General features: G+C 41.8%; 1 protein-coding gene across 1 annotated transcript; it reads right to left on the reverse strand.

Annotated features, from left to right (window-relative positions):
• Positions 1-7,046: 7,046 nt before the first annotated feature.
• On the reverse strand, positions 7,047-40,042 carry lmo2 (LIM domain only 2 (rhombotin-like 1)). Its single transcript, XM_048545301.2, has 4 exons — positions 39,833-40,042; positions 39,181-39,427; positions 18,668-18,883; positions 7,047-9,217 (listed from the first exon to the last, which is right to left on the reverse strand). The coding sequence occupies exons 2-4, from the start codon at positions 39,219-39,221 to the stop codon at positions 8,998-9,000; spliced, it is 477 nt and encodes a 158-aa protein (XP_048401258.1). The 5' UTR covers positions 39,222-39,427; positions 39,833-40,042; the 3' UTR covers positions 7,047-8,997.
• Between the last annotated feature and the right edge of the window lie 32,047 nt (positions 40,043-72,089).

Here is a 72,089-nt window from a genome sequence, read left to right on the forward strand (position 1 = left end):
GCATAGAATGCACATGTTCTATTTTCATTCACTTCCGTTGACTTTATTGTGGTTTCTTTCTGTTCTCCATCTGCTGCCACAATGTTCAGATTTACACATGCATCCCCAAATTCACAATTGGCAAAATCAACCCCGTTATCAGTTTCTAATTTAGTCAGTGGCCCCTATTCATTTTGAATAGATTAGAAAAAAAATTAGTCAGATTTACTTTTATGTAAAAACTACAGTGAAGTTTTATAAGTCACTCCACTATAGCAGAAGTCATACATAATAAAAAAAGAAAAATTAACATGAAGTTCATAGAATCCCTACAGTGTGGAAACAGGCCATTTGGCCCAACAAGTCCACACCACCCCTGCCAACAGTATCCCATCCAGATCCATTCCCCTACCTCTGTATTTCTCATGTCTAACCCACCTAACCTAAACATCCCTGGGCACTATGGACAATTTAGCATGGCCAATCCACCTACCCTGCACATCTTTGGATTGTTGGAGGAAACCGGAGCACTCGGAGGAAACCCACGCAGACAGGGGGAGAATGTGCAAACTCCACACAGACAGTCGCCCGAGGCTGGAATTGAACCCGGGCCCCTGTGCTGTGAGGCTGCAGTGCTAACAAATTCTCTGTTACTTGTTTTGCGATTACTCTCTTTCTCTATTACTTTCTGTTTTCTCTTAACTATGTATTATTACAAACTGACAAATCTGGTTACCATATATATGAAGTACATGATTTTTTCCCCCTCTTATCCTATACTTTCAAGTCCATTGTCACAACTATTAAATTCTCAAGTTAATGGGAGATTAACGGCTCTGATGGTGTTTTCCCAAACATTTTAGTTATTATTTTCTGTAAATTTGTGTACTCATTACCCCTTACAGTTGCATTCTTTAGAAGGATTTGTAATCTGAGACAATGTACTTTTGAGATAATTAGCCATTTTTTTTCCCTTTAAAGTCCTATCCTCAGTGCCATTAACAGTTGCTTAACATCATAGAAGTAGAATACAATGATATCTGGATGATGTAAATTCACTGACTTTCCCAAAACTATCGCTTTGTCGTCTTCTATGTCTGTTTCATTTGTACTGTTTATACAGAAAACAATATGGGTATTTAACTTGACACCACATCTGTATTGGTAAAACTGTTCATCCTGGCTATATTGCAGGAATTCATCACTCTTTTGAGAAACTTGTTATCATACCCAAAGCTGAGGCAGGTAAAACTCTCTCAAATTATTTTGATCCTTATCATTTAAGGAATGGAGGTGACATTTTAACCAGTCCACTCCACATGCTGTGGACATGTATCCTCTGTCCAGGACGGCACAACTGAATGAGTCTATGACTAAGACATTTATGACTGGTTACCAGAACAATTCCCTCTGCTTAATTGGTGTCATCATCTTTACCTTCCAAACCTTGTGTAAAGTCCATATAATTTTAATTTCTCTGGTTTAGATTGTGCACTAAAACTGAAAAAAAAAGCACAGTTTTAAAGCCAAGGGCTGTGGACAGAATTGCTGCACTCTTAAAAACAAGTTACTGAAACTCATTGTGTATAGCGTTAACATTGTAGCTTTATTCAAGAATTCAGAGAGGGGGCAATATTTGCAGACAGAACAGCACCGGAAGGTGTGTGCTGAATGACATTTGTCTGGTGTCAAATAGGTGTTTAGTTTGTCCAATTAGGACCAGTCAAGGATGTGAAAGGTCATCAGCCTCTTTGATTGGTTTCTGGATAGCTGAACAGCTTCTGGGTGTTAATGATATAGGGAGAAGCCTTGACACTGATTGAAGCATAGGTTCTCTCTGTGCAGTAAAAATACCTTAATCATGCAATAAGACTGCCATTTTCTCCACCAGGTACTGCAAGTTATTGTCTTTAACCAATCATTAAGAGACTTTGAGGTCAGTGTACCAATCGTCATATACCTCCGGTGAAGAAAATAGCTTAAAGTCCCACCTGCTTCAGAGGTGTGTCATATATGATGGAATAGGTTAATTGAAAGCACCAATAAAGAATTCTTTAGAGCTCTTGCGATGCAGTGGTTGTGTCCATATGTCTCATGAAGGAGGCCCAGGTTCAAGTCCCACCTGCTCCAGAGATATGTAAAAATTCAAAAAATATTGACACTGAGGAATTCCTACGGCAATGTCTTGGATCTGAGGTGATGGACTATTTGCTATTTCTGACTCCAACCAATGGAAGATCCCCCACCTTGAATCCCATTTACATTGATTTTGCCATAGTCAATCAAGCGATGCTCTGATGCCTCTGTTTGGTATCTTCAAAATACTCCCAGCTATTAGACATGACATTCATTCATAATTGATCCTCCCATCTAACTTTTTTATTGTTGAATGTCCAAATAACCTTTGCATTTGCCTTTTATATTACCCGCTTGTCTATTTTTACATATTCTATTATCATTTAAATCTCCATTCTTACTTGCGCTATGATTTCCATTTTCCTGAATTTCTGTGAGGTTGTTGGTCAAAATTTCAGTTCTTTTATGGTCCTCACCTGCACCTAGGTACCCAGCCTCTTCACCCTACGCCAACCACGCCACCTCTGTTTGGGTCATGTACATTGTATGCCGGACGGGAGGATCCCGAAAGATGTTCTGTATGGGGAATTGGCCATCGGCAAGAGAGCATGAGGACGACCTCATTTTCGTTTCAAAGACGTCTGAAAAAGGGACATGAGGTCAATGTCCATGGACGTTGAGAGATGGGAGGACGTCTCAAATGATCGCTCACGCTGGAGACGGGAACTACGCAGAGGGCTAGAGCGAGGAGAGAAGAAACTGAGGCTTGCCGCTGAGGCAAAGCGCGCTCGACGGAAAGACAGCAACATGGCAACACTGGAGGAGAGTGTATTCAAATGCAGTCGCTGCAACCGAGACTGTCACTCCCATGTGGGACTGTACAGCCACAACAGACGCTGCACTATCATCAGTTGAATCAAAACTGTCCAGGCGCAGATCCATGTTCTCTGGAGACTGATGGATGCCAGCACCAAATGACCTGGATGATGGCATAGAAGGATGGGTTAGTAAATTTACGGATGACACTAAAGTCATTTGGATAGTGCACAAGAATGTTGCAGGTTACAGAAGGACGTAGATAAGCTGCAGAGCTGGGCAGAGAGGTGGCAAATGGAGCTTAATGCAGGAAAAGTGTGAGGTGATTCACTTTGGAAGGAGTAACAGGAATACAGAGTACTGGGCTAATGGTAAGATTCTTGATATTGTGGATGAGCAGAGAGATCTCTGTGTCCATGTGCATAGATCCCTAAAAATTGCCACCCAGGTTGATAGAGTTGTTAAGAAGTCATACGGTGTGTTAGGTTTTATTGGTAGAGGGATTGAGTTTTGGAGCAATGAAGTCATGTTGCAGCTGTACAAAATTCTGGTGTGTCTGCACTTGGAGTATTGCGTACAGTTCTGGTTGCCGCATTATAGGATGGATGTGGAAGCATTGGAAAGGGTGCAGAGCAGATTTACCAGGATGTTGCCTGGTCTGGAGTGAAGGTTTTATGAGGAAAGGCTAAGGGACTTGAGGTTGTTTTCATGAGAGAGAAGGTGGTTAAGAGGTGACTTAATAGATACATACAAGATGATCAGAGGATTAGACAGGGTGGACAGTGAGCACCTTTTTCCTCGGATGGAGATGGCTAGCACGAGGGGACATAGCTTTAAATTGAGGGGTGATAGATAAAGGACAGATGTCAGAGGTAGGTTCTTTACTCAGAGTAGAAAGGGTGTGGAATACCCTGCCTGCACCAGTAGCAGACTCACCAACTTTAAGGGCATTTAAATGGTCTTTGAATAAACATATGGATGACAATGGAATAGTGTAGGTTAGATGGGCTTCAGTTTGGTTTCACAGGTTGGTGCAACATAGAGGGCTGAAGGGCCTGTATTGCACTGTAATTTTCTATGTTTTCTATGTTTAACAGAAGGTCCTGGCAACTCAAAGGGGTTCGCTCAACAATTCCTGTGGAAGGTATCCCAGTCTTTTATTCCTCCGTCTGTAAAACAAATGCTATTATTTATTCTTCTCTGTCTGAATATTTGCACAAGGGTTTTAGTCGGGGGATAGAGTTTAAGTGATAGAGCCATATGTTTTTAGTTCACAGCTATTTTTCAGTTTAGAATTTACTTATTCGTGATAAATAACAGGGTAGTGATTGTAATGAGGTCAGCCAGATGGACCTCGCAGAATATGAGTTCCCTGATTGGGGGTTGTTAACCTGGTCCAATCAGGGAGCCCTGGCTAACAGTTATAAACAGGAGTGTCAAGGGTTCTGTTCACTGAGAGTTGGCTCTAAGGGAGGTGGATCAGTGTCAGGTTTGATGCATGTATAAATAAGGGTGACTTGATGCTGGGGTCTCAGCCTCTGTGAAGGTATTTCAAGTAGCTGTTTTTCAGTACAGAAATGTGGCAGTGTTTTCTATTAACTCGATTGCTTTAGACAAGTAAATTATGAACTTTTGCATGCTTCAATTAAATGATCAGCTTTGAGGTAACTCTAGGAGAACTGGTGCTCAAGCACACCTTCCCAAATCAGTTGTAACTTCAAGAACCCTATTATTCCATCTTTGACAGATCCAAGCAGACATTGCCAAAACCTCAGAGCTCCTTATAAATGCTGAAAGATCCTCACAAATCCTAATGAACCCAAGCAGGACTTGTAAGAAGAACAAAGTTGCTGGAAATGCCCAGCAGGTCTGGCAGTATCTGTTCAGGAAAAAACAGAGGTAACGTTTCGTGTCCAGTGTTCTGAGGATGGATCACTGGACCCAAAATGTTACTCTGTCTGTTTTTTATTCTTCACAGATGCTGCCAGAGCTGCTGAACTTTTCCAGCAACTTTGTTTTTGTTCCTGATTTACAGCATCCGCAGTTCTTTCGGTTCTTATTTAGAACCTGTAAGACCCTGGCAGGGCTTTGTAGACTTAAGATCCTTAAAGAAACACTAACAGACCCCAATAGATCCATAATGGAATTCACAGACCTCTAACAAATGCTAATAGGCCTAAGCTGTCTCAAACAAATCCAAACAGATCCTGATGAATTCATAAAGATGCCAATTGGCCTTTGCAGAACCCAGCAAACTTGAACAGATGCAAATGAATCCTAGACAATCTTAAAATACTTGGGGAGACACTAACAAACCAGAGTTGAAGCCCATTCTTAGTTTAAAAATAAAAGTAAAATATTGCAGATGCTGGAAATCTGAAAATAATGCAGAGAATGCTAGAGAAACACAGCAGGTCTGGGACCATTCATGAAGACCATAAGATATAGGAGTGGAAGTAAGGCCATTCGGCTCATCAAGTCCACTCCGCCATTAAAATCATGGCTGATGGGCATTTCAACTCCACTTCCCTGCACTCTCCCCGTAGCCCTTGATTCCTTCTGAGATCAAGAATTTGTCGATCTCTGCCTTGAAGGCATCCAACGTCCCGGCCTCCACTGCACTCTGTGGCAATGAATTCCACAAGCCCACCACTCTCTGACTGAAGAAATGTCGTCTCATTTCAGTTTTAAATTTACCCCCTCTAATTTTAATGCTGTGCCCACGGGTCCTAGTCTCCTCGCCTAACGGAAACAACTTCCTAGCATCCACCCCTTCTAAACCATACATTATCAGAGAGAATCAGAGTTAATGTTTCGAGTCATGATGATTCTTCTTCAGTTTTGCTGCTTCATCTGCTGGTAAATGTCAGTTACTGGCATGTTCTCCATCAGTCACCTCATATTCATAAACCCCAAATCTTGTCTTTTCCTGGGGAGGAATTGATCATTTTTATTTTCTAAAATGTAGCATGTAGACTCTATATTCATAATCACTCAAGCTTCATAGAATCAATGTCAGTAATTGTGGGTGTCAGGAAGCAAGTATCTAGAATGTGAGACGACAGATGCAATAGAGGATATGCAGCACTACAAGATTTTGGTGCCATTTGATATTCCAAAGAATGATACTATATTTTTAAGCTTGAAAATATCCTTTTGTTTCTCTGATTTAGTTCGCTCCTTCGATTTTATTCTGAAAACACCCTTGTTCATGCTTATTCACCAAGATAGTTTCATTTCATCAGACACTGCCAGGGATTCCTAGGAATTATAGAGGTCGGGTTCAAAACTGCAGCTTCTGCATTGTGACACCACGTTAGACTAATACTTTCCTAGCATTCCAATTTTTTCAGCTCTTTCACTATCTGAAGTGGACGAGGTTTCTAAATGAACTCTGTAACACACTATGGGATGCAGTGGTAATGTCACGAGATTAGTAATCCAGAGAGCCAAGATAATGATCTGGGAACATGGGTCTGAATCAGGATGGTGAAACTGAAATTCAGTGAAAATCTGGAATAAAAAGTGGGCCGAACAGTAACTATGTAACCATTGTTGTAAAGCCCACCTGGTTTACTAAAATCCTTTAGGGAAGGAAATCTGTCGTGCTTACCTGGTTTGGTCTACATGTGACTCTGGACCCACAGTGGTTGACTTTTAACTGCACTGTGGGTTATCAAAATGAACAATCAATACTGACCTAAGCAACAAGAAAAACTCTCAGTTTCTCTTTTATAATGCCACCATTTCCGTCTCTCTTCCTAAGACATGCCAAGTCCTGAACTTCTTTCTTCTGGGTCTACTCCTTTCACGTAAACTCTACCACCCCCTGCTCCACAAACCCAATCCCCACCATCCCATGCCCACCTCCTGTTCCCAACACCCATCCATCGTCAAATATATAAAATATATTCTGCTATGGTGACTCATATTCCTATCATGCCTGCATTATTTAGCTGAAGAGACACAAAATGTAATTAATGATATCAGCCTTTCCCAGTTAAGGCAGAGATAAATTATGTCCTCATGCACTTAGATCATGACTATACCGCCACAGGAATATCGAAACCAAAATATTTAAACCCATCCACTAAATTATTCACTCTTGGCTATTGCATTAATTACAGTTGCAATGAAAACAGCACTGAAACTTGAGAATATATTGGATATTTTTTAATAGACAAAGTCATTTTGAGAATGCATGAATTTAAAAAATGCTGTCATGGGAGTTAACAAACTTCAAAAAGAGCTATAATTTACATCGATCACTTCTTAAAAGTCAGGCAATTTATTTTCCTATTAAAAAGCATGGAATTAAATATTAATTAAATTTGGTGCCCACTAAAAACCTTATGCTCTTGTAATGTCTCAATGTTCCATTGGAATGCTGATGATCTTCTCTTAATAAACAAGATATCCAGCAGGCTCAAAACAATTTCAAATTATGCAAGTGTTATAAACCTTGGAAACATTACAAACATGAGAAAGATAGTATAGATCTTTGAAAGGACATAGATAAGTTGGGAGAGTGGGTAGGCAGATGGCAAATGAAGTTCAATGCAGAGATATTTGAGGTAACTCGTTTTCATAGGAAGAATCTGGATACAACATAAACAGTACAGGAGCAGAGGAACCTGGGTAGATAGGTGCATTAATCATTGACGGGAGCTGGACAGAGTAGTTAATAAAGTATTCAGTGTCCTGGGCTTAAACAGTAGGGACAAGGAGGACAAGAGCAAAATAGTTATTTGAACTTGGATGAGATACTAGTTCAGCCTCAGTTTTGGTTTCACGTCCAATTCTAGGTGTCACACTCAAGGAAAGATGTGAACACCTCAGAAGTGTGTAAAGGATTAATGAGAATAATTCCAGCCATGCGGAACTTCAGTTTTTGGAAGGAATGGAGTTTTTCAGACTTCTTGACTCAGAGAAGAGATAGCTACAAGGAGATGTTAGAGAGGTATTCGAAATTATTGAAGGTCAGTAGGAGTAGACAAAGCAGACAGGGAGAAGCTCCTCCCACTTGAGAGGACTGAGGACCACAGGGAACAGATTTAAATTGATTGGCCAAACAAACAGCAAAATGAGGAAAATGTTTTCATGCAGAGAGTGGTTACAGTTTAGAATGCATTACCTGACAGTCTGGTGGAGGGAGGCTCAATCGAGACATTTAAAAGACAATTTCAGATTGTTATCTGAAAAGGAAGAATGTGTGGGGTTGGAGGGAAAAGGCAGAAGAATGGCACTGGCTGAAATACTCAGAGAGCTGGTGCAGACCTGATGGGCTGAGTGGCCTCTTTCTGTCATTCTGTGATTTCCTGTGGTTTTAAATTGTAGTGGCTGATCTAATAATCTTAAAACTTGCTGGACCACATCTTCGTGACTGTTCATTTGTTAGGGTTTTTCTTTTGTTACCCCACCTTTTTGGATTGACCGATTGACTCGTTTGAATAAAAACAAAAACTATCATAAAGTATATTTATGCAAAAAAGGCTTTCGAACGTGTATGCTCTGAAGTTGCTGACCAATGAGGGGGTAGCATCATTGGCTTAGACAATAATTATCTCATACATATTGACAAATGCCTGCGGCTTACTTCTAAACAGCACTCTGAGTAAATCTTCAATGCATGGAACTATAATGGGTGAAGAAGACACCAACATCTCAAAGGTATTTGGGAAGAGGCAGTAAATATCAGTCTTGCCATCAGTGCATACATCCGTGAGGAAGTAAAAAAAAATACAAACTCGCATGTTGCCTTGTTGACAAAGAAAAATACTTCCCATTCTCCTTGAGTATTCTGCTTCTGTCCTCATCTGAAACCACAGATTGCAAAGAGATCTGGAACCAAGTCGATCTGTCAGAATCCAAACTGAGCAGTTATTTGACTTATTTATGAGGAGTAAATATTTGTCACAATTACTAAGACGACATTCATTCCTGTCTCCTTAGCGAAGCTGCAGAAGTTAATATTTCACAGTAAAGTGTGCGTATAAATGAAACCTTCACAGCTTGTTAATAAAATATCTGTACAAGTCCTCAACATTTGTAGGTCCTTACAAAATGGTGAATTCATACATACAGACAATATTTGAGACCCAGTGATGATGAGTATCAGGTATAATTCTAGATCATCCCATTGAGTTTAGTCCATTCATAAATGTCCTGTTCACAGACAATGTCTGAGTTGATGAGCAAATATCTGTCTCCTACACAGAAATGCTTTTGACAGGCAGCACATTTAAAACACTCCAGGTGGTAAACTTTGTCTTTGACTCGCATTGTCATTTCATAGGCACGGATGCGTTTGTCACAGGCAGAACAAAGTCCATCTTGACCAAATAATCTGAGAAGAAGAGGAAGAAAGTTAGCTTAAAGCAGGAAGAACACAAATGTGCTGCTTGGCCTGCTGTGTTCATCCAGCTCCACACCTTGTTATCTAGAACACAAACTAAGTTTGCATTCGTCAAATTTCTATCCATTCATCAGTGCAATACAGCAATTTGAGGGCACCAGCATTGGTAATGGGTAAAAGGAGGAATTGCTATAATGAAGGTGAGAAACTAGGAGCCCTTAAGCCAAAGCTTCTTCTCTTAATGGCTGAAAACTAAACATTGGATTTGGCGGTAGTTCCCTTTGCCAGGGGTATCTAAGGGTATTTGACTTCTTGGGTGCCATAGAAAGACTTACTTTTACCAATGTTAATATTGAATTAAAGGACAGTACTGATTGGTTGGTAAGGGGACCCTCATTGGTAAAGGTTTTTGCCATTGGAGAATGCACTGGTTCATGATGACTGACAGATAATTACCAAGCTTTAAATTATAAATCAGGCAGTTTGACTCAGATTGGTCAAAGCATTAACCTGAGAAATGAAGCTGTGAGCTAACATACACAATATAAATGTTCTTTATGTCTGCAAAAAATTGGACCCTGTGTGTTATTCTATGTGGTTTCACACTGTCAGCCTGATCAACAAACCTAAATTGGATGGCAGCATAATTCTTCACATGTTCTGGATGGTGAAGCGAATGTACAATTGCAGATCACGTCTAATATTGAACACAATAATGTTATTTTTGTTAGTGCAGGCTGGTTGACTATGTTCCGAAAGTTGCTAATTGTGAAATATTAATTTACCCTTCCATTAATATTCCTGTGAATTATCCTGATTATTGCAGGACTAAAGCTTCAACAAAATGTCTTTTTTTTAAAAACCACACCCAAGTTCTATATTACCAAATGAGTGAGTGATAAATTGATTATCTCATGAATTTGATAGACCTCAAGCTTAAGGGTATCTGGGAAGAGATTTTAAAATTGGGGTTGGGAACCCGATTACCACAAAATGTCACTCTATGCCACACCAGCATCAGTTCCAGACACCTATTTTAAAAACTAAGGAGCCCAGGGGACAGTCTGACACCCAAATCAGTGGTGCTAGGAATTGCCTGGAAGCTAAACATGGAACCAGATGTTGGGGGAACACGTATTTATAACAGGGGACCATGTGGAAAGCACAGAAGGTACTGAGCTGTTTTGAGGAGACCACGAGAACTGATGGTTGCTTAGACACTTGGTTTCTGTGTCAAACACCAGGGGAATGACTGAAAGACAGTAACAACGTTATGGGCAGTTGGAATAGAGAATGGCAGCGGTAAGCAGGTGAAAAGGCTGCATCCTTATCCCTCTTTTGGTTGAATTTTCGAAACCTGTTCTTCAAATATTTCATACCACAATTTTTGGAGCACCTTTAGGAGCTCCTAAAAGGCTCAATGGTGACCACTATTCAAAGGCCTAGGTCTGACTAGAGTTTCTTCTGTCGGTCTACGACTGTAAGAGATTCAGCTGAAGTCATAGAGAGGACAACAAACTTCATCCCTTTTGAACCATTCTCCAATAAAGGGCTTTGTTGCTTTTTTTCAATACCATCTCTGCACAGTTTGTTGTGGATTTGTATTGTACAAATGTGTTTGGTGGGATTAAAGGCATATAGTTTTAAATCAAGGTTATAGTTAGTTTCAAACCAGTTTTGCCAATTGTTTTAGGCATAGCTTTCATTGATAATACAGAAATTATTTTTCAATTCATTAAAGGATCCTGGTCAAAGTGTCATGTCTTCTAAATCATGGTCTGTAAAGGAATAAGTTGGACATATCAGTGATTGCATGAACACGGTTACAGTAATGGTATAAGAAGTGGAACAGTCAGGCTTGATTATCAGAGCATTGCTCCAACCACAGATAGGGTCTTGAGGTGCTGTGGTCATGTCCCTACCTCTGAGCTAGGGAGCCTGGTTCAAGTTCTACTTGTAAGAACATCTCTGAGTAAGGTGATTAGAAAATATCTTCTTCCCATCATGGTTGTAAAGCAGAGGATCCTTTGAATAGGCAAGCAGCATCCATAACTGGGCTTGCTATTCAATGAGAACATTTTGTAGGAAGGTATCGATCAGGTTGGCATAGTGTTCATGTGTTGTCCCAATCTTTTCCAATGCATCCCCCTTGAAGCACTGGCAGAAGCTGTTGCTGAGACTCAATAAATTCTCTTCCTAGTATTCTGCAGAAGAAAACCACCACAAGAAACCAAGAGGTCACATGGAGTTCAGCAGTAAAGGTATCATGTGGAAGATGTGAGTCCAGCGCTGCAGGCACATTCAACGTTAAAACCTGGGAAGGAGAGAAGTGACAGGCCTAGGTACCAGGCCTGTAAACCAATATGGAGCAGCATATGCAAAAGTTGGGCAGACCAAGTGCTCTCACTTCACCCAAGTACTGTCACGTCCAATGACCAGTTCCATCACTGAGACATGAGTCACCCTCACAGATGGATCCAACTGAGAAGTGTGCATGACTAAGAAACATAACAGCTCATGTCCCTGCCATGCTGGAATAGCTGAGTTAGGGGCAGGTTATTCAAAGAACAAAGAAAATTACAGAACAGGAACAGGCCGATCGGGATCCTCTGTCTAAACCTGTTATCTGTTTTTTAAGGGTCTGTATCCCTTTGCTCCCTGCCCATCCATGTACCTGTCCAGATACATCTGAAAAGACACTATCATGTCTGCGTCTACCACCCCCGCTGGCAACGCGTTCCAGGTACCCACCACCCTCTGCATAAAGAACTTTCCACGCATATCTCCCTTAAACTTTCCTCCTCTCGCTTTGATTTATCCCTAGTAATTTAGTCCCCCACTCTGGGAAAAAGCTTCTTGCTGTCCACCTTATCTATACCCCTCATGATTTTGCAGACCTCAATCAGGCATTCCCCTCAATCTCCGTCTTTCTAATGGAAATAATCCTAATCTATACATCCTCTCTTCATAGCTAGCACCCTCCATACCAGGCAACATGCTGGTGAACCCCCTCAGCACCCTCTCGAAAGCATCCACATCTCTTTGGTGGCAACCAGAACTGTACGCAGTACTCTAAATGTGGCCGAACCAAAGTCTTGTACAACTGTAACATGAGCTGCCAACTCTTGCACTCAATACCCCGTCGGATGAAGGTAAGCATGCCATATGCCTTCTGGACCGCTCTACTGACCTGCTTTGCCACCTTCAGGAAACAATGGACCTGAGCACCGAGATCTCTCTGTTCATCAATTTTCCCCAGGACTTTTCCATTTACTGTATAGTTCGCTCTTGAATTAGATTTTCCAAAATCCATTACCTCGCATTTGCCTGATTGAACTCCATCTGCCATTTATCTGTCCAACTCTCCATCTATCTATATTCTGCTGTAATCTCTGACAGTCCCCTTCACTATCTGATACTCCACCAATCTTTGTATGTCATACTTTTCTCATCCTGCAGGAAAGGAGCGCACACAATCATTGTGAGAAGTCTCCAACAGCAATTGGAAATCAGAACCTCACCTTACTATAGATGGTGGTACTGGACAAATGGAGAGCACCATGGTGGCAAGCTTTGAGTGGAAGCTGTGAGAAGTAAAGTAATTTGATCACTCCATGTTTCGCTAGAGGCTATGGAAGAGACTCCAGCACAGTGTGTGAGATGTTACAAATGGAGTAGAGTTGATCAAGTTCTCATCAGCATCTTGCTGTGTTTCCCACTGGACCTGCAGCAGATGCAGTGCAAAAGCAGTTCCACAGGCTTGATATTCGATGAGCTCCTCTTCAACCCCATGTTCTGAAGATGTCAGAGCTATCAAGCTTTTCACTCAGGTCCAATTCCCATGCGATTGATCATCATCTAACATCACTGTCACTATTAGCAGACCACAATCACTCTCATATGCTCCTGGGGCACAGTAGGCCTGGGATCGGTGCTGAAGCAGGATACTTGGGTGAAGATCCTATTCAGAATGTCTTCAGTTGGCAAGCATATCTTTCAGAATGTGTGCCTACTGGTAAATTTCTCCTTTGACAGGAGCTGAGTTGCATGGTGGTCTGTCAGAGAAGTGTGAGGTGCTCTATATAAAAATTACTGAAGCAGGATAGCCCTGGTGGCCATGTCAGCTTGATACTCATCACAAAATCTGGAACAGCATTTACAGACTTCCTCTAATAGGATTTGCTTGTCAATGAAGCAATGAAACGCTTTTTCCAAACCTCCAGCAAAATTACAATGACAACACTGGAAGAGCTCCAAGGAAAATCTCACCTAAGTCTCATTCAAATTATTATCTAGGGGCAGGTAATGTCTTGCGGTATTTTTGCTGGAATAATTACCTGAGTCTCTGGGTTACGTTCTCAAATCTCACAATAGCAGATGGTGAAACTTGAATTCAGTTAAAAAAATGCTGGAATTAAAAGTCTCATGATGACCATGAAAGAACTGTCATAAAAATTCTTCTGAATGTCCTTTATGGAAGGAAAAGTACCATCCTTATCAGGTCCAGTGACTCCCACATGCCATGAATGAATTTTAAAAAGACAGCAACGCGATTTGAGTTGTAAAATTGTAGAGAAAATGTTATGAAATTGCACCCTCTTATGGACATTTTTAAAAATATTTGTTTAAAGAGATTTTAATCAAAATGTGACATTCATCACAGAATCCTAAAGAAAACAGGGTGTAAATACCTGAGGAGGATGTTAGAGTCATCAGAAGATGCAATTTCATAACATTTCCTGGTCATCTTATTCACTTATCGAAAAGAAGGCAGAACCCACCCAGAGGTCACCTAGATCCTTCATCAGAAAAGGGTGGGGGGGGGGGGGGGCGGGGGGAGTGGGGAGAGGGTTCTGAACTTCTTCAGGTTAGGCATCCCTGGAAGAGGCTTTGCAGTGAGGTTAACATTGTATCAGAGATAATGGGAACTGCAGATGCTGGACAATCCGAGCTAACAAAGTGTGGGGCTGGACGAACAGAGCAGGCCAAGCAGCATCTTAGGAGCACAAAAGCTGATGTTTCGGACCTAGACCCTTCATCAAAAAAGGGGGAAGGGGAGAGGCTTCTGAACTTCTTCAGGTTAGGCATCGCTGGAAGAGGCTTTGCAGTGAGGTCAGTCTGTTTGATGTTTTGAAATCTACAACTAAAGATGAAATTATCAATAGGGATAGATAACAGCCTAGTGGTGTTATCGCTCCAACATTCAGCAAGGTCACATCTGACGTGATTGTGGTCTCCACTTTCCTGTCTCCTCCAAATCCTTTAATTATCTTCTCAATCAAGAATTTAACTCAGTCTCAAGCCCTCAAAATGGCTGCCTCCACTGCTGTCGGAGGAACGGTGTTCCACAAACTCTCAACTTTCTGGGAGAAAATAAAAACACTCCTGACCTCTGTCTTAAATAGGAGACCCTTTACTTTTAAACCATGCCCCAAAGTTCTAGTTTCTCCATGTTCCTGTTCTATCTCTTGCAACCCTAAATAGATAAGATTGCAAAATGCATAGGCAAGTGGCAGGTATAATATAACACAGAGGAATGAAGCGATGCATTTTCATCAAAGATGCAGAGAGAGGCAATATAGTCTTAACTGAGCATTCCTAAAGAGTGTGCAGGAAAAGATGGACCCGGGGGCAGATATATTGAGGGAGTGCTGAGTAAATCGGATGAGATCTTGGGCTTCACAAACAGAGATATTGATTACAAAAGCATGTAAATTGAACCTTTATAAAGCTCTGGTGAGGCCCCAACTACAGCACTGTGTATAATTCTGGCCACCAAGTGTTTGGTAGGATGAAGGGGCTTGGACTGGGTCCAGAAAACATCTACTGAATTGTTGCAGGGATGTACAGATTTTGTGACAAAGTTGGAATGTAGAAACTGAGTTGATCTCCATGGGCAAAGGAGATTGATGGGTGATTTGACAGATGTTTATAAGTTGATGGCAGGTTTAGAGAAGGTAGACAAAGAATAAACGGCTCACATGAGCTGATGGTACGAGAATGGAGGGCACAGATTTAACATCTTGGACAAGAAATGCAAGGGAAATGTGAGGAAGAAGTTTTTTTTTAATGAAGTAATGGCCCGGTTATTACTGCTGGTGAGGGTGGTGAAAATAGAAACAATAACATCAAAATGGAATTAAAGGAACACTTGAAAGAAAAGAAACTCACAGATGCAGGACTACAAGGATCAAGTAGGGGAGTGAGACTGACTGGATGCTCAGCATACAACTAGAATGGATTCAATGGGCCAAGTGACAGCTTCTGTGCCATAAATGGCTCTATGACAATAAACTGTCCTTGTCTATTGTTCGAAGGGTATACATTATTCATATGGAGATGAATCTCTGCAATGTAATTATGATAGAAACTCAGCAATTATTCTCAAATCTAACTTTCAAATGGACACCTTTCAGTCACTGTTACATGATGGAATGTTAAAAGAAATCTTAAAATATGACAGCTATATTATTCATTGAGTTATTAAAAATGACGCAAACACAACACTTGTTACCATCAAATACTCAGTGTAGGTCACTGCAAGGAGTCCGATCTGAAAGAAAGCCAAGCTCTCCTCAGAACAGGAAGTTAGCCAAAGTTCTTGTTCTATGGTAGAGATCAGGAATTTACTCCCTGTAAGAATCTGGGGACACTGGTTCAAATAAAATTTTCAAGATCATAACTGATAGATTTCAGGGTATTGAGAGATACAAAGCATGGCAAGGGACATGGAGTTGTGGTACAGAGCAACCATGATCTAACAGAAGGGTAGAACATATGTGAGAATTGAAAGACCTACTCCTGCTTTCATGTTTCATTGATAATATCCAGAAAGTTAAGCTGGAAGATTTAGTGTTACTTAACTGAATGTTATGTGACTGCTGACTTTGTCCACCCCAGTCTAACACCGGCACCTGCATATCATGCCATTCTGATGAGAATGGGATTGTACTTGGCTTGATGCACTCCCAATTTCCAGTCTTCAACCAGGTTACCAACCCTAACCCTAACTCAATATCCATAAATAACTGGATACAATCTCATTCATGCTCCTTGATTTATTTCATCCTCACTCCTGCTCTTTCCAATCTTCTTGCTGTTTTTCACTACATTCGTCGAATCTCCAAATACAGTGAAATTAATAGAGAGCAAAGTCTGTGCATAGGCCTCCTGAACATGCAACAGTTCAAATGTGTAAATAGAAAAATACCCTCCAAACAGGGGAGATGAGGAACTGGTGAGAAAAGCAATCATGTTTCAGAATTTCTTAACCATTCTTGCACGGCAAGTCTTTGGAGGAGGATATACTTTCAAATGTTCGGTCTTTATTATAAAAAGTATTCACACTAGATGGATAAAGAAACACGATGAAGGGTGTTCAAAATATAACTCGTAATGATTTAACTCAAGCTAGGAAATGAGAAACAACTTATTAGCCTGCCTAAGCTGCTAATAAACAGCTCACAAGTTCTGCGATCAACTCTGGCCCTGTATAGCCATGAACAGCATACAGCATGTGATTTTGCAAAACTGTTTCCAAATCATGTACAAGAAAAGCTGAGGTCAGTTAGTTTTTTGTGAGGGTGATTTTTGGCCAGTCTTAGAGGGAGAACGCAGAACCTTAATTCAATTTTTTTTTGAAAAAAAAAGACAATTCATTGATGTGGAGAAGTGTGAAATGTTTATTCTTTTGTCATATCCTACAAGGAGAAGTTGTGTTGAGAGTACCACATTTCTCTGGTCAATATGGTTCATTTTTATGTTCATTGTGAAATGATATGGTTTAGCAATTCATTTATGACTGCATCTTCAAGTTTTGCCTCTGTTTAACTTCAAAGAGATTGAAGAAACTTACTGAGGACAAAGGACATAGAACAGGACAGCACAGTACAGGACCTTTGGCCCATGTTGTGCCGAACTTTTACCCGAAACCTAAGGTCTGCCTAACCTCCAACCCACCCTTATACTATCATCCATATGCCTGTTTAATAGCCACTTAAATGCTCCTAATGAGGCTGACTCCACTACCCACTCCGTCAATGCATTCCATGCCCTGCCACTCTCGGAGTAAAGAACCTACCTCTGATGTCTCCCCTGTATCTACTTCCACTCACTTTAAAACTATGCCCCCTCGTAAGCTATCTCCACTCTAGGAAAAAATCTCAAGTTGTCCACTCTATCTATACATCTGATCATTCTGTACACCTCCTTCGAGTTACTTCTCATCCTTCGTCGTTCTAAAGAGAAAACCCTAGCTCTCTCAACCTTTCCTCGTATGACCTTCCCTCCATTCCAGGTAACATCCTGGTAAATCTCCTCTGCACCTTTCCCAATGCCTCCACATCTTTCTTGGAATGAGGCGACTAGAAATGGACACAATACTCCAGATGTGGCCAAACCAGGCTTTTGTATAGCTGCAGCATAACTTCACAGCTCTTGAACTCAATCCCTCTATTAGTGAAAGCTAATACACTATATGCCTTCAGAACAACTCCATCCACCTGGGTGGCAGCTCTTCGCGAATTGTACACATGAACTCCAAGATCCCTATGCTCCTCCACACTGCCAAGAATCTTTCCATTAACCGTGTATTCTGCTTTCAAGTTTGCCTTTCCAAAATGAATCACTTCACACTCATCAGGGTCAAACTCCATTTGCCACTTCTCAGCCCAGCTCTGCATCCTATCAATGTCCTCTTGTAACTTAGAACAGCCCTCCGCACTATCCACAACTCGACCCACCTTCATATTGTCTGCGAACTTGCTAATCCACCCTTTGACTCCTTCATCCAAATCACTTACAAAAATCACAAATAGAAGAGGACCCACAACAGATCCTTGTGGTACACCACTCGTAACTGAGCACCATGCGGAGTATTTTCGGTCCACTACCACCCTTTATCTTCTAAGGGTCAACCAATTCCGAATCCAATCTGCCACATTTCCCCCTATCCCATGTCTCCTTATTGTCTGCATGAGCCTACCATGCGGAACCTTATCAAATGCCTTACTTAAATCCATGTATACCCCATCCACCACTCCACCTTCATCCATCTGTTTGGTCACCTCTTCAAACAATTCAGTAAGATTTGTGAGGCATGATCTACCCCTCACAAATCTATGCTGACCATCATGAAGCAAACTGTGCCTTTCCAAGTGATCATAAATCCTATCTCTCAGAGCTCCTTCCAATAATTTGCCCACCACTGAAATAAGACATGAATGAGACATGAATGTAAAGTACTGATCACAACGAAATATTAATGTCAAATTTTTGCATGTAATTTCCTGGTCTAGTTCTGCTCATTTACCTAGCAGTGCAGAATTTAAACAGTTACACACTCAAAGTTTTTCATCCAATGGTGAAGCATTACTTTTACATGCAGAATCTTCGGTTTTAAATAAAAATTGAAATAATTTGTAGTAAATAAAGCTGTCATACCTGAGGTAGTCCCTTCGGCACAGCTTTCTGCCTAGTTTGTAGTACAATCTCCTCCCCACTTCTCCCAGTCTACAGCCACACAAGTCACAACTCAGACAGTCTTCATGCCAATACTGGTCAATTGCTTTCAGGAAATAACGATCTCCAATATTCTGTTGACAACCCCCACACATTAATAAGGAAGGAGGTATCTGTAAAACCTCATCCACTGGCTCTCTGTAAAGAAGAAACTTAAGTTAGAGGCAATTTAAGTTAAAGTCTGAGCACAGTGTCAAGATGCTACTCTAAACAATTTAACTTTTGAATTAGGAAGGTGAAAGTCAACAAGCTTTTCTTCTCCTGTTTCTGATCCAGCAGCCCCTTTGTAAGTATTTATGATATAAAACAAAGCACTGTTGATGTTGGAGATCTGAAACAAAAGTAGAAATTACTGGAGAAAGTTCTGGCAGCATTTGTGGAAACAAAAAACACAATTAACATTTCAAGTCCAGTGACCCTTCTTCAAAACTGATAGCAGCGAGTGAAAAATGGTATTTATGCTGATAACAGGAGGTGGGCGAGGAGGGGAAGAAAGAAATGGGCAGATAGGCGGAGATGGAGCACAGAGAGAGAAAAACAAAGTCAGGCAGACAATATGATTGTTGGTAGCCAAGAAAGAAGAAAAGCTTAGGTAGGTGATAATGTAGGGGACTAGGAGTGACTGAAAATTGGTAGAGTGTGCTAAAAGCAAGCCAAATCGCACAGCGCCCAGGGCATGGGGATGGGTGAAGGACATGGATGGAGGTGTTCGTGTTCTGAACTCAATGTTGAATCCTAAAGGCTTTAAGGTTCCCAAGTATAAGGTGAGATGTAACTCAGCTTGGTTGGGCCTTGCTGGAGCACCGCAGCAGGCCAGAGATAAAAATGTTGGCATGAGAACATGCAAGTGTTTGTTTCATGTTTAGACGAAAAGGGTGCAAAGTACCACCTGTGGTTGGTGCAATTGTACGTATACTCTAGCAAGCCAAACAATTTATTCTTTGAGGCAGAGGATCAAATTGGCAGAATATTTCAGATGGACATAATACTCCATGAAAGCCTGCAGGGGGAGCTCCAATACAGGAGATATCTGGCCAATATTCAATTCATCATTCTCCGCCATTTCCGCCACCTGCAATCTGATCCTACTACACAGGAGTATTTCTGTCCCCACCCTTACCTGCCTTCCAGAGGGACCGCTCTCTCCACGACTCCCTCGTCCGCTCCACACTTCCCACTAGCCCTACCAGCCCCAGCAGTTTTCCCTGCAACCGCAGGAGGTGCCACACCTGCCCCTACACCTACCCCCTCACCCCCATCCCAGGCACCAAGAAAACCTTCCACATTAAACAGATGTTCACCTGCACATTTCCTAATGCAGTATATTGTATCCACTGTTCCCGATTATGCCTCCTCTTCATTGGGAGAGACCACGCGGAGGCTCGGAGACCACACTCGGTTCGCGACAAACAACACTTCCCAGTCGCGAACCACTTCAACTCCCCCTCTCACTCCTTGGACGACATGTCCATCCTGGGCCTCCCCTAGTGTTACGACAGCACCTGAAAACTGGAGGAACAGCACTTCATATTCCGCCTTGGAACCCTACAACCCAATGGTCTCAGTGTGGACTTTACGAGCTTCAAAATATCCCCACCATGACTCATCCCAAGACCAGCAGCCCCCTCTCATCCACACCTCCTTGACCTGTCCGTCTTCCCTCTCACCTACCCGCCCCTCCCTCCTCACTGATCAACCCCCATCCCAACTCCCTACCTACACTCACCTTTACTGGCTTCATTCCCGCCTCCTTGACCTGTCCGTCTTCTCTCAACCTATCTGCTCCTCTATCCACCTTGTATCACTGCCTCTCCGTCTCTCTATTTATTTCAGAGTCCCCTTCCCCCTCCCCCATTTCTGAAGAAGGGCCCATCAGCTTTCCTGCTCCTCTGAAGCTGCATGGCCTGCTGTGTTCATCCAGTTTCACACCTTCTTGTCTCAGACTGCAACATCGGCAGTTCTGACTTTCACTTCATAATCCACAAAGATGTTTTACCCAAAACTACCATTTGTGTACTGTTACTGGGACAAAATCCTGGAACTCCCTTTCTTACAAGTTACAAGGAGAAGTGCAGTGGATCAAAGCGATGGCTCATGACCACGAGGGCAACTAGGGATAGACAATAAATGCTGGCCTAGCCAGTGGTATTACTTTCCATGCAAGAACAGGGAGAAAAAAAACAGGTTTTCTTGATTGCACATGGTACGGGGGATTTGATTTGGATTTTGATTCTCAAGCCCCACAAACAGCATAGACTTCAACAGACAAAATAATCTCTCTCCTCCCAAAAAAAACTTGCACCTCACGGAATCCTCCAAACTCGTCACCTCCCCTCGATTTCCCCAGATTCTCTCTCCTCACCTAATTTCCCCCACTCTTCACCTAAGATCCCCCTTTCACTTCATGACCCAGCCAAGAGTTACTCCAAGTAATACAATGTCTGCAAAGTTTCACTCTCGTCACTCTGGGATTCCCAAGCAAACTCACGAAGCTGGCCAGCTGCATGTAAACAAAACTACGGCCCATGAACCAGCCCAGCTCGACCCCTCCCCCCACTGCATCCCAAAACCAGTCCAACCTGTCTCTGCCTCCCTAACCTGTTCTTCCTCTCACCCATCCCTTCCTCCCACCTCAAGCTGCACCTCCATTTCCTACCTACCACCTCATCCCACCTCCTTGACCTGTCCGCCTTCCCTGGACTGACCAATCCCCTCCCTACCTCCCCACCTATACTCTCCTCTCCACCTATCTTCTTTTCTCTCCATCTTCGGTCCGCCTCCCCCTCTCTCCCTATTTATTCCAGTTCCCTCTCCCCATCCCCCCCTCTGATGAAGGGTCTAGGCCCGAAACGTCAGCTTTTGTGCTCCTGAGATGCTGCTTGGCCTGCTGTGTTCATCCAGCTCCATACCTTGTTATCAACGGCCCATATCAGGTGGGCCATGATCTGATGTGTTCCACAGGAAACAAAGTTCTGGCCAGTACACATGAGTGGGTAAATACAAACCAATCTGTAGGCTAGTGTTGACCCTAGTGTGGGCTCGTGTCCCTTCAAATCTTCCACACTGCCAACAATGAGAACTCATTCCGACTGATGTCAGCGATCCTGTGGAGTGTCCATTGGCTGGAGATCGGACTTCAACCTCAATCTAGCTCTCCCCATTTCCGTGGGAGTGGTGTCATCTTAGGCTTTCCATGCGTAGTTTCAGGGGGCAGCTGCCCATTTTAATGGCTATTTTGCTACTTGGAACTTAGACAGCGCAGTGCAGACCCATCACAGCAGCTCTGTTCAAAGTGTATTTCTTTTGGAAAGTCAGAACACCCCTGTGGAAAACTGGGCTACCCTTATGAATATGGTCCCAAGACATGTCAAGGCTGGGGTCATTTGGATACCTTTAGGATGGTGAGAAGGGTGGAGATTGTTCATTGGGAGGGGGTTTCAGATACCATTTGATGGAGCTTTAAGCATCCTTGGAAACTGTTAGATACCCTTTGAGATTGTTAAGAAAGGACTGAATGCAAAAAAAATGCATAAACCGCTTGGAACTCTTAATCCTGTGAAAGACCTGCCAAATACATAAAGGCCTGTCAAAACATGTCAGACCTGTCAAGATTTGCCAAAATGCCTGTTTAAAGATTGACAGTGTTTTTCTCAACAGAGTGCACTATACAACTTTTAGATGAATCTTTTAATAGAAACTTATTTTTCTCCTGTGTGTTTACAGATACAAGATGTAATGGGATGGTAGTTTTCTTTTTCTTCACTTGTGAGGTGTGGGCATTGCTGACAGGCCAGCATTTATTGCCCATCCCGAGCTGTGCTTGAACCGAGTAGCTTGCTATGCCAATTTCAGAGGTCATTTGAGGGTCAGCTAGATTGCTGCAGCTTCATAGTCCAGGCCAGGTGAGGATGACAGAATTCATTCCCTCAACAATATTAGTGAACCAGATGGGTTTTTCCGACGATTGCCGATGGTCTCATGGTCATCATCAGACCCTTAGCACCAGATTTTTAAAACTTAAATTTAAATTCCACCATCTGCTGTGGCAGGAATCAAACTCAGGTCCCCAGAACATCAGCTGAGTTTCTGGATTAATAGTTCAGCAATAATACCACTTGACCATCGCCTTTCCATTTAGTTAAAGGGAGAAAAGAAGTAGGCACTCAGTTTCACAAGATAGATAAGAGATCCTGGACACAGATGGAGGGGCACAGAGTGGCACATAGTGAGTGTGAAGGGCCGAGTTGGATCTGTCCAGGGAATTAGGTCATGTGCATTGACATGAATGGGGCATGTGGAATTTTTATATTTTACGTTTGTACTTTTTAGACAAAGTGCTGGACATCCAAAACTACAATCCATATCAGGTGGGCCATGGACTGACGTGTTCCACAGGAAACAAAGTTCTGGCCAGTACACATGAGTGGGTAAATACAAACCAATCTGTAGGCTAGTGTTGACCCGAGTGTGGGCTCGTGTCCCTTCAAATCTTCCACACTGCCAACAATGAGAACTCATTCCGATTGATGTCAGCGATCCTGTGGAGTGTCCATTGGCTGGAGATGGGACTTCAACCTCAATCTAGCTCTCCCCATTTCCGTGGGAGTGGTGTCATCTTAGGCTTTCCACGCATAGTTTCAGAGGGCAGCTGCCCATTTTAATGGCCATTTTGGTAACCTTGCGACTTGGAACTTAGACAGCGCAGTGCAGACCCATCACAGCAGCTCTATTCAAAGTGTATTTCTTTTGGAAAGTCAGAAACCCCCTCTAGAGAACTGGGCTTCCTTCATGTGTCTAGCCTGTCTTGGCAACTTGCAATTTCCCCAACTATTTTCGGGTCAGCCAGCCCAACTTTCAATCCAAAATAAAAACCAAAAGAACTGCAGATGCCGTAAATCAGGAACATAAATCACGGGACCCAAAACATTAACTCTGTTTTCTTCTCCACAGATGCTGCCAGATCTGCTGAGCTTTTCCAGCAACTTTGCTGTTGTTCCAACTTTCAATCCAAACTCCCGAACCACAGGGCATGAAAATGGGGAGCGTGGGTGGGTGGGCTTTTTCAAAGGAGGTGCTGGTAATTCTCCCCCTGTCTATGCACCCAAAATCAGGGGGAAAAACAATTGGGGCTGTCATTCCGATACAATTTTAAACCAGTGTTCAGGCAATTGTAAAATGTTCAACGATATTAAGTTCACAGAACTTTACAGCACAGAAGGAGGCCATTTGGCCCATCATTACTATTTCAGCTTCTGAAACAACTACACAGCCAGTCCCATTCTCCAGCCTTAACTCCATAGCCCATATTGTTGGAGGAAGAGGAAGAAGTTCTTACAGAAATGAAACCAACAGACGTTCCTCAAGCAACACCTTTGAAATGAGATAAACTGGTTATGTATTCATTATCAGCTTCTGGGACTGAGCTGTGAGCATAAATAGCTCCATAACACCGATGATTACATTTCAAAACAGTCAACTGGCTCAGACCTGTCTTGGGGTGCAAATGCAAAATTTATTTTTGGGATGTTCCTTTATGATGTGATTAAAATATTCTCTTATAAAGTACATTTACATGAGGTGTCCTTTTTCTAACTTCCTTCAGCACATCTTCAGCCATCTTATCTGAAATGCCTATTTCTTTTTAGTACTTGCTCTGCAACCTGTGAAAATTTAATTTGTGTCGGTGAACGCAGCAGGAATTTACATCAAGCATATAGAGTTTTCTCATCTACATTTACACAAATACATGGTTATCAAGATGATTTTCACTGAAACATATAAGATGTTGAGAGGTCTTAGAGGGTGTTGACTCATGTGGAAGAATTTGGAACTAGTCATCCATTTAAACAAAGATGAGACAAATTCTTTTTTTGAGAGAAGATCATGAGCCTTTGAGATGAGGAGAAATTTCTTCATCCAGACAGTGGTCAGCAGGTGGAATTCTCTGCCATAGAAAGCGATTTAGGTCAAAACATTAAATGTTTTGAAGAAGATGATAGTTCTTTGGGCTAAAGGGAACAAAAGTCAGGGGGCAAAAGCAGGAACAGGGTACCGACGTTAGAATGGATTCAATTTGATTGATTCATTGTTGTTTCATTTAACAAATAAATAGTCAGAAATGGAGTATGTCACCGTGCTCCGGTGCCATTTTGATTATCAGCCATGATCCTATTGAAGGCTGAGTGGCCAAGTCCTGTTCTTTTTTTTATATTTTTTTGTTTCTATAAGCAGATATGACATGAGATCAAATACTTCCTACCTGACCGTCTTGACATTTTTTGTGCCAATAATGGATTGTGGCATCTGTCAAATAAACTACAAAATTTAAGAATAAAAATGCTGCTGTGATTTCCGTCATTGTTTAATTGACTGAACATTTTGTGCAAACTTCAACCGTTACATTTGTAAAGAAGGCAATATAGCGCATCAGTTTTGGCAGAAATTCCATTCCACGAAATTGTATGTAGAAGCTGTAACTTAACACTTACAGTTTCCTTCAGTAAGTTTGAATAGGTAGAGCAGATACTGGAACAGCCACAGTATCATCACCTGTTCAGTGGACTCAAGACTTTATGTCTGCTGAAACTGAAATTTGGACACACCCGAACAATACACAACACTCAATCACTGGACAAATTCTTTCAGAACCATTTTGCCTGTTACGCGATGAAAATTTAGGAGAAATTATGAATGGCGCTTGCTTTAATTATTGACTGTCTTTTGGAGTGAATAGTGGACCAGCCTCATACCTGAAGTGACATCAGAGGTGCGGGAAGGCCGATGTTTTGGGCCAAGACCCTTCTTCAGAACTGGGGGAGGGGAAGAAGGTTCCACCACCAACCTCCAGATCCAACGCATCATCCTCCGACACTTCCGCCATCTGCAATCCGACCCCACCACCAAAGACATTTTTCCCTCCACACCCTTATCTGCTTTCCGGAAGAACCACTCTCTCCGTGACTCCCTTGTCCGCTCCACACTCCCCTCCAGCAGCACCACACCCGGCACCTTCCCCTGCAACAGCAGGAAGTCCTACACCTGCCCCTACGCCTCCCCTCTCACGCCCATTCCAGGCCCCAAGAAGACTTTCCACATCAAGCAGATGTTCACCTACACGTCTGCTAATGTGGTACATTGCATCCGCTGTTTCCATTGTGGCCTCCTCTACATCGGGAAAACCAAGCAGGGGCTTGGGGACTCTTTGCAGAACATCTATGCTCGGTTTGCACTAAACAACTGCAGCTCCCAGTCGCGAACTATTTCAACTCTGCCTCCCATTCCTCAGACGACATGTCCATCCTGGGCCTCTTGCAATGCCACAATGATGCTACCCAAAGGTTGCAGGAATAGCAACTCATATTCCACTTGGGAACCCTGCAGCCCAATGGTATCAATGTGGACTTCACAAGCTTAAAAAATCTCCTCTTCCTCTACCGCATCCCAAAACCAGCCCAGCCGTCCCCGCCTCCCTAACCTGTCCTTCCTCCCACCTATCCCCTCCTCGCACCTCAAACTGCACCCCCATTTCCTACCTACTAACCTCATCCTGCCCCCTTGACTTGCCCGTCCTCCCTGGACTGACCTATCTCCTATTGACCTCCCCACCTACAGTCACCTTTACTGGCTCCATCCCCGCCTCTTTGACTGGTCTGTCTCCTCTCCACCTGTCTTCTCCTCTATCCATCTTCTATCAGCCTCCCCCTCTCTCCCTATTTATTTCAGAACCTCCTTCCCCTCCCCCATTTCTGAAGAAAGGTCTAGGCCCGAAACTTCAGCCTTCCTACTCCTCTGATGCTGCTTGGCCCGCTGTGTTCATCCAGCTGTACACCTTGTTATCTCAGATTCTCCAGCATCTGCAGTCCCTACTATCTCTCAAACCTGAAGTGCTTTTGCTAAAGACAAATTACCTGCACAAATCAGAGTCAATACAAAGGCAAACTTGATTCTGCATTAAATGCACAGATGTAAATGCATTGTGCATATGCAGTGGTTGTGAAGTCATGTCTCTGGTTAACTGCCGATGTATAAATCCCACCCGGGCTGCTGCGAAATCCAAATCAAGGCAGGTCATACTCAGGAGAAACTGAAGCCAGCTATTCAATCCTATATCGGAATGTTTGTATTATGTCTCTGCTCCCTCCACAACAGCAGAGAATTGTCTGAAATAGTGAGTTTCCAGAGAATAGTGCTTGGAAGAGGCACTGAGGCTGGACAGGACACAGAATGCACTCATCATTAAAAAAGGCTTGGCAGCACCACTGCTGTCCTGATCGTAAAGTACTCAGCTACTAGACTGGGTCTGCAGCAGCTGCTGAAGGAACTAACAAGAAGAAAAACCATAATTGGCTAAATCCTCGTCTGCATGTCCATGACAATATCAGCAAGAGTGACCACTGCACAGTCGTTGTGGAGACGGAGTCCCATCTTCACATCGAGGATACTCTCCATTGTGTTGTGCGACACTATCACCATGCTAAATGGACAGGCTTTGAACAGATCTAACAACTGAAAACTGGTTGTCTATCAGCAGCCTTCCTGATAATTTATTTTTCTTCTGCAGGCACCTCTGAGGTCCATGGGTGCCAGTGACTTCTGGAACCATTAGTTAATCCTGCGGCGTGTATTACTGTTCATCTTAGTTGGAGCTGTGTAGCTTAAAGCCAACATCCAACGCCAGCTGCAACCTCACAGACTGACATAACCTGCACTCAACCATTACCATCAAGCCGGGGGATTAACCCTGAAGAGTGCAGAGGGCATGCCAGGAGTAGCACCAGGCATACCTGAAAAAGAAAAGGTGAAAACCTGGTGAAACTAAATAACAGGACTACTCGTGTGCAAAACAGCATAAGCAGCAAGTGAAAGGTAGATTTCAGCGATTCTACAACCAACAGATCAGATCTAAGCTTTGCAGTCCAGCTACATCCGGTAGTGAACAATGACAGACAATCAAACAACTCTCTGGAGGAGAAAGCTTCACAAATATCCTCATTCTCAATGATGGGGGAGCCCAGCATATAATGTAAAAGATAAGGTGGAAGCATTTGCAACAAATTTCAGCCAGACGTGCCAAATGGATAATCCATCTCAGCCTTTTCTAGAGGTTCCCACTATCACGGATGCAAGTCTTCAGCAAATTCTATTCGGTCCACATGATTCAAGAAATGACTGAAGGAAATGGATACTACAAAGACTCTGGGCCCTGACAACAATCTGGCAATAGTACTGCTAATAGTGGTCCAGAGGCTGCCACGTCTCAACACCAGGTTCCAGTATAATTACAACACTGGCAGCTATGTGACAAATTGGAAAATTGTGTGGGTATATCCTGTACACAAAAAGTAGGATAAATCCAACCTAGCCAATTACCACGCTTTTAGTCTGCTCTTGATCATTGGAAATGGTGATAGAAGTGGTTCTCAACAGTGTTATCAAGCAGCACCTGTTCAGCAATAACCTGCTCAGTGATGTTCAGTTTGGGTTCCGCCAGGGCCATTTGGCTCCTGAATTTATCAGAGGCTTGGATCAAAAGTGGACAAAAGAGCTGAACTCCAGAGAGGACGTGAGAATGACTGACCATAACATGAGGTCTGCCTTTGATCCAGTATGGCATCAAGGAGCCCCAGCATAAGTGAAGGCAATGGGATCAATTGAACTCCCTCTGCTTGTTGGTGTCATACCTGGCACATAGGAAGATGGTTGTGGCTACAGGAGGTCAGTCATCCCAACTCCAGGAAATCCCTGCAGGAGTTCCTCATGGTAGTGTCCTTGGCTCAACCACAGGCTGCTTCATCAATGGCCTGCCTTCCATTATAAGATCAGAAGTGAGAATTATAACCAATGACTGCACAATGTTCAGCGCCATTCACAACTCCTCAAATACTGAAGCAGTCTATGTCCAAACACAGCAAGAACTGGACAATATCCTGACTTGGGCTACTTGTGCCAAGTGACAATTGTGCCACACAAGTGCCAGGCAATCTCAAACAAGAGCGAATCTAACCATTGCCCTTTGACATTCTATGGCATTACCATCTGTGAACCCCCCACCATTAACATCCTGGGGACTACCATTAACCATAACGGAATTGGTCTATCCATATAAAGTGCGTCAAATGCACAGTGGCATCAAGATCAGGTCAGAGGCTAGGAATACAGTGGTACGTAACTCACCTCCTTACTCCTGCAAGGCAGTCCATCATCAACAAAGCTCAAGTCAGGAGTGTGATGGAATACTCACCACTTGTGGATGTGAGTTTGCTCGCTGAGCTGGAAGGTTCGTTTTCAGACGTTTCGTCACCATTCTAGGTAACATCATTAGTGAGCCTCCGACGAAGCGCTGGTGTTATGTCCCGCTTTCTATTTATCTAGTTCGGTTTCCTTGGGGTGGTGATGTCATTTCCTGCGTTGGTGATGTCATTTCCTGTTATTTTTCTCAGGGGATGGTAGATTGGCGCCAAATCAATGTGTTTGTTGATGGAGTTCCGGTTGGAATGTGGACACATCCATCCTAGGACAAGCCAAACAGAGACACGCACGAGAATTCCTAGAAGCATGGCATTCAAACCGGAATTCCATCAACAAACACATTGATTTGGAACCAATCTACCGTCCCCTGAGAAAAAGAACAGGAAATGATATCATCAACACAGGAAATGACATCACCAACCCAAGGAAACCTAACCAGATAAATAGAAAGCGGGACATAACACCAGCGCTTCATCGGAGGCTCACTGAAGATGTTACCTAGAAGGGTGACAAAACATCTGAAAACGAACCTTCCAGCTCAGCGAGCAAACTCACATCCAGAACCTCAACCTGAGCTACAAATCGTCTCAAAACTCGCTAACTCACCATTTGCCTCAATGAGTGCAGCTCCAACAGCACTCAAGAAGCTTGACACCATCCAAGACAAAGCAGCCCACTTGATTGGCATCACATCCTCAATTTACACTCCGCCGACCACTGACACGCAGTAACAGCAGTATGTACGAACTACAAGATGCTCTGCAGAAATTCATCAAGGTTCATTAGATTGCATCTTCTGACTGACAACCACTACTATCCAGAAGGGTAAAGGCAACAGGTACATATAAATAAAATCACTTGCCATCTACCTTCCTGGTAGTGTCTCCATTTCTGAGGTCTGTGCACTGCAGAAATGAATGAGCCAGATCACCAATTGGTATGCGTAGACCTTCTGAGGCAACATTGCCTGCAAGTTCTCCTCGAAGTCACTTGCCATCACCATTCCTCTTGTCAAAATTCCAGACCTTCTTCCCTCTCACCATCATTGGTGTAACTACATCAAACATGGCAATTCAAGAAGGCAGCCTTCTCAAGGGAAACAAGGGAACAGCAAAGCTGGAATAAAATAAATCTGCTCCCAAATTCCCCTTTTCATCTTTGTCAGTCCCTTTGATACATATAGCTAACAAGATATCTCACACTTGAAAGTGCCCATTCTTCTTTTATCCTTAGTACTCTGGGCACAGAATTCACATATCATACTGTATTTTGGGTGAAGGAGTACTTTCTGATGTTATTCTTCAATAAGGTTCTATCTCTTTGTTCTTAAAACACAGAAAAGAGGAAACTGTTTCTCTATACGTAGCCTATCAAATCCTGTTTTTTAAAAATTACAACAGGACAACATCATCTCTTCGACAATTTGCATGCAAAGGATAGAGTTATTGGCATGGACACAGGCCCTTCGGCCCAAACTGGTCCACCCACGCTAACCCCATTTCCCTGCACTTGGCCCATGTCCTTCGAAACCCTTTGTGTCCATGTATTCATCCAAATGCCTTTTAAATGTTGTTCATGTACCCATCTCAACCACTTCCACTGGCAGCTCATTCCGTAAACGTGCCACCCTCTGTGTAAATAATGTTGCTCCTGAGGTTCCTATTTATTCTTTCCCCCTTACATTAAACTGATGCCCTCTAGTCCACCATTCGTCAGCCCTAGGAAAAAGACTGAGTGCACTCACCCTATCTATGCCTCTCATGATATTATACACTCCTATAAGATCCCCTCTCAGTTTTCTACACTCTAAAGAAAAAAGTCTTATTTTGTCCAACTCAGTCTCTTGAATCCTGCTAACATCCTTGTAGGTTTCTCCTGCATCTTCCAGTTTAATAACATCCTTCCAATTACAAGATGACCAAACCGGAACACAATACTCCAAGTGTGGTCTCACCAATTTCCTGTACAACTGCAACATAACTTCCCAACTTCTATACTCAGTGCCCTGACTGATGAAGGCCAGTGTGCCAAAAGCCTCCTTCACTGCCCTGTCTACCCTGTGACTCCACTTTCGGAGAACCGTGTGCCTGAAGTCCAAGGTCTCTCTGATCCGCTACACTCCTTAAAGCCCTACCAGTCACCGTGAAACTCCTACCTTGATTTGACTTTCCAAAATGCAATGTCTCCCACTTATCGATATTAAACACCATTTGCCATTCCTCGGCCCACATCCCCAGCTGATCAAGATCCTGCTGCAATTTCTGATAACCTTCCTCACTGTCCACAATACACCTATTTTAGGGTCATCAGTAAACTTACCACTCATGCCTTGTACATTCTCATCCAAGTCATTGATATAGATAACAAATAGCGATGGGCCTAGATCGACCCCTGAGGCATACCACTATTCACAAGCCTTCAGTTCAACAAACATCTTTCCACTGTAATTGTCTGCTTCCTACCATCAAGCTGATTGTGTATTCGATTTTCCAGCTCTCCTTGGATTCCATGAAATCTAAAATTCCAGAGAAGCCTACCATGTGGAACCTTACTAAAGGCGTTACTGAAATCCATGTCGACTACGTCTACTGCCCTGCCTTCATCAACCTTCCTGGTCATTTTATCAAAGGACTTTAACAAATTTGTGAGGTATGATCTCCCATGCACAAAGCCATGCTGACTACTCCAAATCAAACTTTGTCTTTCCAAAGGCATGTGAATGTTATCCCTCAGAATCTTCTCAAGTAACTTCCCACCACAGATGTTAAGCTTATTGATCGATAATTCCCAGGTTTTCTTTTTAAATCTTCTCGAACACAACATTCGCTACCCTCCAGTCTTCCAGGAACTCACCTGTGGATAATGATGCAAAAATATCAGCCAGGGCCCCCACAATTTCTTCTCCAGCCTCTTGCAAGGTTCTTCGATATATCTGATCAGGACCAGGTGATTTATCCACCTTCATACATTCTAATACTTTCAACACCTCCTCTACTGTCTTATGCACTATCCCCAAGATATCCCCACGAACCTTCCCAAGTGCCCATGTCTTCTTGCCTTTCTCCACGGTAAACAGATGAGAAATACTCATTGAGGACTGCACCCATCTCCTGCAGTTCCACACGTACATGTCTACTTTGGTCCTCAAGGGGTCCTATTTTCTCTCTAGCTATTCTTTTTCCTTTAACATACTCAAAGAATAGAAACCAAGTTAGTACAACCTTTCCTGATAAATTTGACCATCTGAATACCATATCTTTACTAGAGTTTCTCATCCCTTATATTATCTTCTCACAGCTACACTGTACTCTTTTGATGGCTTCAGTACACGTTCCTAATTAGGAACTGGAAAGCTGCTGTCAGTGTTCTACTGGTTGTCAAAATAATGTTTTGTACAAATGTATCACTTCTTTAATCTTGTAACTTAAATCAGCATGGGTGACTCTCGTTCCAAGATGGAAAAAGAGTAACTAAACTTTCACGTTTGATTTCTTTGCTTTTTAATTGTGATCTTTGTTCCATATTTATGATGATATATAATTTGATCAATCATTAAAGTGCTTGAATCTCCTTTCCACATTGCAGTTCTGTTCTCACACACATATTTTCCATTTTGTTGCAAACAAAAGGGAAAGTAGGTGTGGTACCCACTCTGAACTCAGTTGCAAGAACCACGCCCTGCAGTTAACACTAACTTCCCAGTTTCTATCAGTCTGCAGAATTAAAGTTAAAGCCTGTCTAAAAAGGTGGCAAATATCTGATATGTTTGGAAGCAATGGAATTTTCAAACAGAAATAAAATTTGAACTAAAATACCTCAGGAAATCAATATGTTCCTCACTAGAAACCCTGTAATTCCGCAGTGCTGCCAATTTATTATCATATATCAATTGCAACTTGCCAGCAAATTTCTGCAAACAGATTTGATGGAAGAGAAAATGGCCGACTACTATTTGGTTTAAGAAACACCAGTGGCAGTAGCTTAATGGCACCGTACATGCCTCTCAGATCAGAAGGCTGTGTTTTCAAACTCCATTCCAGGCACTTAAAAGCTGAAACTATCAAAAAGCATGGGAAATTGGTGTAGGAGGAGGCTATACAGTCCTTTGAATCTGCTCCGCCATTCCATAAGATCATGGCCAATTATCGACTGCACAACTATTTTCCTGTACTATCCAAATAGTCATAGAGCCAGAGAGTCTTATTGCACAGAAACAGACACGTTGATCCAACTCGTCCATGTTGACCATATATCCCATTCTGACATTGTCCCATTTGACAGCATTTGGTCAACATCCCTCTAAACCCTTCTTGTTCATACACCATCCAGATACCTTTCTAATGTTGTATTGTACCCAACTCCACCACTTCCTCTGTCAGCTTGTTCCAGACATACACCACCCTCTTGTGAAAAAGTTACCTCCCAGGTCCTTTTTAAGTCTTTCCCTCTCACCTTAAACCTATGTGCTCTAGTTTTAGACTCTCCATACTTGAAAAAAGACCTTGGCTATTCACCCTATGCATGCTCCCCATGATTTTAGAAACCTCCATAAGGTCACCCCTCAGCTTCCAACACTCCAGGCAAAAATGCCCCAGCCGATTCAGCCTCTACCTATAACTCAAACCCTCCAGTCCCAGCAACATCCTTGTAAATCTTTTCTGCACCCTGTCAAGTTTAATAACATTCTTCCCATAAAATTCCACCAGAATTGTACGCAGTATTCTAAATGTTGCCTCGCCAATATCCTGTACAGCCACAACATGACATCCCAACTCCTCCACTCAGGATTCTGACCAATGAAGACAAGTGTGCCAAACACCTTCTTCACCATCCTGTCTAACCCTGCTACTCCATTTTCAAGGTACAATGCACTTGCAACACTCCCCAGGGCCCGACCACTAACTTTATAAGTCCTGCCCTGGTTTGCTTTACCAAAATGCAACAAAACCTCATATTTATCTAAATTAAAGTCCACCTGTCACTCTTTGGCCCATTGGCCCATCTGATCAAGGTCCCATTGTACTCTGAGTTAATCTTCTTCACCGTCCACGACACCACCTGTTTTCTTTCACATTCATAACATGTAGAAATCTGTCAATTTCAGTTGTGAATATATCTAACAACCAAATCTCCACAGCCCTCTGAAGCACAGAATTCCAAAGAAGCACCAATCACCTGAGTGAAGAAATTCTTCCTCATCTCAGTCCTTAATGGCCTTTCTCGATTTCTGAGGTTGTGTCCCCTGATTCTAGATGCCCCACAACTCAGGGAAACATCCTTCCTGCATCTACCCTGGTGAGCCAGGTTAAGAATTTTGCATGTTTCAATAAGATCACTTCTCATTCTACTAAACCCTGGAGAAGAAAGGTTAGATCTATTTAATCATTCCAGATAGGACAATCCCTCCATTCCAGGAATTTGTTTGGTGAATATTTATTGTACTTGCTCAATGTTAAGTTTACCTTTCCATAGGTAAGGAGACCAAAGCCTAAGGTGTGGTCTTACCAAGGCTCTAAATGTGTAGTAGGAATCCTGCTCCTACATTCAAATTCTCTGTAACATTTGCCTTCTAAATTGCTTGTTCTAGGTCCAATATTAACTTTCTGTGACTCAAATGCTCGTTAGAAGAGCACTGCAGATATAATGGGCAAAATAGCCTCCTTCTGCACCACAGTATTTCACAGATTCTGTGAACAAGGGCACACCAGTACCTTCTCCAAGTTCAATATTTCCAAACCGCTCACCACTTAACACTCTTATTTCTCTTTTGCTACCAAAGTGGATAACATGGTTTTTCTCTACATTATGTCCCATCTGCCTAATTTTTGTCCACTCACCCAGCTTCTTCAAATCTCCTTGAAGTGTTTTTACATCCTCCTCACAACTCGCGCAGTTTGTGTCATTGCAAACTTGTAAATATTGCATTTATTGTACTTAATCATAGGAATTTATCATGAACACGTGAAAACTGCACACAGTGCTTCAGGTGTGATCAAACTAAATTTTTATATAATTGAAGCAGGACATCACTACTCCTGTACTCAAAACATTTTACAATAAAGACTAACATATCACCAGCCTTCCTAACTGCCTGCTGTATCTTTATGATAGTGTTCAGTGACTTATTGATGAGAACACCCAGACTCCTTTGTACTTTTACATTTTCTAACCTTTTACCATTTAAGAAATACTTTGGAAATACTGAAGAATAGATGCACAAAAACATATTTCACAAGAAATACAAATATAAAAGGGAAAACAATATTTACAATGTGCAAGAGGATGGTGCTGATTAATTCTGATTGATGGAGGATGCACCAGTTAATGATGGCTTACAGTTAGCAGTCAAGCTTTGATTACATTTTAAACTCAGCAGGTTAACTCTGATTGGAAAAGGCATTACCCTGAGGAATTAACCTAAGGATGGCTGTCACTTATTACATTGAGTTAAAAGCAGTGCAAAGTGTGTATTTTTTTCTGCATGTGAAGGATTGGGTCCTGTGTAATATAAAATATAGTCTCCAGTACATGCAAATGCACCATGTGGTGAGCTTGACTGACAATCCATTGTTAATGCAATTCTTTGCAGAGGTAAATGATTCAGTTAACACTGCCCAACCTCATAATCACATCTAATGTTGGACACTGAGTGCACAAGCATGCGATGGTTGGATTGGTCACTACTTGCTTGTCCCTGTTGAGCAACAGATGAAGCTACCTGTCTCATCCTGGTATAATGCAAGCAACAATACTGGTATTTGCCGCCAAAAGCATATTGCTATCAAGCCATTTAAGATGTTTCACAAGACTGGAGGTTCACATCAAATAGCATAATCCTTTGGCTGTTTGCTACAAGTAAGGATCTAACTGTACCCAACAAGCTCATGCTTGCAAAACTCAAAACAAAGTGTCCCAACATTGGATGTGATTCTGCTTTTGGGTAATATGTGCTAATAATCCCAAGTGTGTGAAGAATGACACTGACAATGAGTCAGGTTTACACTTGTACAGGTGCACTTGTGTCAGCTAGATGCTTCATACAAGAACATAAAAACAGGAGCAGGAGTAGGCCATCTGGCCCCTCGAGCCTGCCCCACCATTTAATAAGATCATGGCTGATCTTTTTGAGACTCAGCTCCACTTACTGCCCACTCACCATAACCCCTAATTCCTTTACTGTTCAAAAATTTATCTAGCCTTGCCTTAAAAACATTCAGCAAGGTAGCTTCAACCACTTCACTGGGCAGGGAATCCCACAGATTCACAACCCTTTGGGTAAAGACGTTCCTCCTGACCTCAGTCCTACATCTGCTTCCCTTTATTTTGAGGCTATGCCCCAAAGTCCTAGTTTCACCTGCTAGTGGAAACAACCTCCCTGCCTCCACTTTATCAATTCTCTTCATAATCTGATATGTTTCTATAAGATCTCCCCTATATATCAATCCACAGGACCTTTTTCTCTGTGCATGATATCATGTGTCCCTAAATATAACAGCAAATATAATTCAAGCTTATTTCATTGCGAACATCTGAGGATATAATTTTGTTCCATTACGTTTCAATGATATTTTAAAATTATTCCATGTTAAGATGTTTAAATATGTTAAAGCTTTTTGAAATACCACGCATTATGTACCTCTCATTAAAAGATTACAGTTTTTGATGAGTCACAGCAGATAACCTTTTTCAGTTTAATTCTAGGATTAGTTTAAAATGAGTGAGTATCAGTCAGCATTCTGGATGGAATTATTATGCTCATTTTGACATCACTTTGTAGTGGAGAACGAAACTGTAGCAAGTTTTACCCAAACCAGTACACATATTCAAGGGATCATTTAAAAAGCATTGTTGATGATGAGTGGCAGGAAGGTACTGTTGACATGCAGCATCATTCAGTAAAAAAAAGCTCATTGCAGAAGAACATTTTGGGTTTTGCCAGGATGAGTCAGCGACTGGTCTCATTTCAGCCTTGATCCAAACATTGACAAAAGAGTTGAATTCTGGAGATGAGGTGAGAAAGATTGTTCTTAGCATCAAGCGGCATTTAATTGAGTGTGGCATCAAAAACCTGAGCAAAACTTTAAACAAAAAGAGAATCATGGAAATCTCCCTACTGGGTGGAGTCACACCAAGCACAAAGGAGCTCAAACATTGTTGGAGGTTAATCATCTCCCTCCGAGAGCACTGCTGCAGGAATTCCTTGGGGTTATCTCAGAATACGGGCAAGAAAGTTGAACAAGCTAAAGAAATATTCTTACAAAGAGAAAGCAGATGCTTCAAACACCAAACAACCTCCTTTTGTAACCATTCTATGTGTTTACGAAGAATTTTTCAAGTTCGTTTGTAAGATCATTATAATGTATTTCTTGGTCATAGGCTTTCAAAGAAAATATTTGTTTCATTTTAAGCTGCATAAGGAAACACATTCATTTGCATAGTTCTTTTCATAGCCTCAAAAATTCTGATAGCTGTCAGACACAGAGCCACAATCAACTCAGACATAACCTTATTTAATGGTGAAGCAGACTCCATGTATCAAATCCTGCTCCTATTTCTTATGTGAATTGATCACTGTTGTCACAGAGGGAAGTGCAGGAGCAAAATTTCAACAATAATAAGATAAATGACAAATAATCTTGATATTGGCTGAAGGGACATTAGCCAGAACTCTCCAACATTTCCACAAATCATAGAACAGAATATTGTCACATCCAGCTGACCAGGCCAATGGTCTCTGCTTGAATGTTATATCTGAGGAACAGTGCCTTTAATGATACAGTGCTCCTATTTTGGGGTCATTTAGCTCGGCTGGTTTACAGTGCACTGTGGCACCACGAGAATGGATTCAACTCTCACACCAGCTAAGGTTACCATGAAGACTCTCCTTCTCACCCTCTCCCCTCACCTGAGATTAAATGATCACCAGCCATCTCTCACTCTTCAATGAGAGAGCATCCCAACGGTCTGGGCAGACGATAGTGACTTTAACTTAACTAACTCGACAATGTACTCAAGTGCCAGTCTGGGTTTTGAGCTGAATGGAGTCTGATGCTTCAATTTTCCGATTCCAAAGCAACAGTATTACCCATGAGCCAAGCTTCCTTAAATACTTATACTCACAACTGTGTCTTGAAAATTTCAGTGTAGCAGTTGATGTCCCAAAGGGATCGATAATAGAAAGATGAGTGAGATAGGGGCATTATTATAAGCGATGTACTGTTATTGTAAGATAGAACAATGTTGGTTTAAGGCTACACAATCTTCTTAAATAAACAGACGATGGTTAGAAAGCATTCTTCAATTGGAAGCTCAGCTTAGAAGCACGCAAAATATTTAGTCCTTTTCACATATTGGCATTGAAAATATATTACAGAAACTACGGATTCAAAAGTGCTATTGTGACCACATTTTCCATCATATTTCAGCAATATGCCTAAAAAATGCTTGTTTAAAATGAAAGAAAAATGGCTGGAGGGTTCATTCCCTTGCAGCTGGCTGAAGGGGAAGTTCAACTTAAAATATGAAGAGGTCACGAGAATTCCCCAAAGAGAGAGCGGCTCCAAAATATTAATATTGAAGTGACGGGTCCGCTGATAACGGATAAGTGGCAGATCAAATACACTTTGTGAACTGGGGAGGTTGGGGTTGTTGCGGGGGGCGGCGCGGTGGCGGTTACCGTGAAGAATATCGCTCGCCCTTCACTCGGTTTTTACATGTATTGAGTATGAATCAAACAGTTCCCACAACGCCGTCCTGCTAAAGGGCTAAAAGTTGCTCAGATCAAAAGACATGAGTAAACATGTCCAATAAATCAAAACTGAAATGATGCATGGTACATGACTGTCGCGGAAGAATTGTCTCTGGCGCGTCAATGTAAAGTTTATGAAATAATAAAATGAAAATAAATGCAATCCGTAAGATGTTACCATCTTCAAAACCCCAAGTGGTTAAGATCAGGGGCTTTTCTTTTAGTTGTAAGGCCATTATGTTGTCTCGTAGAAATCAAGAATATCGAGATGATTAGAAATCTCACAATCAGATGGTGTCTCTCTGGTCTGACTGTGTGCACGGACCCATGTTTGAGGAAATTGTTCAATCCTTGATCGGTTTGACTGAATCGAGTGCAATCTCTACACCTTTACAGCGGTTTGCAACGCAAATGAAAACGAGCCGGCAGTTTAACTCACTCTGCATTTTCCAGCGATTTCCTCTCGATTGTTGCTGACATTGGTTCGGGGACGGAGCAGGGTCGCCAACTCTGTCTCTCGCTCTCTCTCTCTCTTGTCTCTGCAAGGCCCTGAAGCTGCTGCTGGCTTTTTTTTATATACTGCGCTGAGCCCAGATCACACGTTTCCTTTTCCTCATCACGACTCGGACAATGCGCGGAAATTCGTGTTCGAGCCGCAGCTTTGAAGCGTCGTCAAGGGACCCTTCCTACAAAACAACACTCATCACTTTTAAAGAGGCAGGAGCCTGCTTGTGTTAAAGGCGCAGGGCAACACCGCTCTGAGAAACAATTGCAGCATTGCAATGACCAAACACTTGATCTATTTTCCTGCACCTATCTTTTCATTAAAATATGCATAATATAACCGCACGTGTTATATACATATTAAGTAAAACAGTAAAACCATTATAAACACAAAGCGTTTATGATAAAGATCCATTTTAATCAATGGTGCATCATGAAGTTCATTAAATTTGACTGCTATAATTTAAAACAATAAAATAATGAATATTATTTCGCACCAGAATATTAGACGTTTATTCGAATAATTTAGAATAATTAAAAATTAGCTTAAGAAGCTAATTGTTTTGAGGTTTTGATAATTAGCTCACGAAGCTTGATCTTGACAATGTGATGGGCTTTGGGAGTTGATACTGCTTTCTGTTCTCAGTCTGGATTACTAGTCCAGTCCCATTACTACTTGGAAGATGTGCAAAGGGCGACAAAATGTACTCTGGGTGGAAAACTTCGACCCCAGTTGACAGAAGACTGCAAGACTCAATAGGGGAGCCAGCATATCAGTGCAAAAGGGAGAGGCATTTGCAACTGTCAGCAGTCAGAGGTGTTCAGTGGGTGATCTCTCAGCCTCCCCCTGAGGGCCTCATTATCACAGCCACCAGTCCTCAACCAAATCACTCCAGATGACATCAGAGAATACTGAAGGCACTGTATGTGACAAAAGTCACCAACTCTGCCAACGTTCTCAATAGTTTGGAGACTTGTGATCCAAAACTAACCAAGTTGTACAGTGACAACGGTGATATCTACCCAGCAATGTGGAAAACTGTCTAGGTGTATCCTGTTCACAAATTGCTGGACAAATCCAACCTGGCCATTCATTCTACTCTCATGCAACAGCAAAGTCATAGAAAGTGTAATTGAGAGTGAAGCAGCACTTACACGGCAATACTCATTCATGTTCAATAATGCTTATTCATTTGGTTAGTTTGGCTTCTGCCTGGGTCACTCAGCTTCAGTCCTCATTACAATCTTTGTCCAAACACAGAAAGATCACTAAACTCAAGGTGAGGTGAGATTGACTGCCATTGACATCAAGGCTGTATGTGATTGAGTCTGGTATCAAGGAGCTTGAGAAAAGTTGGCCAATGGGAGTCAGGAGCAAAATTCTTGACTGCTGGATTCAGCACAAAGGAAAATTCTTTGAGTTGCAGGGTGTCAGTCATCTCTGTGTCAGGATGTCACTGCAGAAGTTCATCAGAGTAAAGTGTTTGGCCAAATCATCTTCAGTTGTTTCAGCAGTGACTTTGCCTCCATTGTAAAGTCAGAAATGGGGCTGCACTGGAAGATTACACAATGTTCTGTATCATTTATGTCTTCTTGTATACTGAAGCAGTCTGTGTCCAAACGCAGCAAGACCTGGGTAGCTTGGATTGATAAGTAGCAAATAACATTCAAGTCACACAAGTGCCAAGCAATAACTATTTACCACTGGAGAGATTTCAGAACCCTGAGGCCTGGAGGGATCTGAGTGTCCTGGTACATGAATCAGAAAATTTGTACACAAGCACAGCAAGTGCTTAGGAAGGCACATGGATTGGTGCTATTGATTGCAATGTGAATAGAAAATATAAAATTAAAGATGATTTGCTACTTTGGACTTTGGTGAGACCACATAGAGAGTGCTGAGTGCAGATTTGTCCTTAGTTAAGAATAGGCATAATTGCATCAGAAGCAGTTCAGAGGAAGTTCACTTGATTGATTTCATGGAATGGAATGCCTTATGAGGACCAGTTGGACAGGCTGGGTCTGTATGTATCCTTTGGAGGTTAGAAGAATGATGATCTTACTGAAACATACAAGATCCTGACAGGACTTGACGAAGGGAGTGCTAAATTGATGTCTCCCTCCATGGGAGAGCTGGGTGACATTGTTTAAAAATAAAGCTGCCATTTAAAGTGTAAATGAGAAGTTTTTTTCCTCTCGCAGAGGGTCTGTGGAATGAACTTCTGGCCAGAGTGGTGGAGTAGAGGTAGAGGTAGATAGATTTTTGGCAGACATGGGATTCAAAAGGAACTGAGGCCACAATCAAATCAACCCATGATTTGAATGAATGGGGGAGGAGGCTCAACAGGCTGAATGGCTTTCTACTGCTCCTAGGTTGAATATGGATCGCTTCAATCAACCTGGGGAAGTTGGAGTTAACCACTGATCAGAGACCGAATTGGACTAGCTATGTGAATACCATGGCTACCAAGTCAGAGGCTGAAAGGTCTGAGAGAGTAAGTCATCTTTTGGTCTCTGCATGTCCTATCCATCATATACAAGGCACAACTCAGAAGTGTGACACACTAATCTTTAATTGCCTGGATGAGCAAAGCCCCAATAACAACATTCAAGAATCTCAACACTATCCTGGACACAGCAGCCTGGTGGGCACTCCACCCAACATCTTCAACATTAACACCACCGTAGAGTCATAGAGCTGTACAGCATGGCAATAGATCCTCCAGTGCCATGTTTGCCAGCCAGATATCTGAAACAGATTAGTCCCGTTTGCTAGTATTTGGCCCATATCCCTCTAAACCCTTCCTATTCATGTACCCATCCAAATGCCTTTCAAATGTTCTAACTGTCCCGGCCTCTACCACATCCTCTGGTAGCCCATTCCATACACACATCACGCTCTGTGTGCAAAAGTGCCCCTGAGGTCCCTTTTAAATCTTTCCCTTCTCACCTTAAATCTATTCCCTCTTGTTTGAGACTCCTGTATCCTGGGAGAAAGGCCTTGTGTATTCACCCTATCCATGCCCCTCACCATTGTATAAACCTCTATGAGGTTACCCCTCAGCCTCTGATGCTTAAGGGAAAATCAGGCCCAGCCCCCTCAGCCCCTCCCTATAACTCAAACCCTCCAATCCCAGCAACATCCTTGTAAATCTTTTCTGAGCTCTTTCAGGTTTCACAACATCCTTCCTGTAGCAAGGAGACCAGATTTGAACACAGTATTCTAAAAGTGACATCACCAATGTCTTGTACAGACACAACATAACATTCCAATTCCATACTCAACGTTCTGACCAAGGAAGCTAAGCGTAGCATATGCCGTCTTCATCACCCTGTCCACCTCCAACTTCACTTTCAAGGCACTGTGCACCTGCACCATTCGGTCTCTTTATGTTCAGCAACACTCCTAAAAACCTTATCATTAATTGTATATGTCCTGCTCCGATTTGCCTTACCAAAATGCAGCACCTCACATTTATCTAAATTAAACTCCATCTGCCACTCATTGGCCTGTCTTATTGAAGTCCCATTGTACATCTCCAATGCACACTGGCAGTGTGTACCATTTACAACTTGCACTGCAGTAAACCACCAATCTTCCTTTAACAGCATGTTCCAAACTAAGTATCACTATTACTTCGAAGGACAAGGGCATTAGGTGAATAGGAACACCACCACCTTCAAGTTCCCTGACAAGTCATGAATGAACCATTTTGTTATCCTTTACTATCGAAGGATCAAGATCCCAGAGCTCTGGTCCCAGCAATACTCGGGGTATATTTCCATAAAGCAGACTTCAGTGGTTCAAGAAAAAAGGTCACCACCATCTTCTCAAGCACAATTAGGCATGGGCAACAAATGTAGGCTTTTCCAGTGATGCACACATGCCATGAATGAATAAAAAGTAACGACGATCTCATGTAAGTAACCAATCATCTAGACACCAAGTCGGACAGGAGATCTAGTTTAATCTGAATCCTGATTATGTTAGTGGGTCTCCATTTACAAGTAAACATGATATTGAGATGGTCAGCAGAGATAATGGGAACTGCAGATGCTGGAGAATCCGAGATAACAAAGTGTGGAGCTGGATGAACACAGCAGGCCAAGCAGCATCTCAGGAGCACAAAAGCTGACGTTTTCAAGCCTTCATCAGAGAGTGGAATGGGGAGAAGGTTCTGAAATAAATAGAGAGAGAGGAGGAGGTGGACCGAAGATGGATTCAAGAGAGTTGTAGTGGGAGAGCGATTCCCTGGGATTGGTCTGGAGGGAGGAGGATAACTTCTTCAGGTTAAGCATCCCTGGAAGAGGCTTCACAGTGAGGTTAAAACTGTGATCAGAGATAATGGGAACTGCTCTGATGAAGGGTCTAGGCCCGAAACGTCAGCTTTTGTGCTCCTGAGATGCTGCTTGGCCTGCTGTGTTCATCTAGCTTCACACTTTGTTATCTTGGATTCTCCAGCATCTGCAGTTCCCATTATCTCTGATCACAATTTTAACCTCACTTTGAAGCCTCTTCCAGGGATGCCTAACTTGAAGAAGTTACCCTCCTCCCCCCCGACCAACCTCAGGGAATCTCTCTCCCATTGCAACTCTCTTGTATCCATCTTCGGTCCGCCTTCCCCTCTCTCCCTATTTATTTCAGAACCCTCCCCCCATCCCCCTCTCTGATGAAGGGTCTCGGCCTGAAACGTCAACATTTGTGCTCCTGAGATGCTGCTTAGCCTGCTGTGTTCATAGAGATGGGCATGTAATGATATACATTTGTAATACACAGCAAAGAGGGGTGTCAGATAGCTCTGTTGTTACAATCAGATCTGTGGTGAGGTTACCCAATTTGTAACAGTTTCAGACAAGGCACCTCAAATTGTAAAATTCCCAGATGAGGAGGAATGAACCACCTCCTCTGGTTTGGTCACCCATTCCCTCCGTTGGTTTCAATGATGTTCATTTAAAAATAAAGATCCTTTCCCTTGTGAATGCCTTTCTCCCAGACCGAGATAAACCTGGGTTTTCTAAAAAAATGTTTAAATTAAACAGGCTCCCTTGATGTACAAAAAGAGTGGGTTTATTGCTTACTGCATGTGAAAAGAAGTAGTAACACAACACACATAGACACAGAGTAGAGCTAAGAGGTGAGACCAAAAAGATAGAACTATAAAATGTATAAATCAGTCATTGAACTGTTCACGAAGAGCACATAAGATAATGTTGCTGCCATTATTAGATAACATCCATAGTGTTGACTTTGGTAGCTTTGCAGGTTGGAAGACATTATGTTGTGCGGATTCTTTTCCAGCATTCAGCGTTGACTGTTCTTTCCCTTTGTTAACGACAGTACAAGGGTGTTGAAAATGACTGTTCTCTAAGCTGTGGCCCTCACAGTTATAGTGATCACACATTAGGCCATCTGGTCAAAAACACATACAGGTTAGTGTCGCAGTCAGTTCTTTTGTATATTCACAGAGGGTAAAACGGACATGTTGACAGAGGTGTCTTTTTGCTGAAGGGGGTAGTAGTCAGCCCCATTGTTAACTCTTCCTGTTGAATTTCTCTGTTTGCAGTTTTCCCGACACTTTACAGGTGCAATATTCTCTGGGTTTCACACAAGACTTTGCTTAACAGTCACTGTATTTACAAATCGTTTTTCTTCTGCTAGAAAAAGGGTTTTAAGAATCAAAAGTTAAAAAATGTCTATCAATACTTTGAAGCACTGATCTATCATCGTAACAGTGTCAAAGAATCACAGAATTGTTATAGTGTGGAAGGAGGCCATTCAGTCTGTCCTAAATATGGCAGCTTTCTGAATTAGCATTTCACGTCATGTCATTTTCCTGGCTTCCTCCAATAACCCAACACATTTCTTCCTTTTCAGAAAACTCTAATTCTCCTTAGTTCAATGAGTTATTTACCTGTTAAGTAATGTTGGATACATGCTGATTTTATTTTGTTTTTAAAGTAGGATTCATAAAACCTGAAAGTTTGTACAGTGATCAGTTTCTAAAGTTATTTGATCTCTCTAGAGATCACAACATAACCAATGTAAAAGCAACAGAATCCGATTACCTTTCTTATTAACCTTCGATTGAAATGGAAACAAGGAGAATATTAATTAAGGAGCAAGGTGCCTCGATCAAGAATCTTTCAGCTCTGCTTTAATCATCGTGAGTAATCAGTGGGACAAAGTTAGCTTCTTTTGAGCTTTTTTAAGTTTTCATAAGAGTACTGTTGGAGTTCTTTTACCGAGAGGATCCTTCTGGCTTTTTGGATCAAACATTTTAAGTTTTAGCAGAACCACAAGTTGACCTGCTTTATAGTTTTTTCAGGTTGGCTACCCAACAATAAGAGAGCCCAAATTATTTGAAGCATTTTGCTGATAGATATACGGTGCCATGGAAATTAATGTTCTTTTATTGTTTTTTGGTTATTGTTCCAGGTGGTAATCTTGAATTACAAAGTTGCACAGGACAATTTGACTGTTAAACTAAACTTTTGAGATACTGAACACACTAATTGGTTTGTATTTGTATTCTGCCAAATGACTGATATAGATATCTACATCATTCAATACTGGAACATAAGAGGAGGAGGTGGTGAGTTTTCTTTCTAGTTGAAGTGAAACTTGCAAAATCTAACCTCGAAGTATAAATAATGCAGTTGTAACAGCTGCCAGCTGTGGCTCAGTTCTGCCTGTGAGCCAGAAAGTCATGGACTCTTGTCCCTCTCCAAAAACTAACACTTCAGTCCTGGGCAGCCTGCATTAAGAGGAGGTGTTATCTTTTTGTTGAAACATTAATCTCAGAGATGGTTGTAAAGGATCTTGAGCTGGTATATCAAGAGGAACAGAGGTATCGTACCGATGTCCTGACTTGATATCTCCCTCATCCAGCACTCAAAGTCAGAAACATTAGGAGCAAGAATACATTCTTTGATTCATTGAGTCTGATTTGCCATTCAAAAAGATCATGGCTGATCTGATTGGAGCCTTGATTTCACTTTCTTCCCTGGTCCCCATCCTGCTTGACATGCTCATCAATCAAATACCTGTCAAACTCTGCCTTGAACATTTTCAATAACTGAGCATCCACTGCTCTCTTTGGAAGGGGATTCCAAAGATTTATGAAATTCCAAGAGAAGAATTTTTTCTACCTCAAATGGGAGAATTCTTTTATAAACTGTGTTCCATTGTTTGATCTTAACTATCATTCAATTACTTATCAAAATCTCTTTGCATCCTCCTGACAATTTGCATTCTAACTTATCTCCATATCAGTCACAAATTTGGTGGCATAATTATTGACATAGATTGTAAATACTTGAGGCCCAAGATTCCTGCAGCGCTCCATTAGTTGCACTTTGCCAAAATGAAAATAACCCATTTCTCCTGACTAAGTGGGGAGGCCCTCCTCCAGCCCAAAGAGTCAGCAGCAAGAAGGAAGTTTGGCCGTAAGGTCTCAACAGTCGAAATGGCACAAGTGGACAGGCCAGATCTACAAGTCATGCCTGGATTCCACATCTCAGAGTGTTGGAATAGGCAGGCATGACTTGGAGGGAATATCTCACCACCCAGAAAGGAGGGGAAACACAGATATGGGAGAAAGGGCTCAAGGGTCTCGATGGCACGCCTATAGGAAGGAAATATCCCTATAGCCCTTGGCTGGGATGGGACCTGATGTGGAAAGAGGCCCTTTGAGGGAAGACCTCAACTATGGCAATAGGAGGACTGCTCCTGGCCAAATCTGCCCATGTAAAGTTGCAGACAGATCTAGATGAGTGGAAGGTTGTCAACAAGGCCATGTGGAGATTTTAAGGGCTACCCCTGCTGGAGTTTGACTATAAAGTCCTGCTCTCTATGCCCTGCACATTAGCCATTCTAACCATGCTAGCTCATCACCACTAACACCAAGACCTCTTAGGTTGTACAGTAATCCTTTATGTGGTATCTTCTTGAATGCCTTTTAGAAATCCAAATGCATAGGATTCACAGGTTCCCCTCTATCTTGCCCTTTTTGTTACATTATCAAAACTGGCTGATAAATTGGCCAAACAGTTTTCATAACGTTTCACAAACAAACATTTTGACTCTGCTTCGCTGTATTATGATTTTGAAAATGTCCTGTCACTATTTCCTTCATATATATTCCAACTTTTTGAATGACAGATGTTAACTTAATTGGCCTATGGTTTCCTACCTTTTCTGTCTGGAATTGTAATATTCCATTTGCACTTTCCAAATAACTGGTACACTTCCAAAATCTGGCAAATTTTGGAAGATTACAAGCAATGCTATCTCCATAGCCATTTCATTGAACCTGGGAGACTGCAGGCCTTCAGGTCCAGATAATTTGTCGCCTTTAATCCTGCTAATTTTCCTTGTTCTTATTTTCTGGGATCATGATTATATTAAATTCATTTCTCCACCTTTCTCCCCTGCTTTTCTATCATTCTTGAGATGCTTTTAACATCTTCTACTGTGAAGACATATGCTAAATATACCGTTATTGTTTTTAGTATTTTCTTGTTTTCCATTATTATATCCCCAGTCACACCCTCCGATGCTCATTTTAGTTTATTAAAGCTTTTGAAGTCGATTGCTCATTTCCTTTCAAACTTCAATTTCTTCATTTGTGCTTTTAATCATCTATTTCAGTCTTGGTGTGCTAATGACCAACGGAACAGAATGTAAACCATATGGGCCAACTGCAATGTACAGGCCAATAAGAAGCATCCTAGCAGCAGGTTCCATAATGAATAATCTCATATAACGTTGCCCAGTTTAGTCATGGAGTCATACTGTTGTACAGCATGGAAACAGACCCTTCAATCCAACACGCCCAAGCTGACCCAGATATCCTAAATTAATCTAGTCCCATTTGCCAGCATTTTGCTCATATCCCTCGAAACTCTTCGATTCATTGTGTAACTTTGATTCAATATCGGCATATTAGGGGCCATGAAATGTGTGGAGCATCACAGGATTTGGTTTAACATGTTTGCTGAACTTGCTGACACCATTTTGGTGGAACCTTTCCCATTCTCCAACCTGTCGTATCTGGCCATGTTCACCATGGCTTGATGTTTGCACAAGTGTCCTCACCCACCAAGCCTCAGACCTCCTGTCAGGGATGCTGCCCACATCCAGCAGCACCATAGATGCCCACCGGACAGCATCTCCTGTAGCTCACATCCCTGCTGACTGTCACGTCTCCTGGGACTTGCCAGGGCATGACCAAGTTTGGCAGCTTGCCCTTTTCCTCCCCATCAGTGGGCAGGTGGACTGTCGCTTGCACTAAAGGAACAATGCAGGGAGCTCCAGTCAGCCCAGTGCGTCCATCATCTTCCAACCACACCACCCTCCAAGATGAGGGAGTGAAACCACAACCAGCCAAGAGGAGCAGCCCCACTACACATTAGGCAAGTGGTCTCTGGAGGCAATGGTAGCAGCAAGGTGACTGCAGACCTCTGTCCTCTCTGTAAGAAGATGTCACCAGGCTTTGGCCACATGCAGCAGGTCTGGAGCTGATGCACAAAGACCTCCTGACCCTGGCCATGCCACCCCAGCCTCTGCTCGCAGAGTATCCACTAAAAGAGATACTGCACGTAGCAAGTAATATTTGTTTCCACATTTTCAAATTTAGTTTGTTTTAGCAGTTACTTCATTTACTCATGGAGAAATTTAGCTATTAAAGATATTACACTTTAGCTTACAGGGAACTGGTATAACATTTTAATGTTTTTATTAGGTTAAAGAGGGCCCGAGGGAACCTAAGATAACAAGGTGTAGAGCTGGATGAACACTGCAGGCCAGTCAGCATCAAAGGAGCAGGAAGGCTGACGTTTTGGGCCTGCTGTGTTCATCCTGCTCTACACCATGTTATCTCAATTCTCCAGCATCTGCAGTTCCTACTATCTCTGAAGGAACCTCACACTAGTTGTATGAAATGCTTCACTTAAAGACACTTCATCAGAAGTTATGATTTTCAGCCACTTAGCTACAATTTTAAGTGAGGAATTCTTGTACATTGTTATCTGTAACTGCAAGCTGTAGTCCAAGTTGTTGAAAAAACATGTTTGAGCTTTTTCACATAAACTGAATGCATGTTATTCAATCTGTGTTACTCTCTGATAACACAACAAAACACAACATACTACGAACCAAGGAAATTGTACATGCCTGAATACTGTAAGAAAGGGCTTCAGACAAGAATAAAACAGTGCAGAAGTTACGTCTGCAATGAGACCCCAGAAATAAAGGTCACGACTGGAACAATGAGTTTGAGATTTGCAATTTTAAATACGCTTCAGCCACAGCTGAAAAGAACATAGGATGGAATTTTAAAACACCAACCACTTGACATCAACGGCATTTGCAAAGGATAGGGAACATGAGAAAGATGCCGACCAAATTTCCTTGAAAATGAATTGAAAAGTCACAAACATCCAAATTCAAGCATTTCAAACAAAGGATGAAGTTTTTTTTAAGATTTAGCTGCTGTACAACCAGATATGCCGGCAGTGAACGTGAAGATAGCCTTTGGAAATAAAGGTTGGGACAGAGTCAACACTTCAGGCATGTCTGGACCACAGAGTTAAGCCATGCTGGTGAATAGCTTCAAAGTAAGCAGTAGAATTCTGCATCTAGAGCCAATGTTTTATAGGCAACAGCCACAAAAATCAATTGATCAGTTTGTCAGTCCTGAGGAGGGCAACGGACGATTTTTCAGTGGGTGAGCTGTTTGAGTGGATAATGAAACAAGATGCAGCTTCAACTCCATTGAAGCTTTCCAACATGACCATTTGGAGATAAAACAAGGTTATAACATCAACACATTAGTTAAAGATAACCAAAAATATAAATTCATTGTAGTCAGTCAACGACATCTGCAAGCATGAGGTACAGTAACAGATTTGATGCAGTAGCCAGGATACAGAAAGCAAACAAGCTGTGAGCAAAATACACTCTGTTCCACTTAATATGAAGCTGTCCTGCATTGCTAGATCTTCGCAAGTCACAGGATGCAACAGGACAATGGTCTTGCCTATACAAGAACATTGGTTCCAGAGATGGAATCAGAAGCGGAATTGGGACAGAAACAAAGCAAGTGCATGTTTAGCATGCTGGCCCCAACAACAGGAAATGCAGTAGAAGCTTGCAAAAGCACAAGTGTGTGCATGATGTTTATAGGAAGATTGACTAGGATAGAAGACAAACAGGCTTTTCAAATTGCAAATGTGATGCAATGTGTGGACAAGTCAAACAGTTAGAAGCTTTTGACTTGATTAATATGAAATGTCTGAAGAAATTTAGCAAACACGCACTCAAGACGGAAACTGACAGGACTCTAATAGATATATATCCAGACTGTTCAAAGTTGATTATACAACCGACAATAGCAAAATTCATCCATCCTTTGCATTGGTATATTGATGCTAAAGTGCAGCTGTGGCAGTAATCCATAAGCATTCAATCGAGAGGACATATGTGGGCCAGCGGTAGCAGGGTGACAGGCATGCACAGATCTCAATATTGTTACTGTTGCCAAGATCATCAAGATGCCAATTCCAGCAGGAGAGTTCAGTCCTTGAGTCAGTCCAGACTTGGAAAAATTGTACCCAGGAAGATTTGATGACAACAAAGGATAAATTCCGTGAATTGACTTTCCCAAAAGCACAGTAGTCAGGTACAAGAAAAGCACAAGAATGAGCTGTATGAAATGGAATGTATTTGTCATGCAAATCCACACACCGACTGGTGCGGTTCTATTATGAGCGTACGAACAAAAAGTGGCAGAATCTGGGTACGTTTGGACCCACGATGATGAAATCTTTCTCTTAAAAGGTGCCTACACACACAATTACAAAATTAGAGGAACTGAATTCACATGAATGAAACTATTTTCCAAGATGCAAAATCAGGGGAAAATGAAAATGGTGCATAATGAAATGCAAATGCAGAACTACCAATTCTGGGTGAAGGATAGAAGGTGAGAGTCATGCATCCTTTCCAGAGATATCTAAAATGTGCAGTGAGCCTAAATCCAACACTGTCACAACACTGAATAAAACAACATTCAGAATAAACAGAAGGCAACTCAGGGAACTAAAATATTCCAATTGTGTACGAACCATACATAAAAATTAAGCTTGTGAGTAAAATCAGCAGGACTCCAAAATACCTACAAGTTGAGAGCATCCAAGTATGCAGCCCAAATCTTTGGGAGGTTACACCATAAGATCCGAAAAGATTATCCAACAACCCATACTTTAGATCGAGTTGAAACTCTTAAACTCCTTTACTACTGTATAACTGCCTTATGTACAAGTATTTTCGCACTTAGTGACTGTAGTTTATTTTGTGTAAAGATGGTATGCTATAACAGTGCTTTAAGAGTTATGCCACTTTAAGAGCTGCCTATGTGAATGAGACAAGGATCTGAATGCAATTACATGTACGGTCCAGCAAGGAGCCTGCTAGAAGGAGTTGCAGACTCTTTATCTGTAACTGCAAATTGGGTCGATACTGTTAAGAATCCATTCAACTCAATCTGTGTTATTTACCAATAATATTAATCAAACACAAAACAGATTGAGTTAGCTAATCTTAAGACCAGAAGACCATATGACCATATGATCTGAGCTAAAACGGTGGTGTGATGTTTCAAATTTTCCTCAATATATCTAAACTAAAGATCACAATAACTTCCAATGCTTCTAACGCGGAGGCATCTGACATAGATAATTTTTTATTTGGCAAGTGCACATAAATGTTAGGGGATTTAAGTTTATCTCTCCTTAGTCAGGTTACTAGTTTTGTTGTTATGTCATATTTTAAAGGATATTTAGGATGCACAACTTTATGGAACAGATGTGGCTACAACCTGAAAACTTTTCAAAGTATTCTTTTATTTACATTGTTCTGATCTTATTGATTCTAGTAAAGCACAAAGGTCTAAGCTCTTAGTATTTTTACAAAAACTCATGCAATCATGACAAAATCATTAACATAGCTTCCTTTGTTACCTGCTCAAGTATTAGATTCATATTCTACACTATCGTGTCCACACAAGTTGGGCCAAAATTGAAAAACAGCGCTGTAAGCATTTGTAAGACAAGCAAGAATTCAGGCTAGACAAACAGAAGGCTGGAAGAACACAGCAAGCCAGGCAGTGTCTGGAGGAAAGGAGAAGTCAACGTTTCGAGTATGACCCTTCCTCACGACTGGATGTGGGGGTAGGTGGAGCTGCAGATAAAGAGAGGGGGGGATGGGGTAGAAGAATGGTGGTCATATGTGGAAACTGATAGTAGATATGACCTGGTTGGTTGTTGAATCTGGTTGGTAATAGGAAGAGAGGGTTAGAAAGTGGAATGGAAGGGAGGGGACAAGACTGGAAGGGGTGCCGGGGGGGACGGGAGGGAACGTTATTTGAAATTGGAGAACTCAATGATGAGTCCCCTAGGCTGTATGGTGCCCAGACGGAAGATGCTGTTTTTCAAATTTATGTTATGAGTCACTGTGAGACTGAAGGAGGCTGAGGATGGACATGTCAGAGAAGGGGTGGGGCAGGGAGTTGAAATGGGCAGTGACCAGGTGGTTAGGTTGGCCATTATGGGCCAGGTGGAAATGCTCGGTGAAATCGTCATCTAGCCTACATTTAGTATCATCGGTGTAGAGAAGACCATATCGGGAGCATTGGATTCAATAGACTAGGTTGGAGGAAATGCAAGTGAAGCTCTGTCTCACTTGGAAGGACTGTTTAGGGACCTGAACGGAGGCGAGGGAGGTGGTGTGTGAGCAAGTGTTGCATCTTGTATGGTTACAGGGGAAGGAACCAGGCAGGTTGGGGTAGTTGGGGGTTGTGACGCGAACTAACAAGTGGCGAAGGGAATGGTCCTTGCGGAAGGTATAGATGGGTGGGGAGTTCAAGATGTTCCAGGTGGTGGGGTCTGATTGGAGTTGGCGGAAGTGTTTGAGGATGATACTTTGGATGCTGAGGCTGGTGGCTGGAAAGCGAGGACAAAGGGGACACTATCTTTCTTATGCTCGAGGGGGGGGGAATAGTTAAGAGCTGTGGAGTGGGGAATGGAGGAGACGTGGCGGAGGGCTGTCTGGATGACAACTGGAGAAAAAGTGTTGTTTGAAAAAGGTGGACATCTGGGATGCTTGCGGGTTCAGGCATTCAGAATTCAGGCATTCAACAGAGAGAATTATGACGGGTGAAGAGTTAGAATTGTTGAAGCAAAGTGGGAGAGGAAGCTTGAGGATGTGGTGCATTTAGATTGCCAGAAAACATTTGACATGGTGCCACATCAAAGTTTATTACATTAAATACACTGTAGGAGGTAAAAGTTTAGCATTAGCCATGATTGTATTGAATTACAGACTAGGCTTGGAGGCTTTAATGCCTTACTCCTGCTCCAAATTCACACCTTTCTAAGTGGGGTTGGGGAAAGTGAAGCTAGAAGAAACAGAATCAAATAATTCAAATTAGACCATCGTCACTGCACCAACAGCTTCCACTTATTTTACACACCATTTACATACTTCAGAGGACTATATCAAACAAAGATGAGTTCTGAGCCACCTCAAAAATCTTGACAAAAATATAGATCAAAGAGACTTATTTTGGAAGCTATCATAAAGGAGGAGAGAAAGTTTGAGTGGCAAATAGGCATAGGGAAAGTGGCAACTGCACAGCGAATTTATGATCATTTTGTAGTTCAGTGAAGAAATAACTGGTTTTCCTGCGTTGCGAGATAAAAACATCCCACGCCGAATGTCAGCAAAGTGTGAAGCTGGATGAACACAGCAGGCCAAGCAGCATCTTAGGAGCACAAAAGCTGACGTTTCGCTTTTTTAGAAGCAATATTCTTCCTAAGCTAGGGCTTTCCTGTTTTCCTGGAATTCAATAAAAGTTATTAGCCCTTAATCAAATAATTCTTTACAATGGAAAAGGCTTAAAAGTCAGAAAGTTTCTTATTCTAGATGAAGAATGTAACCTAAATAATTCCAACCTCTTGGTCAGTCTTTGAGATAGAAACTTTGCTCTGAATTAGTTGCATAAAATCATTTCCGATGAGATAAAACAACAATATCTTTGTTAAATTCATAACTTAAAACTTAAGTTTATGGATGTAGTGAAAAGGGAAAGTTGCTCATTTGGGTCCCAAAAGAAAAGCAATTGTTAATTGCCACTGCCAGTCAGAAAATTTTACAGCAGTTTATTAAACTTCTGTAATTTTTAGAACACTTCCTATTTTTAAATAGATTTCTACTGCTCAATTTTTTGTTTTCTCTCTCTGAGAAGGTTACTGGTTGACATTGATAGTTTCTAGTACAGTGACTGATGATTAATGAGTTGTTGACAGGAGAAATCCTGCTGCCAATGGAACAAATGTGTAACTAACTATCTGACTGCTCCCCACCCCCAGTTTATATGCAAGAGCACACTGGAAGTTCCTGTAAATTTAACCTTCACATGCTCAGTTGGCTTACATTGGTAAGTTGAAATCATCTGGAAAAAATACTACTGTGGCTATACATGTTGATTTTCCAATGATGATATCATTCACTTTCAGACACGACTTTTGCTGTCTGAAGCACTACATAAAGAGTGAGGTACTGGGTAACGCTGATATCTTCAGGGTTGTATCCCAGCAGCAGCCATGGTTTTCATAAGTGTTGAAAATAAATAGATTTGGTGTAGATGGGGGCTGGGGAGATAGATAAACTAACTGAATCGATAGTTAATTTCTTAGTTAGTGAGTGAAACAATCTTCTTTCTTGTCCTAAATGACCCCACAACAGCCTGTGAAATATTGATAAATGCATGCAGTTTGAGTTAACAAATGTTGCCAAATAAATGACAATTTTTGACAATGTTTTCATAAATTGTACATGAACATAAATCAAAGAATACAAATGTTTTTGACAAAACTCTCCTAGATATATTTACAGCCTTCCTTCTGATGAGAAAACGGTTTCTGTGGTGGAGGTGAATTTTATGTCAAGCATCATCTCATGTGATTCACATGTCCCACTTTGGTATGACAGTTTTTGCCACATATGCCAAAGAGGAAGACAGTGAGCTGAGCAGGTACATAATTTGCTAGCCTCTACTTTCTCTTGGCCTTTCTTGTTTTGGATTTTTTTTTCTGCTTGCCACTTCCATTGACCTTCCAAACAGTCAAATCCCAGAGATTACAGTCAACAGTGAGTGTCCCCCAGTTGTCAGTGTCAACATTTACCATCTTCATGTCTTATTTACAGGGGACCTTGAGCAGAAATACTCATGCGCAGGAGGTTACGATCAAGTGACTAGTTCATCATACAGAAGATCTTTTGAGTATCCGGTTATCATTCATCCAATGAATGTGGAAGGGCTGGCACTGATATCATTGGCTTGGGAATGTGTACATGCATGCATGTTCCACGATATTTGAGGTGGCAACACTGTCCTGCCAAGAAATGCTAGGAATAGTTGCTCAGCCTTTTTTTCTGCCTAGCATGTGCTATCCAGGTGTCACTGCTGAGGACTCAAGTTTAGTTGCCTCACTATTTGGTGTCCGCTGTCAGGTTGCTTTTGGTCTGCACTGACTTAGTCAGCTTCAGTAAAACAATTGCCGCTTTTGCAATACAAGTTTTGAGATTGGCTTAAGGGACAAATTGCTACTGATTGTAAATCCTAGATATGTGAAAGCATCAATCACCAGTGTCATGTTATCAATGCTGAGTGATTGCAGTATGGCAACATTGGACCATGATATTAGCCTTCCTAATGCTAACGGTCAAACCAAAATCTTTACAAGCAGAAGTCAATTTGTCCATTTTCTTATGCAGGTGCTCCACAGTAAGGGATATAAGTGCAGCATTATCAGTGTAATGATGAAGAATAAGTGCATCGTTGTCTGCATCTCATAAATGCCACTGAGACATTACAAGGCGATCAAACATTTCAGGGGTACATGACTTTTCAAAAGTACAGGCAGGAAGGTAAGGGTGGTGGGGTGGCTTTGCAGTATGAGATGGAATACATATGAAAGTAAGAAATGATCTTGGATTGGATGATATCAAATTGATGTGGGTGGTAAAAAAATAACAAGTGGGAGAGGACATTGGTGGGAGTAATGTTTTATATATAGAATCCCCAAAGTATGGAAACTGGCAATTTGGCCCAACAAGGGTATCCCATCCAAGGTAATCTCCCTACCCTATCCCTGTAACCCTGCATTTCCCATGGCTAAAACACTTACCCATAGTGTTCAGGGATGTGCAGGTTAATTCAGCACGGCCAGTCCACCTAATCTGCACATCTTTGGACTGTGGGAGGAAACCAGACTGCCTGGCAGAAACCCACGCAGACTTGGGAAGAATGTGTAAACCCCACACAGACAGTTGCCCGAGGCTGAAATCAAACCTGGGCCCCTGGCATTATGAGATAGTAATGTTAACCAGTGAGCCACCGTGCTGCCCCAATATTTAAGCCCTCTACTAGAAGCTGCTCAATGGGACTGAGAACAAATCAGGACATAATCAGGAGAACGTAGCTACTTTTGCATTCCGTATGTTGAGAGTATCTCAAAATATGCTCCATTTTGCAGCTGTCCTCTGGGTTGGAGACAGAAAAAGACCTGCAGACGCTGGAATCTAATGTAGACAAGCAGGAGGCTGGAAGATCACAGCAGGCCCAGCAGCATCTGGAGGACAGGCGCAGTCAACGTTTCGGGTATTACCCTTCTTTAGTCCCATGTTCTTCCAGCCTCCTGTTTGTCTACCTTGCATCTGTACTCTGCATGGGAATGCAGAGAGCAGCTGTTCAGTTGAGTTGAGGAATTTGTTTTGTTCAGGTCAGTAGAAAGGCTAATATTGACATGAGGATGGTATGTCTACTTTGAAAGCAAAAGTCTGAAGAGTTGCTTCCTTACTCTCCTGCTCATTACATAGTGATCTGTATCATATTAAGTACTGTGTGTATCTGTGTGATGAGCATATAAAGCAAGGATGATGTGGGTAGTTAGGGTATGGAATGCACTGCATGTAAATTATACAGAGGCAGGTTCAACTGGTGCATTCAAAAGGGCATTGGATGATTATTTGCATAGAAATAGTGCTCAGGAATATGGGGAAAGGCAAGAGATTACCACGAGGTAATGATGTCTGTTTGAAGAACCAGTGCAGACATGATGGGCTGAATGGCCTCTCTCTGTGAGCTGAGAATGCTGTTCAGGGAGACATTACTGATGATGATCAGATCCATTGCTGCCATTGTCCTAATTTTGGATTCCCCAGGATCTTGTGGCATGATTTGTTCTGAAAGAAGGCATTGGTGACACAAAGCTTGTGGCATCAACAAAAAGCAAATAGTTTCTTTCTGTTCTCATTTTGCATTCACAGATCATGATGTCAGAGTCTGGAAGGTAGTTCATCACTGTTCCCCTGTTTGTATTGAAATCATCCATGAGATAAAGATGCTCTGATAAAGAAATTCTGCTGATATCAGTGCCAAACTCTTCAAAGCATTGGTACTTTATCTGGGAGTGGAATATGGCACAGCAGTATATATGCTTATCAGGTTAACTGGTCCAGTTCGAGTTGAGACAGGATGGACAGAATACATTCTGAAGCCTTTGTGGCGTGTTCCATCATTGTGAGGAGTCAGTCCCTTCTGGCAAAGTTGACATCTTGCTTATACGTTTCGCTGAAACTCTTCCAGTGCCAGATGAATGTGTAATGTTTTCCTTCCAGTGATCCACTCTCGATGAACCCGGACTGTTACAGCAAAGTTAGGTCAACGTTTGTTTGTTTGCCTGGTGTGATACATTCCGTCGACTTGTTGAACAGGATAAGCAATGATTGAAGTAGATGGGCAATATGGATCAGCATGCTACTATTTGGGGTTGCAGTGAGTGATTTGTGATTGTGATTTGTGAGCTACAATGTGTTGTTCCATCATCAGAGACAGCCCGTAGCTCCCGTTCTCTACACCAGTTTGGGTTAGACATAATCACAATCAATTAAGAACACAGGAACCGGAGTAGATGATTCAGCCTTTCAAATATGCTCTGCCATTTAATACAATCTTGCCCGATTGAACAAATAAGTGCCTTTTATCCACACTATCCCCATAATCCTTTATGCCATTTATAATCCAAAATCAATTGATCTCTATCCTCAACATACTCAAAGATGAAGCTTCCACAGTTCTGTGAGGTAAGGAATTCCAACAATTCACAACCCTCTGACGAAATATGAAAAATATTCTCCTAATTTTGGCCCTAAATGGCCAGCTCATTTTTATGTTGTGTCATTGTTATGTTATATTTATGTTGGTTTTGAGATCCCCCCCAATCAAGGGAAAGATCTTACCTACATCTACCCGGTCTACCTCTCTAATTTTTTCTAGGCTTCAATTAGATCCCCTTGCATTCTTCAAAACCCCAGAGAATGTCTAATCCCCCTGCATAGGTCAATCCCACCATCCCAGGAACAAGTCTGTTGAGCCTTTGTTATCCTCCCTCTATGGCAACAATATCCTTCCTTTGTGTTTTAAGCCAGGAATTCAATTGTCTTGTTCTATGAAAATTTATGACAAGCTTTTAGTTTTACTGAAATCAATGGAACTGGTTGACTGAATTATTTCCTAACGTTTGAATGCAATTAACCGTTATCCTAATCTTATTTGTTGAACTTTCAAGGACCTTTGTACATGTGAAAAGCAACTTAGTTTTTTTTCAAATCTAGCTGAGTACATGGTACAGCTAGTAAACACCAAGCAAGTTTTCCATATTTGATCTCTCATGAGCCAAGAGGCGGAACGAACTGGAGGGTGTGTCAGCTGAGACAGTGATAAACACACCAAAGTAAAACGATTTCTAAGAAAAACTATTTGCCAGTCATCCTGCCTTGAACCTGGCCCAATAGATATTGGATACACTCATGGAGAGTTTACAGACATTTGAAAGAGATACTGTGAAAGTGGCATCACAAGATCCAACGTGACTGTCAGATTACCTAAAAGTCAAAGCATGCATTTGACTGTTAGCAGTGGGATCTTCACAAGATAAAATTATTTTGACCCAAATTGTTTCACTGCAGATGTCCATTGGGACAAGGGCCAACAAATAATGCAGTAATTGAAGAAAGACGACAGTGGTCAGCTTTTGAACCGGGCATCAAATTGAATGTGGTCCACTGAGCAGGGCACGAGCTAACATCATAATCATCATTTTTCATTGAGTCTACACATTCTGTCCTGTCTCTGCACCGTGTATGTTGCATCAGTTCCATCTGTACATGAGGATGGGTAGCTATGACTCAGAGCGATCGCAAGTTTTACTACTTGTAGTAACACATGTAGAACTGAATTTTATTTTGTTTTTGGCAAAGTCTGAGTTACAGTTTGGAGGGCTTGTTGCAGCAAGGCCTCTTGTGCAGTGTGAATGTCACTGGGCCCGTTTGGATGTTATCCAGGTCTCACCGCATATGAAAAAGACTGATTTAACATGTGAAAGATTGTGATTGGCATTGAATATTATGCAGCCACCTGCAACCATCTCCACTTCTGACCTCAGCTTCAAGAGAGGGTGATCAATGAAACAACTGACGAGAGTTAGGCCCAGGGTTGCCCCAAAGAATTCCTGCAGTGAATTTTTCAGACTAAGATCCTTGACTCCCAAAAACACAATCATCTTCCTCTGTGTTCAATTATTCAGGATTTCCTTACAAAAGCTTTGTGCGATTCCCTGACTGAGGAGTAGGGCATTGCAGCAGTGATAAAAATGGTGGGAAGAAAGCAAAATTACCTCTTTTAAATTCCTTGTGCTAGTGTATAGCAAGGATAGACCATGAAATGCTTACTTGATGGAGACTTTGATGGCTCATCTTTTGATGAATCCATTCATGGTTATAACAAGATGTTCTGGTGTGTTATAATGCTGGAATAAGAACTGTAGCCTCAGCCCTGAACACATTACTAACCACAGCACTTAAGGAGCATTGTCATAACATTCTGAGTGTAGAAAAACATTGCAAGATACATTACAGAAATGTGACGAGCCTCTTAAAAGATATTAGGTCAGATAACAAAGTTTGAGAAAAGAGGCAGGAATTTAGAAAAAGTCTTAAGGGAGGAAAGTGGGGTACACAGTCAAAGAGCTTCAGAGAATTCCAGATTTTTTGCGGGGGGGGGGTCAAGGAAGTTTAAAGAATAACGAGTAATAGTGGAGAAATTGTAATTGTAAATGAAAGTTATGATTGCTGGAGCAAAAGCCATTGATCAAGTTGCTCCATTTGATTGGATAGTTGGGAATAGAATGAAGTGATGTTGTCTGATATCCTGAGGTTGAGCTCCATGAGATTCAATCTTCTATCCTGTCAATCATACAGAGTGTTGCCAAGTTGGGTAGAGTACTTATGGATCGGGAGGCAGAAAGTTAGAATTTGGTGTTTGCAAATACTATGAAGGAAAGCATTGTGTGGTCCCTTTAAAAGATGACGTGCTTTTTCTATGCTTCGAGATTTAGGTAGATGTGTCTGAGCAGCAGCTTGAACGTTTTTAAGTCCACAGAGACCACCTGAATTGAAACGTTTGTATGGAAAGGTTGTACAGTTGGCAGGCCAAGCAGCAGTTTTTACCAAGACAAGAGGGTTTTGAATTTAGCCAATCAATTTGAACCAGGCACTTCTATACCAAAAGCCAATTAAATTTAAACCTGATGGTTTTGACAACATAGGACCAATCCTATTGTAAGAAACTGATACGTCATCAAGAGTATTAAAGAAGGGGACAGTACGACAAAATCAGAAGAGCTAATTGCCATCTGCCACAGTTAACAGCCCTCAGTTCTCAAGACAGAATTGCTGGCTATCACAGACTCCTATGTGTCTCAGAGAAAGTACCATCTAAATAACAATTGTACCCATTGCACAACTAGTGAATATTCCTGATAGAAGAATCAATGGAGAAGGCTTCCCAGACAGAATAACTGATGGAGAAGGCACCAAGCATTCTGGAAGACATGTAACCTGGCTGTAATTGTGACAGACTAAATTCTTTTCTGAGATAAGTGAGACTTGTCTTTATTAGAACATTATACTATTAGAATCTTGTTATATTTGGGAATAATAGTTAGAAAGGGTTTATAAAGTTTGTTAATAGTTTAGTCAATTTGTTCACTGTTAGAGTCAGATAAATAAACTAGTGATAGTGAAGTCAGTGATAACAAAGTGTGGAGCTGGGTGAACACAGCAGGCCAAGCAGCACCTTAGGGGCACAAAAGCTGATGTTTCAGGCCTAGACCCTTTTCTGATGAAGGGTCTAGGCCCGAAACGTCAGCTTTTGTGCTCCTGAGATGCAGCTTGGCCTGCTGTGTTCATCCAGCTCCACACTTTGTTAGTCAGTGATAACAAAGTGTGGAGCTGGGTGAACACAGCAGGCCAAGCAGCACCTTAGGGGCACAAAAGCTGATGTTTCAGGCCTAGACCCTTTTCTGATGAAGGGTCTAGGCCCGAAACGTCAGCTTTTGTGCTCCTGAGATGCAGCTTGGCCTGCTGTGTTCATCCAGCTCCACACTTTGTTATCTCGGATTCTCCAGCATCTGCAGTTCCTATTGTCTCTGATAGTCAAGTCAGTGACAGGGATGCATTTTAATTAACAACTCAAAAGTTGTTGAAAGGCAGGTTACAAAACTTTTCATATTCCTTTTAAGGGTTATTGGGTGCGGCACTCTACCTTGAGCGTTTTGGTTTTAGTTCTCAGAGTGGGGGTTAACCTTTACTTTATAACAAGAGTGAAAGGTATTGGAGAAAGACTGTGTGGTTGATTTTGCTATGACATGGTTGAAGAGGGAAAATAATGATAATGCACCGCACGCTCAGAGAACAAGTAATTTGTTACACTGATTGGGAATGTTTTGAAATTGTAACTTGACTAGGGAGATTCAAGCATGGGGAAGATGGACTCGGAGTTCAGAGATCACAATGCCTGAGAGAGGTAAGGGTAACTGGAGGTGAAACGCAAGTGTATAATAATAACTTGGTTGTAGGTGGGTTTTTTTAAATAGGTCGTAACAGTTTTGAAAGTGAAGACCATAACTGAGGGGTAGGACATATTTGCATACCAGGAGGCCAAGAAATCACAACAGATAATTAGGTGATCAGAAATTTATTCCTTACAGAATCAAGGGAGCAGGAAATATGCTGTATGAATGAGCTTAGAGAGCTGTTATGGGGAAATAGAAGAGAAACTAGCTTCAGGGTTCAGGATCCTCGACCATGTTTGAACACTGGTGAGTGTTTTTCTTAGTTCACACTTGGGATGTGAGTGTCACTCAGTGACTAGCATTCAGTGCCCGTCTGTAGCTGCTCTTGAGAAGGTGCCTGCTTGAACTGTTGCAGTTCATGTGCTGCAGGAAGATGCGCAATGTTGTTAGGGAGGTAATTCCAGGGTTTTGACCTAGCAGCAGTGAAGGAACAGCAGTGGAAGAAAGATTTGGGATCCTGGAGAAGTAAGATGGGCAGCAGCAAAACAGAGGCAACTGAATCTTCAAGACAATATTCTTTGACTTGTTGCATATTTAAGAATGTTTACTGATTCCAATTTTAGGAATATCTTGCTGTGGCTTCATTTTACAATGAGGCACGTACAGAACAAGATCATACGACATTGCATAACATCCTGCAATGATGTTTGCAGAGTCTCACTGGCATATCAAACAATCAGACTTAATTCCTTACACTACATTTCCCTAAATCTGATTCCTTCAATGATATTATAGTGAGGATATTGGTGTAGTTCAATTAAAATGTGGTTAATAAGTATGCGTTAACAAACAGAAGATAGACAATTTTCTGTGTTGGTTTCATTAAATCCTTCAATTGGAAGTTGTTGCCAGTTCTCTAGTGCAGCATGCTACAGTTCATTGCATTTACAGCCTGCAAGTGCAAGCAGTTTCGGCTTGTTTTCCTCAATCTCTTTGTATTCTTTATCAAGGGATGGGCAATATGGGGCTCATGGATCACACACTATTTTGGATAAAAGCAGAAAATGTACAAGCAATATTTGAAAGGACAGGAAGGTTTAACATAATTATTTTAAAAAATTTAGTTGGAGTCATAGAGATGTACAGCATGGAAACAGAATCTTTGGTAAATCTCGTCCATGCCAACCAGATATCCTCGATATATCTAGTCCCATTTGCCAGCATTTGGCCCATATCCCTCTGAACCCTTCCTATTCATATACCCATCTAGTTGCCTTTTAAATGTTGTAATAGTACCAGCCTCCACTACTTCCTGTGGCAGCTCATTTCATACATGCACCACACTGTGTGTGAAAAAGTTGCCCCTTAGCTCCCTTTTAAATCTTTCATGTCTTAGCTTAAACCTATGCCCTCTAGTTTTTAAATACCCCACCTTAAGGAAAAGACCTTGTCTCCTTACCCTATCCACGTCCCTCATCATTTTATAAACCTCTATAAGGTCACCCTTCAGCGTTCTACACTCCTGAGAAAATATCCCAGCCTACTCAGTCTGTCTCTACAGCTTCAACCCTCCAACCCTGGCAACATCCTTGTAGATCTTTTCTGAACCCTTTCAAGTTTCACAACATTTATCCTGTAGCAGGGAGACCAAAACTGCACACAGTATTCCAAAAATGCCCTAACCAATGACCTGTACAGCTGCAACATGACCTCTGAACACTTATCCTCAATGCACTGTCCAATATGACAATAGACAACAGTTGCAGGAGTAGGCCATTCAGCCCTTCGAGCAAGCACCACCATGGCAAATATGGCAAGCATAATTGCCTATCCACCTGTGACTCCACTTCCAAGGAACTATGAACCCTGCACTCCAAGGTCTCTTCATTCAGCAACGCTCACAGGACCGTACAATTAAGTGTATAAATCCTGCCCTGATTTGCCTTTCCAAAGTGCAGCACCTCACATTCAACTCAAATTGCCACTACTCAGCCCATTGGTCCAGCTGATCCAAGATCCTTTTGAACTCTGAGGTAACCTTCTTCACTGTATACTACACTTCCAATTTTGGTAAAGCTAGTTGACCACACCAGAGAACAATTTTTATGATTGGTTTGGCAAAGGTAAATTCACAACAGAACTAAAAGAACAATGAAGGGCAGAAAGAGTAAATAGTGGTTCAAGAGTTTCAAAACTACTAACTACTTTTAAAATGAAGTTGTTCATTTTGTAGCCTATTTACAGATTTTGAAAAATTTGTCTCAAACTTGCAAGTAAATATGACAATAAAATCTTCAAAACTGCTTGTGTTATCAAGAAGATGTACTCTTCTGAGGAAAAGAGGATTAAATTCAAACCTTTTATCAAGATAATCAAATGCAGAATTGAGCAAGAGTCACAAGGTTATACATTTACACTATGCTGAATGTGAAGGGTACAAATCACCAAAACAATTCACAGTGTTTCCGACAGAAAAATATAATGACAGGAAATATGCTAAGTTTGGCTTCAGAGTTCAATATTAACGCTAATGTGAACACTAAGAAGCAAGTACAGAAAATTCAGAAATACAATCTGCAGGAAAGGCAGCAAAATATATCCTCCTGAGCATTTTTCAACAGCCAGCTGTCTGTACATTGCCCAAAATTAGGTGTCCAGGAATTGAAAATTGGCCTGAAGTGATCTTGAGGGCAAGCTTCTGTTCACCAATCAATGCCAGGCACACTTGGTGTGATTCTGAGGGGAACTTATGACTGGAGAAGCAGTTTGTACTTCATAAGGAAGACTTCCACAGTTCGTCTTCAAAAAGGCACTGCGGAGACCTGCTACATTACTGAGAGGGCAGACAAGACCTAAGTTTAGCATTGTTGGAGGTACCGTCCTACAAAGGCAATGTAGCACACCCTCTGTGCTACTAGGCTTTCCTGTTCAAATCACATATGAACTTAGAACATTCAAAGTGAGTCACGTGTCTTTCACTGAACCACACACAACATCAAATTGCACTCTTAACTGTCCTCAAAGAGGTACTCCAAAATAGCTATGAAAGTTATCATTTGTGTGGGCAGGCCAAGGAAGGTGCAGTTCCAACTTTCCTAGCTGGATTCTATAAAACATCCCAAGCCCCGTATTGGCCATGGCAATTACTTTTGCTGTCCCTCTCCAGGCTTAACTCTTTGGTTGACTCAGCATTCGCAGAAATAGCAAGGTGAAACAAGGCACTCAGCTCAGCAGCACATGGGGCAGATGCCCAAGCCTGACAAGCAGAAACTGGAGCAGCTCCAGTGGCTTTGTAAACGTTTTTGGGTGCATCTACTTGAAAATAGTTCCCTCGAGAACTGGATACTGGAAATTAAATGCCCTTTTGTAATACTGAACAAAATTCAAGGAAAAGTGGAAAATACCAGATCCAAATTTGTGATATCAGTTTCAAGCCACAAAGAAACAATTAATGTGCTTGCAGTTTGGAAAACTTACCTTCCAGCCACAAAATGATTAAAAAGTTCATTCATATTAACCATGATAAATTTAAATGCCTTAGGTTAGGATACTCAGTGAGAGGGGAAAAAGACTGATGCTGCATCAGTTACAAAATGTTACAAAATCCTCATTTACGATTTTCCTTCTCCCCCAACATGGATGTTATCAGTTTCATTCTGAACACACTTGGATCATGTCCCACTGTGGCTGTTAAAATACAATCTGTTTATCTGAACTCCAACCAATTAGCTCCTGAAGGTTCCACGCACTGGAACAAAGGGGCCTAAGCTGTTCCCTCCAATAAAATATATGCAGGTTTCAATAATGTGTTATTTTAGGTGGGGACTTGTGAACAATGAAGAGAGCTTCTAGTAAGCTGACTAGTAAGCTTTTTATACCATCGTTGAGTTAATCTTGTTTGTGGTGATTGTGTTTCAGGGTAAAATTGAAAGAAAATGCTGTTTATAACAAGGCCAAACTCTACACGTCTGATTGTCCTTTAGTGAGTGTTCCCATCCTGTCTTACCCAATAATTAACCTTAAGGTACAAGAACAGTATTGGGCCATTCACCCCATCCAGTCTGCTCCACAATTCAGAGATAATGGGAACTGCAGATGCTGGAGAATCCAAGATAATAAAATGTGAGGCTGGATGAACACAGCAGGACAAGCAGCATCTCAGGAGCACAAAAGCTGACGTTTCGGGCCTAGACCCTTCATGCTCCACAATTCAGTCATGTTTCTCAACACCATTCTGCTGCCTTCTGTTCATAACCCTTGATTCTCTTACTAGTCATGAACCTGTCTAACTCTGTCTTAAATGACTCAATGACTTAGCCTCCACTGCCTTCTACAGCAATGAATTCCACAGATTCACCACCTTTTGGCTGAAGAAATTCCTCCTCATCTCAGTTCTAAAGGGTCATCCCTTCACGCTGAGGTTGTGGCCTCATGTCCTAGTCTCTCCGACGAATTGAAACATATTCTCCATGTTCATGCTATCCAGGCCTCTCAGTATTCTGAGTTGCAATACCTTCATATCGTGCTAAACTCCATCGAATACAGATCCAGAGTCCACAACCGCTCCTTTAATGATAAGCCCTTCATCCCCAAATCACTCCTGTTCACCTCCTCTGGACTCCCTCCCAGACCAGCATATCCTTTCTTACATATGGGGCCCAAAATTGCTCACAAAATTCCAAATGCTGTCTGACCAGAGCCTTTTACAGCCTCAGCACTACATCCCTGCTCTTGATTTCTAGCCCTTGAAATAAATCTAACATCGCATTTGACCTCCTGACTGCCAAATTAATCCACAATTTAAACCCATAAGAGAATCCTGAATTTGGAATATTTAGTGCCTTTGTGCTTCAGATTTCTGAACCCTTTCACTATTTAGAAAACAGTGTATGGCTCTATTCTTACGACTAAAGTGCATGGCCTCAAACTTGCCCACATTGTATTCTGTCTGCCACTTCTTTGCCCGGTCTCCCAACCTGTGCAAATCCTTCTGCATCCTCCCTGCACCCTCAGCACTACCTGTCCTTCTCCTGACCTTTATGTCATCTGCAAGCATTCTTAGTTTATTCATCTGGATTTTTCATGTATTGCATGAATAGTTGTAGTCCCACCACTGACTCCTGCAGAGCTGGAGGAACACAGCAGGTCAGGCAGCATCAGAGGTGCAGGAAAGTTGACATTTCAGGTCAGTATCTTTGTTCAGAAGTGGGGGAGGAGAAAGGGAGTTCCAAAATAAACAGAGAGAGGAGGGGTGTGGCTGGGGAAGGTAGGTGGGATGGTGATAGGTGAGTGCATGTAGGCAGTGGTGGGAATTGGTTAGTGAGGTGGGAGAGAAGATGGATGGGTTGTGTCAGGACAAGGTGGGGCGGGAAAACAAATGGCACTGTGAGGCCACGGGGTGGGGAGATTTTGAAGTTGGTAAAGTCCACAAGTGAAACTCCACTACTCACCGACTGCCATCCTGAAAAATACCCCTTTATCCCTGCTTTTTGCCTTCTGCCAGTCAGCCAATCCACTCTGCATGCCAGTAACTTGCTTAACAGCATGAACCTTTATCTTATTGTGCAGCCTCCTATGCAGCACCTTGTCAAAGGCCTTCTGGAAGTCCAAATAGACTAGTATTAATTGGCTGTAAAATTTCTACTAGCCAAAAAGTTCTAATGGGGCTTTCTAAAGTAAATGTAGGAAGGTTGATTCCCCTGCTGGGAAGAGGAGCAAATCCAGGGGACATGACATCAGAATCTGGGCTGGGCCACTGAAGACTGAGCTGAAGATGAGTATCTTGGCTCAGGGTGTGGTGAATCTTTGGAAGTCTACACCCCATGGAGGTTGTTATTTGGGACAGAGATTGGTGGAATTCTACATACAAATGACATCAAGAGATATTATGAAAGAATGGGGAAATTGTTTTGGGATCAGAATGATCACCCGCTGTCAAGCTGAATGGCACGGCAGGTTTGTGGAGTTAAATAGCCTACTCCTCGTTCTATTTCCTGTGTTCCTACTCACTGTGCATATTTCATGGTTGAAGCAAACTGACAGAGTCAGGAAGACAGTGAAAGGTTGTAAACCAAAATCATAAACATTGGTTGTCAGAACAATAAACTGTAAACTCTGTCCTTCAGAGATAAGGCAAGCTTGTAAAAGAAACAAAATAAGCAGCTAAAATAAATTGTGACAGTGAATCATAGGGCTTCAAAATGACTGATAACTAAAATCTTTGACAAAACTGTGCTCCCAAAATGAAATAGTTCCAGTGTATCAAGTGCTGCCAAGATATTAAAGGGCTTTGTGCCATAATGACAAGGTTGCAGGCCAAGCCAAGCGTGATTTCAGATAGAGGACTGAGGAATCTGTGAGGTCAGTACTCTTTTAAATCAAAGGTAGTTTTTTCAGTCCATAGCAGAACAACATCACTTACTGGAGTAAAACTGCTATTTGACACACATATCTAAAATGCTCCAGTCAGATCAAGACAGTGCAGTGGAGAACTGAGTTGGGTATTTTTAATCGAGGCAGCTTACATTACTTTCAAAGTCTAATGGCTGAATCAACATATTCTCATGTCTGGCTTGAGTTTGCATTAATGCTAAGTATTGGAACCAACTAAATTACGAGGTCAACACTTGTCCCTTTGAACAGTCAGTCTGATTTTTTTGGAAAGTAATGGGATTGACATTAGGACCCTTTAGTATGTTGGTGTGACAATGATTTTAAGAGTCACATAAACAAAATAAGATGATGGATTCAAATAATGTACATTTAGGAAATTAAACTGTCTCAAATGTAGAGTCTTTTTAAAAATGTACTCATGGAATGTGGGCATGTCTCACTAGGCTAGCATTTAAAGCCCATCCTTAATTGCTCACAGAGCAGTTCAGAGTCAATCACATTGCTGAGAGTCTGGAGTCACATGTCGGCCAGACCGGGTAAGGTTGGCAGTTTTCTTCCTCAAAGAACAGATGGGCTTATGATCATTATTAGATTCATAATTCCAGATTTTTACTGAACTCAAATACCACCATTTGCTGCGCTGTGATTTGAACCCAGATCCCCAGAACTTTAGCCAAGTTTCTCGATTAATAATCTAGTGGATAATACCACTAGGCCATTGCGTCTCAAATGTGAGTACACACCCACAAAAATATTTCACTGAAGTGAAAAGGGTTGTTTGGTTTGTTGAGGGAAATAACTCATTTTCATAAAAAGGAATCAATAAGATCCTAAGAAGTAGGAGTAGGAGTGGACTATTCAATGAGATCATGGCTATATCTGATTGAGGCCTCGAATTCACTTTTCTAATTTTCTTTCATACCCCTAGACTTCAATTTAATTCAAAAGTCTGTCAAACTCAGCTTTGAATATATGTAATGATGCAATTTCCACTACTCCTGACAGAGGAGAAATCCACAAAGACTAACACTTCTCAAAAAAAATTCTTCTTCCTCTCTGAGTTAAATGAGAGACTCCTTATTTTGAAATTATACCCTCAGTTCTAGATTCCCTCAAAAGGGGAACCCTAACCTCATCAAGCTGCCCTAAGTATAAATTATTTAAATAAGATCATTGATCCTGATCACCTTTCACCATAAGACAATTCTTTCACCCCAGCAATCAGCCCGATAAACCTCCTCAGAACTGCCTCCTATGTAATTATACCGACCTTTGAGACAGGAGACCAAAACCAGGTACGATTTGACCGGACTGTAGAGTTCCAGCAAGACTTCCCTACTTTTGTTCTATCCTCCTTTCAAACAGGGCAACAGTCCTTTTCCACTCCTAATTATTTGCAGTGCCTGAATGTCATATTTTTGTCTTATTTGTACAAGGACATCTATAATCCCTCTGCAATGCAGCTTTCTGCAGTCGCTCGCACTGATATTCCGATTTTTTTATTCTTCCTGCCAAAGTGAATAACCTCACACTTCCCCACTCAATAATTAGCTACATTTTTCATTCTGTCACATAATCATTCTGTCACATAATCATATACATTTGCAAACACTTTGCATCTGTGTTATAACTTGCTTTCCAACATATCTTTGTACCATATACAAATTTGGCTAAAACATAGTCACTTTCTTTATTTCGGACATGAATACAGATTGTAAATAGTTGAGGTCCCAGCACTACTCCTTGTGATCTTCCACCAGTCGCAGTTTGCCAACCTGACAGTCAGGTATTTAATCCATCGCTTTGCTGACTGTTGCTTAGCTAATTTTCTGTCAGTGGGAATTCTCTCCCTGAGAGCATTACCTACAGCAGAGGCAATAAATGCTGGCCCAGGCAACGATGCCCACATCCCACAAGTCAATTTTTAAAAAGTACTGTATAGTCTCATGCCAGGAGCTCTTATCTTGCATAGTCACCTTTCCATGTAGCGTCTCATCAGATGCTTTTTGGAAATCCAAATATACTACACATTTATTTGAATCAAAACATTCCAATTTGCAAAATGTAAAGTTAACACATTCATATATCATATCAAGAGTGACCACTAAGAAGAGGAACTGCAATTAGGAATGTAGAAATGAGCCTGCCCTGCCATTCAATTAGATCATGGTTGATCATCCACCACAACATCATTTTCTCGCACTATCTTGATAATCATTTATGTAGTCTGTATTGACCATGCACAGTGATTGTTTCCACAATTGCCTACAATGCCGAATTCCAAAGAGTGAAAAAAACCTCCTCATTTCAGTCTTAAGTAGCCTAAAAGCAAAACACAGCATTACTGAAATAAAAATAGAGAATGCTGGAGAAATTTAGCAAGTCTGAAAAAGAGTCATACAGGACTTGAAATATTAATTCTGTTTCTCTCTCCATAGATGCTACCAGACCTGTTGAGTATCTTCAGCATTCTTTGTGCTCATTTAAGTGATCTAAAATTTTCCTCTGAGACCGTGACTCTAGTTTTCAATTTACCAGCCAAGGAAAGCATACCACTTCCAGCTATCCTATGTCACTTTGCAAGCATTTTGTAAGTTTCAACGAGATTGCATCATGTTCTTCAAATCTCAATATTACACAGGCCTAGTTTCTTCAATCCCTTCTCAGAAAATAATCCTGCCGTTCCAGAGATTAGGCTGGTGAACTTCCGTTGCACTCTCTTATGGTAAATGAACTCTTCCTTAGATAAGTTCCACGTGAAAAATAAGACTCCAGATTTTGATCTCCTTGGTGATTATATAATTAACTACATTTCTTTTGTTCTGCCACATAACTATATTCATTTTCAGACTCTTCACATCCTTCTTATCCATGGCTTTCCAACCTACCTCTGTACCACCTCCCTGGAGATGGGCATCTAAAGGAACAAGCAGGTGGTTGCATCTTCTCCTTGTAAGATTAACAGTGATCCTCACGTTTGTTTTGTCTTCTGGGATAAGATCTTAGGTGCACTGCCAGAACTCCCTAATTGCTCATGACTGTAAAAGCCAGCTTGTCCCGGTCTCCCTAACCTGTCCTTCCTCCTACCTATCCCCTCCTCCCACCTCAAGCCCCACCCACATCTCCTACCCACAAGCCTCATACTGCCCCCTTGACTTGTCTGTCCTCCCTGGACTGACCTATCCCCTCCCTAACTCCCCGACACTCACCTTTACTGGTTCCACCCCCGCCTCTTTGAACTGTCTGTGTCCTCTCCACCTATATTCTCCTTTATCCATCTTCTATCTGCCTCCACCTCTCCCTCAATTTATTAGGATCCCCCTTCCCCTCCCCCAATTCTTAAGAAGGGTCTACGCCTGAAACGTCAGCTTTCCTGCTCCTTGGCTTGCTGTGTTCATCCAGCTCTACACCTTGTTATCACAAATCTGTGTATCCTTTGTTTAAAATTAAGTTGAGTCATTGTTCTGTGATCAG

Source organism: Stegostoma tigrinum, chromosome 17 (assembly GCF_030684315.1).
Source record: "Stegostoma tigrinum isolate sSteTig4 chromosome 17, sSteTig4.hap1, whole genome shotgun sequence".
Classification (NCBI taxonomy): domain Eukaryota; kingdom Metazoa; phylum Chordata; class Chondrichthyes; order Orectolobiformes; family Stegostomatidae; genus Stegostoma; species Stegostoma tigrinum.

Bases quoted from the DNA above. Each gene is read 5' to 3' on its own strand.
- lmo2 (XM_048545301.2), bottom strand. From the start codon at position 39,221: ATGTCAGCAACAATCGAGAGGAAATCGCTGGAAAATGCAGA. The intron at 18,884-39,180 runs GTGAGTTAAACT...TCTTCTTTACAG, and splicing joins AAATCGCTGGAAAATGCAGA to AGAGCCAGTGGATGAGGTTT. The intron at 9,218-18,667 runs GTATGACAGCTT...TCTTCTTCTCAG, and splicing joins TGCCGAAGGGACTACCTCAG to ATTATTTGGTCAAGATGGAC.